The 72,089-nt window shown below is 38.1% G+C and overlaps 2 protein-coding genes across 2 annotated transcripts; one reads left to right on the forward strand and one right to left on the reverse strand.

Moving 5' to 3' along the window:
• Window positions 1-8,080: 8,080 nt before the first annotated feature.
• On the reverse strand, window positions 8,081-11,980 carry LOC145820654 (uncharacterized). The gene is made up of 3 exons (XM_082917063.1): window positions 11,646-11,980; window positions 8,341-8,505; window positions 8,081-8,226 (listed from the first exon to the last, which is right to left on the reverse strand). The coding sequence occupies exons 1-3, from the start codon at window positions 11,874-11,876 to the stop codon at window positions 8,212-8,214; spliced, it is 411 nt and encodes a 136-aa protein (XP_082773189.1). The 5' UTR covers window positions 11,877-11,980; the 3' UTR covers window positions 8,081-8,211.
• Window positions 11,981-12,051: 71 nt separating this feature from the next.
• LOC114268049 (ferric reduction oxidase 2) lies at window positions 12,052-30,403 on the forward strand. Its single transcript, XM_082917062.1, has 8 exons — window positions 12,052-12,958; window positions 13,391-13,493; window positions 16,411-16,602; window positions 17,270-17,504; window positions 20,716-21,043; window positions 22,410-22,653; window positions 28,153-28,850; window positions 30,015-30,403. Exons 1-8 carry the CDS (start codon window positions 12,751-12,753, stop codon window positions 30,152-30,154), a joined length of 2,148 nt encoding a protein of 715 aa, XP_082773188.1. The 5' UTR covers window positions 12,052-12,750; the 3' UTR covers window positions 30,155-30,403.
• The last annotated feature ends 41,686 nt before the right edge of the window (window positions 30,404-72,089 follow it).

Consider the following 72,089-nt stretch of genomic DNA (forward strand, 5'->3'; position numbering starts at 1 on the left):
TTAAAAAGTAAGAAAAATTAAATTTACTTTAAAAAAATTATTATTTGAAAAATTAAGTAATAGTTATGTGAATTAATATTTAAACATCAAAAAGTTACTATTTGAGGTTTTGCTTGGCCCAAGATAATTAGGCTACTCCCGTAACAACACTCTCCGGCCCATTATTTAGATTGCAGGGCAAGTTCAAAAGAATAAAGTTTCCGTTTCTTTGCCTCTATCACAATCCACTCCGGATTGTGAATGATGAATAGTGAAGATGCTTTATATATATATATATATTTTTTTTTTTTAGAGCTCTAGATTCGTAGTCCCCTTCAGACTAAATTAGACCTTGGCAAGGGTATTTTTAGTCTGGGCGAGAAAATGATATTAAAAAATATTCCATGCGGCTTTGGGTGTTACCAGTCGTCTGTCTAGATTTCCAGTCGGTCAACTACAGTATGCATTTTTTTTTTTTTTTTTTTTTTTACATATTGGGCATTTTTTTTTAACATTAATGTTTAATATTTTTATTTTTTTTGTTAAGTAAAAATCATAATTTAATTTGTTTATTATTTTATATTTATTTAATTTAATAATTCCTACACTAACAATTATCATCAAAATAAATATAATTTTACTAATCCCCTTACTATCAATTCCTCATTAACAATTTCTCACTATTAATCCCTTCAATATAATTTGAATGGTTAATTTTATAATTTATTAAGAATATATATAGGGAGAATATTAAAAAGGTATATAGGGAGAATATTAAAAAGTTGAATAGTGAATAAATAATTACAAAATAACGAAAGCACAAGTAATTTATGCATACAATTATGTAAATTAATTTTATAACTTCATTGATTGAAATTTATTTTTATAACATTTCACTTATTTGAAATTCTTCCATATATATGCATATATAGACCATAAGAACTTTATTTTAAATATAATATATAACATATAAAATTAAGTAATTAACTAGATGACAAAAAAATAAAATTGATGAAGAGTCTCCATAATTGCAGCGACTACGTCAACCGTGAATAAATCAACCGATCACTTCAGCATCCAATAAAATATTGAGCGCAGTACTATCATTAATATGTAAATATTACAATAGGTATGGTTTCTTTCCCCGCTCAATATTTTAGAGAATTTGACACATTACGACAATTTAATAATTTAAATTATTTATTTTATAATATTCTTGACATATATTACTTATCAACAATTATATCGATAATTATAATAGTTTTATTTTTATTTTTTTAAATAATATTTATTTTTAAAAATATATGTCGTCTACTTTTTTAAGATAAATGTGATAAAATAAAAATGTAATTATCAAATCGAACTAATTTTTGTCACGAATGATATACTGTTGAGAATTCTACAAAATAAAGAGTTCGGATCATCAAAACGGGACATATTGTAAGTCTTACGAACCCGTCAAATTTGCTCATGTTAAATTGTAAATATAAGAGAAATCAAATTCTATTAAAAGGAATAATATCATCATCATTTTGACCCATCTGGATAATTTAAATGTTCACTTTGTAATGGATTATGTTAGAGATCACAAATGATTTATCAAATTTTTTACCAAACCTCTCACATGGGTATAAGATTCACACACATGTGGATTTGTGTGGATCTCACACCCATATAAGAGGTTAATAAAAAAATTTATAAATCATTTGGAATCCATAGCATTTTTGTAATACCTTTGAAAAGATCATCCTTGTCACAAATAGCCACTCCCTTGAATTATATTTATTTAAAAAATAATTAACGAATAATATAATTATAAAAATAATTTGTTAATTTTGAAGTAAATGTGATGGGATCAAGTAATTTTAGTCAAAAAAATTCTGGAAAAATTATCATTAGGGGGGGGGGGGGTTTCAAAAATTATTAAATATTAGTAAAAATATTTATGATTTTAATTATTAACATTTATAATATTTACTAAATTTTTTTTTATAAATATTTTTTCTGATGTTTAATTCCACTATTTTTTTTTTCTATTTTTAGACTACTGTAGTAGTAGTAGTGCTAGGGGTGTTTAATAATATAATTCAACACTTAAATTTGAATTGATTAAGTAATAATCAATTAAGTTTGATAACTATAATTGATATCACTTAAAGATTTAAGTGCCTCTTAAAATGTAGATTAAAATTTAAGAAAATTATAATAATGTTGTCATAATGGTGACATGCTATTTTGACATAATATCAATTTATTTTATTTTATTTTATTTTAGTTGATGTTTGGGTTTAGTTTTTTAAGTGATTTTTTTTTTCATTTTTTGTGATCTTTTTAAAACAATTTTTTTAAAAAGTTACATATTCACATTTACACGATTAGACAAATAAATAAATAAATTAATTAAAAAATTATTTTTCTTAATATTATTTTTGAAGAGGTATTATAATTTTTGATAGGGTAAATTATAAATACATCTCCTAAGGTTTGCTTAAAGTACACATTACTTTATGTGATTTAGAAAATTACAAATATTCCCTTGTTATAATTTTTTATTTAACAAAATTAACTAAAAAAATAAAATTTATAATTGTTCTCCTATACAATAATAAAATTATCTAAATTATCAATTGAAGGGAAAATTATACTTTGCACCAAATCTCACTTTGGTTCCTACACATGAAATCATGACAGTCAACCACCTGCACTTTTGGTTAAATCTCACTTTGGTCCATACACATGAAATCGTGATAGTCAACCCCTAACAGTTTTATTCAAATCTCACTTTGATCCTTACATAAGTGTCAACGTTCCATTTCTGTTACTTTATTTTTAAAATTTTAACAAAATTCACTCATGTGACAAAAATTTGACTACGAAATGAGGGTAAAAAAAGAAAATTATCAATGTTTTCCGCCAATACACTTTGTCGAACGTGATAAGCACCTGAGAATTATATAATACAATATGTGTGTGTGTGTGTGTGTGTGTGTGTGTGTGTGTGTTCGTATGGTAAAAATAATGATGGAAATGTAAGAAAGATGTGCTTTTAAAATATTAAAAAAAAAATGCGACAAATAAATCAAAGAGAAAGAAAGTTGAATAGACAGAAAACTGTGTTACCGTAAAAAATAGAGTTTCATAATTCTAATTTTTGTAAAACCCTAGTTCATTTTCTTAATTGTTTACAATCTGAGTTTTGTTATAGCCTAATACAGCCATGTTTTGATGTAAATTTTGTGATAAAGTATGTATTGGTGGAAAATATAGATGATTTTTCTTTCTTATCCTCACGTTATAGTCATATTCTTATCACATGATTAGATTCTGTTAAAGATTTAAACAATTGAGTAACAGAAACGGGACATTAACACTTGTGTAGGGATCAAAGTGAGATTTGACTAAAAGTACAAAGGATTAACTGTCACAATTTCATGTGCAGGGACCAAAGTGGGATTTGATCAGAAATGTAGGGCTTAACTAACATGATTTTATGTGTAAGGGCCAAAGTGAGATTTGATACAAATTGCAGGGGTGCAAAATTTACCTTTTAATTGAAACATATTTCTAATTAATATTGTTAAAAATTATTAATTGACTTGATAATTTATTAATAAAATGAGTGATTTGTTATGAAATTAGAAATCTCAGAGGAATAAAATGTAATTTCTAAAATCATAAGAAATGATTTATATTTTAATCAAATATCAAGAAATATATTTATAATTTACCCTTTTCGATATTTCACAATTTTATTCTCGAGCTGTGATGGGTTTTTTTTTTTGCTCAAAAAATGATAGACGGGTTGATTGTAGCTCGAAGTAGTTGGCTTTTGGTGAGGGAGAGGTGGAAGATTTATTTATTTATTTATTTTTTCAATATATTAGGTAGTTAGATTTATTAATTTGTTAATAAAATTAGTGTACAAAAATAGACAATAAAGAATTCGTATTAATATGGAGAATAAAAGTTGGGGTAAAAAAACTCAGCAATCATGAAAAAGAATGGTATCATTGTATATTCAAGAAATTATGAAATCCCAATAATTCCATAAATTTTACCACCAATTTCAAATTTGTTTTTCTTCAAATTAACACTAAATTGTTATTTCCCCCAAGGAAAACAAGCAATAACTTCTCAGATAAGTCATAACTTGAGTGACAAACCGAACCATTTCAATCATAGAAGACATTCAAAAATCAAACCATCTCTTTTTTTTTTTGGGGGTAGGTATGTCATATATAAACAAACAAGAATTAAATTATTGATTGGTGACACTTCAATTATTCCCCACCCACCAACCTAGATGCAGTCCGTGCATCTCAAGGTTTTGTTTATCTCTGAAGTTATATGTAAGTTGCCCTACTGAAGGAATTATGTGAAGGTGCAAAGTAAAACTTTAGCCAGTTTTCTTACGCTGTGTTTGGTTAGAAGATTTGTGAAGGGAATTGAAAAGGAAAAAAGAAAATATTTCATTTAATTTTACACACTTTTTACTCACATTTCACTTAGTTCAATTAACATCCTGGCTGATTTTCCAAAATCAAATCATTTCATAACTGATTTCGAAATTATGTCATAATCAGATTAGAGAAGAACCAGATTTCAAAAAAATAGAGAGAGAATTGGAAGTTTTGTTACCTATGATGATGGTGGCCCAAAACAAGAGCTGTTTGACATCCTCGATTGCCGTTGGAAGAGAGGAGCTGTGAGAGTTTGAGATAGCAACAGAGAATTTAGATGTGTTTGATTGGAAATTTAGGAAGTAATTTAGAAGGGAAAGGAGAAAAAAAATGTGTGAAATAAAATATAAGTATATTTTATTTATTTTCTTTTTTTAAAACCCTTCTTAAATCTCCAATTAAACCCAGTATGAGGAGTTCAGATCCTCTCATTGAGGATCCTCCTTGAGCTCCTACTTGCAACGGTTCAGATGAGCCGTTGGTCATCCAACGACTCAGATTAAAAAAAAAAAATCAAAAATGAAATGTTTTCGAGTTCCCGCCCAAACAAAACAAAAACACAGCTCAGAGATTCACTCTCACTCTCCCACAGCACTCTCACTCTCGCACAACACTCTCCTCCGTCGAACCCATCCTCATCCTCACCGGCGAACCCATCCTCACCGACGGCGAACCCATCCTCACGCTTCGTGAACTCCACCGCGACGACCACCATCGATTGAGCAAAGATCTCTTCAACACGAACCAGGTTGGTCTTCGAACAAAGATCTTTTGTCTTCCAATGTCTGAGATTGAGATTGAGATTTGGGTTTGGAATTGATATGGACAAGTTAGGGCTTTTAGAATTAGGGATTTTAGAGTTTCAAAATTAGGGCTTTTAAAAAAATTAGGGATTTGGGTTTTGAAAAATTAGGAATTTTGGGTTTTGAAAAATTAGGAATTAGGGCTTTTAGAAAAATTAGGAATTTCAGAAGTAAGGATTAGGGCTTTTACAAAAATTTGGAATTTCAGAATTAGGGATTTGGGTTTTGAAAAATTAGGGCTTTTAGAATTTGAAAATTAGGGCTTTCAATTTCTATTCCAACGGCTAAAAATTTACGACTTTTAACGTCTGAAAATTTTTTCAATTTGAGAATGATTTGGTAATGATTTTTTTTAAGCATTTTCAGACTCTCTGCATTGTTCATCTATGACTGATGATTGTTTAAGAGAATGCTGATAAATGGTCATCTTGTAATTTCATAGCTTTGAGACTATGCTTTGTTCATCTATGACTGATGATTTCAAAATGGTTTGTTCATCTATGACTGTAATTTCAAGTTATATCTATGACTGATGATGAATTTTTTCATGTATGACTGATGAATTATTACACTGTGTGCTTTGTTCATGTATGACTGATGAATTTTTTCTAAGCTATGAATTCTATAAATCAGCCTTGAATATTTAAGGCTGATTTATAGACCATGTCTAATAAGGCTGATTTAGGGCTGATTTATGGCTGATTTATAGACCAATCTGAATATTTAAGGCTGATTGAAAGCAGAACTGGAGAGAGACATTACCCAACCTATACAACTTTAATTCACTGCAGCAACCTTGGCTAAATTGTAAACAACTTACAATCACAAATCAGAACATGAAAATCAAAATTAGTTTCGTGTAGCTAATACTAGATATTATAAACGACATGATAAAATGCAAGATGCACATATGAGGAAGGTTGTTGGTGGATCAAATTGGAAGGGAGATTCCTCCAGCTATGACACACATGCATAGTTTTTTTAAAAAAACATAAGGCAGGCACAAAAACAACTTTTTTAGTAGTTTGTTAAATGCATCAGTTTTTTTTGTGAATGCCACACACTCTATCCATTAGCACCAACTTCCATTAGCCTTCACACTCTGTCCATTAGCACCAACTTCCATTAGAACAACTTCCATTAGCCTTCACACTCTGTTCCTCTCCTCATGTATGCAGATTTAAAAAATGGCTTCTTTTTCTAACATTAGCAACATAAGATTACTACCGAGGGTGTGCAATTGTAGAAGAACCGCTGCCATACATATTGTAAGAACGAATGAAAATGGAAATGAAGGGCGTTTGTTCTTTGTTTGCCCATCGAAATATGTAAGTTGGTAATTCTAGCTATTTTTTTCCTTTATTAGTCAAATTAATATTTGTCTTATTGAACTAATGTATTCGCATGCATTGCAGAGTAACACTCCCACTCACCATTGCAATTACTTCAAGTTCGTGGATGAAGATGATGAAGACGTTACGTCCAGAATCCGTTCCAACAGTACAGCTTCTGCTGGTATAACAATAGAAGACTTGAACGATGTAAGGATGAGGCTTCATTACATGGAAAATGACTATGGTCGAAGGCTACAAAGGATGGAAAATAATATCAAAAATATGGTGTACTTCATTGTATTTTGTATCCTTTGTATTTTATGATGTAACTTTTCAACTTTATTATACTTTTGGGAAACTGAATGGAAGTTTGTATCATTTTGGGTTTTATGTACTTTAACTTGTTATCTATTATCTGTTATGGAATGGATTTTGGGAAACATCTTATCTGTTATGTAATGAATGATGGAATTTTTGAATGAATGATGGAACTTTGTTGCTGGTGTACATAATGGATTTAATGTTTAACTATGAATGGATTTAACTTTGTTGATGGTGTACAGAATGGATTTAACTATGAATGGATTTAATGTTTTTATGAATGCATACCAGCAGAATGATCAAAATAACTTTGTTGCTAGTGTACAGAATGATCATTCCTAAGGATCAAAACTGGGATGCTCGTATGGTGGTGTATAGACAGATGAAATTGGTATGCTGGTGTACAGAATGCTGGTGTGGAAAACTGGTATGCTAGTATGCTGGTGTACAAAATGATCAAATTGGTATGCTGGTGTACATAATGCTGGTGTGCAAAACTGGTATGCTAGTATGCTGGTGTACAAAATGATCAAACTGGTATGCTGGTGTGCAAAACTGGTGTACACCATCCCAGCAGAATGAATTCACATCCTTTTCCTTTTGTTCCTTTTTTTTCCTTCACACTTCACGCCTCACACACTTCTACAAAACCATGTGTCCAGCATACCAGAAGCAATGAATACCTCTGCAACCATTGCAGAACCATACCTGGCCAAGATCATTGCTGGTTTTGCATGACATGATTTCAGAGCTTCAATACATACAATCCATTCAAACACATACAGATCAAGTGTTCAATACAGATCAAGTGTACATCTAGTTTCAAATGTACATCTAGTTTCAATACAGATCAGAACCAGCATACATACAATCCAGTTTGCTTCACATACAGAACCAACATACATGTGTTCAGTACAGAACCGGTATACCTGTTTGCATACTTGTTTGCATAACATTTGTTGACCATTTCTTCATATCCATAGTAACACAAGAAAATATCAACTCATAACCATTGCAGAACCATAACCATTGTAGAAATAATGAAGATCATTGTAGAACCATAGCAGCAAACATAAATGAACATCAACCAACATCAACCAATACAAGTTAAATGAACATCAACCAACATATAATTAAAACATTGGTCCATCAAAATTGACACATTGGTCCATGTAATGTGACACACTGGTCCATAAAATTTAACATTTCAACACACATTCCTCTACATCATTTTCTAGCAGCAGTTTGTTTCACAATTTTAGAGGCCATGACTTCACTTTCCAGCCCAATTTCAGCATCAGTTTGCTTCTGTTTCTACCTGTTCATAACCTAACAAAAAAGACAGAATTTTTAGCAAGTAAATACATGATATCACAGAATTTTCATCAACTAAAAACCTAGAATTTTCAACAACTATAAATTAAAAATACATGAAGGATGAACCTGACTACACATTGGAGTAGTTGATTCTTGAGAATATCGAAACCCAATGTCATATCCACATGAACCTTGTAGTAGAGACTGGAATGTTGGTTGAGCAGAATGCCGTTGAAGCATTGAAGTTGGCAAATAATTTGGCACCACATACATCTCCCGCAAATTGTTCGCCTACAACAATGTCATATATTACGCTTCGTTATTATGGTTTCTGTCATGGTTTGAGTCACATATTATATCCATACAAAAAATATAATTTATCAAGTAAGAATTACATGATATGTGGGATATATCAATGGCGGAGGAATATAATTACCACTCATGGGCAAAGATGGAGGAAGAGGATGAAGGGGAGGAAGAGGTTGAAGAGGAGGAACATGTTGACCAACATATATATCTCCTCCAACAGATAATGGAGAAGGTGCAATTGTTGAATTTGCAATAGATTGTGACAAAGCCAAGCTGTTAGCACGGGATTTTTTTTTTGAGTTCGCTACCAACGCCGCTTCGAATTCACCTTTGACCCTCCTTTTACCCTTACTAGTTGCCACCTTTTTCTTCAATCCTTTTGGTTGCACAACATGATTCACATCTTCGCAATCCACTTCAAAGCTTTGGGTGTCATCATCATTACCTACTTCATTTCCAACATCAAAATGAGCACTTAACTTGCGTTCAACATTTGCACCTAATGTAGCAAGTTGTGCAATACAAAAATCAAAGGTTTCTTCAATTTCAGCAGCTCTACTTGCTAGTGCTCTAACTGCTGTCATCAATGTCTTATATCGCGATGCTTGTTGGAATTTCACATCTACTTCAATGTCATTCTCCTTAATGTCCTTCACAATTTCGGCTCTTGCTTGTTTGGTCCACCTCTTCAGAATATATTGTGGAGGAACCTCTTTCATCTTCAATATGTCTCTAATAACCTTTAATGAGTGACAACACAAGATTCCTTTCCTTTCAAACTTTGTACAATTACAACCCAAAGAGTCATCCCTCTCCATTGTCACTTTCCTTGCATATTTGTTACCAACATCAACAACTGTGTAAATGGTACTAGCCTCCCCATATTCAATTGCTTCTATGTCCGATTCAATGGATTGAAAGTACTCATTTTGGAATTCCTCAAAGATATTTTTTGTGTAGACATTACCCATTTGAATTAACATTCTTATTGTTGCTTTCACCTTTGGCAACCTTTGGCACAAAGCATATCCTGCTTCTAACTACTTGTATCGCTTTTCGTAAAGTACCATTTCGAAATGCATGAAGAATTCATTTAAGTTAAAATCAGAACGAATGTAATCCTTCAAAAAAGCATTAAAAGATTCACTAAGTTGAGTGATACTCATTCCCGCAGCCCATGTTGATCTAACGTAAGGCCAGCCCCATTTTTCTTTCACCGCAAAAGTCAATTTCAACCAATGGTTTTCATGTGCATCATATTTATCAAGCATTTCCGCCCACTCTAACTTCTATTGATTTGCATCTTCAATGTGAAAGAAGAATTTATTTAGTACACCCTTCACCCCCTTATCTTGGAACAAACAGTTAACATGTTTTAATGCATTTTGCATCAAATGCCAAGTACACAATCGGTGACTTGTGTCAGGCATAACGATGGGTATGGCTTTAGCCATTGCAGCATCTTGATCGGTGAACAAAGTTTTTGGTGCCTTTCTTGACATAGCCTCTAGAAAATTTTCAAACAATCATACAAACGATTCGGCGGTCTCATCATACAACAATGCTGCACCAAATATCACTGTTTCCCTATGATGGTTGAATCCCACAAAAGATGCGAAGGGTCTATGTTCTTTGTTTAACTTGTAAGTCGTATCAAATGTGACAACATCACCAAATTGGGCATAATCCATGATCATTTGTGCATCGGCCCAAAACATATTGGTTATTTGCTCCTCATTATCTAATTGAAAAGCATAAAAGAATGAAGGATTCTGCAAAGATTTTTCTTTAAAGTATTGCAACACATTGCCTACTTCCCCATATGCTAAACTTTGTTGTCTTTTGGTTCTCAAATAATTTTTAGAATCTAATTTAGTAAACCCAAGACATTGCCTTCCACTAGCTTCCCTACCCATGAGTTCAAAAGACTGGCCTAAACGAAGACCAGATTGTGCCGCCAAATCTAACTGAATTGCTTGGGTAGTCGATATCTTTCTTTGTGACGGCAACACGTGGGCACACTCGGGTGATACAAGATCATGGTTGTGTTTTTCTCTGAAATCAGTAACAACAAATTTCCCAGTACCCTCATCTAATTTAATATAAAGTCGAGCCTCACAACCAGTTCTAGTTTCAGCTCTAGGGTTTTTGACAATGGGTCTCGCTTGTCAATCTTTCGAAATCCCTCCTTGTTGCAAACCAAAAGTCTACAAATAAGTTGATTAGTGAACTTTTCCTTCCTACAATAATCCCTTCTTATGCTAAACCCCATTCTTCCTCCATATGTATTATAAAAATCATACGCACATTGCTCAGAATCAAATGTCATTCCCTGTTTTGGCTTCCAATCACAATCATTCTCAGGTTCCATATCGATATCAAAATGCAACTGAAAACCCATATAAAAAAAAACATAATTTCAGTTTGAAAAAAAAAAAAAACCATACATAAAAACATAAAGAGACTAAGTTCAGTTTTAAAAAATTCCACTTCTACATGTATATGTTGGAACTCTGTCATATATATTAAAATATATTTTTCCACCACTGTTTACAATCAGTGACAATATAGTCTAAATATGCTGTAATGTTGGAAATCAGACCTAGCTTTCATTGTACCTCAAATAATCTTTATATTCAATCCTAAAGAATCTTTATATTCAATCACTGTAATGTTGGAAATCAGACCTAACTTTCATCCTAAAGAATCTTTATATTCACTCACTGTACCTCAAATATTCTAATGCATACCATACAAGGGAAAATTATCAAATATTACGGGACCAGTCTTCATATATAAAATTCTCTCTCTAGGAATCAGGCTATCAATTTTGGAAATTTTTTTTTTTTTTGGGTAGATTAATAAGAATGTCTCCATGAGGGTTCAGATATGATCTAATTTGTAATTAACAAAACATGAGGGTTCAGATATGATCTTGGAGAACATTGAATTCTACACAGGGTTCAGTATATCCACAACCTGGTTCGTGAAGACAGAGGACAAAAGATGGAATCCTACACAGGGTTCACTATGTTTGAAACTGTTAGCTCTTCTTGAGCAATGGAATTTTGCTCAAACAAAATTGAAAACAGAGGACAAAAGATCTTTGTTCGAAGACCAACCTGGTTCGTGTTGAAGAGATCTTTGCTTAACCGATGGTGGTCGTCGCGGTGGAGTTCACGAAGCGTGAGGATGGGTTCGCCGTCGGTGAGGATGGAGTTTGCCATCGGTGAGGATGGGTTCATCGGTGAGGATGAGGATGGGTTCGACGGAGGAGAGTGCTGTGTGAGAGTGAGAGTGAATCTTTGAGCTGTGTTGTTGTTTTGTTTGGCGGGAACTCGAAAACATTTCATTTTTGATTTTTTTTTTTTTTTAATCTGAGCCGTTGGATGACCAACGGCTCATCTAAACCGTTGCAAGTAGGAGCTAAAGGAGGATCCTCAAGGAGAGGATCTGAACTCCAGTAGAGTATGAGAGAATAGATTGAGAAAATATAAAGACATGGCTCTCTCACACCCACCAAAAATTGTAGCAAAAGGCGACATGGCTGCTGTACAAGAGCTATGAGCTGGCTAGGAAACCACAACAAAGCAGAGGGGCAAAACAGGCAAATGAAAAGGAGACCCACATACACTGTAGCATAATCGACTCCCTCTTATATAATACTGTATAGATATAGATATAGATATAGATGTCTAACTTTTAACTAGCAACACATTTGTCCACCTATAGCAAGCTTTGTACACACATATATATATATATATACACACACATTGCGGAATCAGTATTTTATTATTAGAGTGGTAAAAAGAAAAATAATTTTTTTTACTATATACATAAAATATATATATACAAATTTAAATATATATATAAATTTAAATATTATAGAAGTAATTTTTAATAAAATGGAGAAGTTTTTTTTTGGTGCAAAATAAAAAAAAAAAATACAAGATGGAAGAAGAATGATATATATATATATATATATATATATATTTTATGCTGAGATTATTTTATGTATAAAATAATATATATATTTTTAAAATTATATGATAAATAATAATTTCTACAGAAATAGAGGATCATTACCCATGATCTTCTCTTAATTCCGTCTTTATAGACCACAATTGCTGTTTACATACCCTTGTAAGTTGTAAGACTTTCTCCCTCCAGTCTTTTTCCTCAGTAGCTAAACTTCTAGAGAGAGAGAGAGAGAGAGAGAGAGAGAGGATGGAGTCCATGGTGATGAAGAGATCAGCCCCTTCACTTGAACATGGAAGAAGAGTAAAAATCATCATGAGGGAAGCTATAATGATGTTAATAATGGCAGTCTCTGTTGGATATCTTATTATGTGGGTAATGACATCGACTCACATGTACAAGACATGGTTTGGGAAGATTCTTGTTAACACCAATTCAACTTACTTTGGTTTCCAAGGTTTGATTTCATCTTATATCTGTGCTCTGTTCGTCACTTCAAACATTATTTCATCATTCATTTCCATTCACAAGCTTTTGCTTCCATGGCAATGTATGTATTTTTTTTTTAATTACCAAATAATTATTAAAACTTACAAAAAAAATAAAATAATAATAATAATATTGTGAGTACTCGATAGTTTAAGTTATAATTTTATTAAAAAATCTTTTGAAGAACTCTATTTCAAAACTTATTTTTTTAGATGCAACAATTGATTTTTGAAATTGTACTTCAAAATGGTGTGTTTTGAAAACACAAATTCAAAATAAGTTCATTGAAATTGTGTTTTGAAATACTTATTTGGGTTGAATATCTAAATTGGCTGTCATCATTAAAAATTTCTTGTTCTAGAAATTTTATACCATTTACACACAAAGTTTTGATCTATAGGTCCAACAATTCTGGTTTACACATTCCCTGTTCTATTCATTGCTGTTATGAGTTGTGTATATCTCCATTTGGGAAAGCAAGTGAGTAACAATAGCACAGAAAGGTATGAAGATTACTTGCGATTTTCTTTTTATCAATTACAAATATATATACTTTTTATTGTTCCTCTAACATTCAATAATATTTCTCATATTCCACTACCTTCCACTAATAGAAAGTACCACATGGATATATCTTATCGTATATGAAAATTACTCTTTATTAACATACGCCCAAATAAGTAAATAATTGGCATTAATTACCTTCACTTGTATGGAAATATTGAACAAAAGTAGAAGAAAAATTAGGACATATAGTACTCCTCAAAGTATAAATAATTTTAGTATTTTTTAAGAAGCTAATAAATGTGATATATTTATTTTATATGGACAAAATTATCCCATTTTGAGGTAGGTAGGAATTTGATAATAAAATTATTTAACTATTACAATGTAGTGTTAAAAAAATAAAAATAAATAAATAATCACGTGAGGGCTCTGCCAACTTTGACCATAAAGGTTTGGACAAATTATATTAAACTCTTTCAAACTATCAATCATTTATATTTTACTTACTTAATATTTTAAACCTAACAATTACTACTCTTAAATTATTTAAATTTGAACATTAAATTTTTCTACTAGATATTTAGATGAAAAATTGTCAAGTGTTATATACATAACGATTATATTAAATTTTATGACCAAATTATCCTATTTTATCTTTTGTAAAAATTTAATATAATCATTATGTACACAATACTTGACAATTTTTCATTCAAATATTTGATAGATAACTAGCAGAAAGACTTAGATGGTGTTTGTTTTGAGGGATTGAGGGGTTTGGATTGGATTATTAGTTCATCCGCACTAATAGTCCGTTGTTTCGTTCAAAATTTTTGCACCGGACTATTAGTTCCAAATCCATTGAACTATTGTGTCCTAAAGGGGTGAGACACAAATGGAGGGGTAAAGGGGATATGAGATTAGGTGATGAAATGGTCATTTTGACTCTCTACTATTTGATGATGTATTATATTTAGTAAAATTTATTAAAATTTAAATGCCTCAATTTGAAAATAAAATAATTTTATTTTTTTAATTTTTTAAAATAATTTTTTATTTTATTGATGTTTTATTTTAAAATTTTGTTTATATTTTATTTGATTTTATTATTTAAATTTTAATAGATGTTTTATTTAATTTCATTATTTAATTATTATTATTTTTAAAATAAATTTATTTAAAATTTTAATTAAAAAATAACATATTTTTTTATTGATAATTTAATTTTTTTTTTAAAAATAAATTTATTTAATTGTGTAAAAAATAAAATAAAATAAACTTTTATTTAATCTAGTTAAAAATAATCAAAATATTAAAGATATGTTTAACATTGCTATTACTTAGTCAATAATTGAAAAGGGTAAAACAGTCATTTAAACATTTATCATTCTCTATAATATCCTAAACAAACATAGGATTCATATCCTATCCAATCAAATAGTCATTTCCTAACATTTAATCCCATGACTAAACAAACATGGGACATAAATTCAGTCCAACCAAATAATTCGGAGATAATGTATCCCAGAACTAACAGTCCGATGGATTCCAATCCCCCGTTATTCAATCCGTCCAAACAAACACACCCTTAATGTTCAAATTCAAATAGTTTGAGGGGAGTAATTGTTAGATTTAAAACATTAGGAGGGTAAAATGTAAATGGTCGATAGTTTAAGGAGGTTTAATATAACTTGCTCTTGTTTTTAATTTAATTTATTTTTAATTTTATTTGTTGTACTCTATCTCATTCTTTTTATAACAAGTTAATTCTAATTAGAAAAAAAAATTAATTGGAAATTATTTTTGTTTGGTTGAATTTTAAAAATTTATTTTGAAAAAATAAAAATTAATTTGACAATATATATATATATATATGTTTTCAAATTATCAAAAAAATTGTTACCAATAAAAAAATCATATAAAAATAAGGAGGGTGAAAATGTACAAAACAAAGAAAAAGAAGAAGAAAAAAAAAAAAGATGAAAGGCTAAAATGGAGGGAAAGAAACAAGGTAATTTGGTCTTATAAAAATATTATTCAATTTAGACAGTTTTTAAGTTTGTATTAGTTTCTATATAAGTAAAGATAATTGTACCTATTTAGGCCAAGTTTGGCAACTTATAAAAAAGTTAAAAAGTCAAAAAGTTACCAAAAAAGTTAAAAAGCTATCACTATTCACCAAAAGTCAAAAATTACGGCTGCACAATTCTCAATCTTAATTTTTCTCTACACACTAATTTATACAATTTTTTAATACACATTTTTTCATAAAAAGTCAAAAAGTTAACCCAAACATCCATATTTTTTTTCTTAATCTTTTAGTCTAAAATGACAAAAAGTACACTTATTTAGAATACCCCAAACAATCCCTTAATGCTTATTTAACATATGCCCTCAAAGGATATGTTAACAAAAACCTAGGTTAAATTACACTCGTAATCTCTATAATTGGTCGTTAGTATCAATTTGATGCATGTAGTTTTAAATACATCAATTTTATCCTTAAAATTTTCATATTGTGTATCAGTTTAATATAATTGATAAGGTCATCTTAAAATTTGGATATAATCATGGGGGCAAACTAGTCCATTTACTCATCAAAATGGTTGGTGGTTGACATCCGATTTGAAAATTGTCCACTTCCTTTTAAATGAATCATTTGCTTTTAAATTCTGTCTAATTTTTTAATAGATATAATCGATTGAATTAATGTAATCGAATGGACTATTAAATTAACATAATCTGAAAAATTAAATGACAAAATTAATACAATTAAAATTATGAAAATAAAAATTGACACAAGAAACAACTTACATGAATCATATATATAATCTACCCTATTTATTGTTTTGAATTTATCACTAATTTGAGAAAAGTAACTTGATGAATGTTTCAATGGTTGGTTTGTCTATGTAGGTGCAATGGGAAAACACATAAACTTGGTTCGTGGAAAAGACCAATGATCATCAAAGGGCTAGGGATTGTTTGTGGGATAGAGCTAGCCATGCTTGTGATGTTCATTGCACTCTTGGTTTGGTCTTTCTCTGCTTACTTGCACATCTTCTTCTCCGATGTCAGACGGCAAGTAATGCAAAAGGGCGATAAAATGTAAGGATCACCTTTCCAAAAATCAATAATAATCTTATGTTAAAAAAAATAAAAAAATTAATGTGTGATTCAGATTTATTATAATTTTTTTTAATTGCATATTAAATTTTTTAATACACTTTTCTACACACTTGTTATGAGTAACTTATATAATTTGTCTCTTTAGTTTCAACGATATTTCACTTGGATGCCTATTTGTTTCAATTTCGTGAATGTATTTCAATTGCATTTCCGTCAATTATCATTACTATTTTGAACCAAAAAAGATCATGCGAAAATTTTAAGAATTCTTAACAAAGAAAGAAAAACAAATAAATTTCACGAACATATAATTTTCATATTTCTTTTGAATTCTACTCTAATCTCTCTAGTTTCAAACTTGTCATGTTGAAATGGGAATGTAAGTGGAAGTTTGGGGTTTTAGATTTATGAAATTGAACATATTTAACCTAATATTATTGATTCAAGAAAAAAGAGGGGAAGGCAATACCCCTTTCTTATAGGAAAATATAAAAACATCAAAATTTTTAGACATAATTTGGTTTTAGAATGACGTAATAATTCTGTACAATTTTCCTGTTTATATATCAATTTTGTTTTGTATTTCGTGTTTTGTATTTTTTTTTTTTTCTAATATATCATGTTAGAGAAATGGTGGTTTTGGCAGATGGGAGGTTAAATTGGAAAGAGTTGGTCTAACACTAGGCCTGGTTGGGAACATATGCCTAGCATTTCTATTCTTCCCAGTGACACGTGGCTCATCATTATTGCCTATTTTTGGACTCTCCCCAGAGGCTAGCATCAAGTATCATATTTGGCTTGGACACATTACCATGGTCCTCTTCACCTCTCATGGTGTCGTCTACATCATCTATTGGGTTGTTGCCAACAAGTTTTCAGAGGTAATACTTAACCATTTTTCTTTTATTCATAATTATATCATCATTATTAGCAAGTCACAAGTACAATAAAACAAATTATGTGGTGTTTTCGTCCTTTTTTTTATTTGTTTGGAGAACATAGAAAATTTTGTTTGACGAATGGTTTTCAAAAATTGTTTTAAAAACAACTTACTTTTTAACAAACTAAAAAGTTGTTTTGGATTTTTTAAAACTGTTTTCACAGAATAAATATATATTTTAAAAAGTGGATATTTTCAAAATTTAGTTAATTTTGCGTCCTAAAACATATTAAATTTTTTTTATATAATAAATATGAAATTACGTATCAAATTTAGGCCTCGTTTAGCATTTCTTAAAAATGTTAAAAAGTCAAAAAGTCACTATCCTATTTAAGTCATATCATTTTATTTAAGTCACATCATTTCTCTACCACATCATTTCAAGCCCAACTCATATTTCATAAAAAGTACACTTAGGTCCCGTTTGGAAAGATGGTTTTGGCTATTTTAGTCACAAAAGACAAAATAAGCTTTTTAACCACAACAAACAAAATATCACATCTAACCCATAATCATTATACTATTTTCTCACAAAAAAAGTCAAAAAGTCATTCCCAAACCAAGCTTTTCAATCCAGGCTAAAATAGCCAAAAAAATCAAAAATTTAAAAAATCAACCCACTTCCCAAACGACACCTTATTTAAAACATCTCAAACAACCCTTTAATCTCGTGATCCTAATTCGGATGATTTGACGGGTGGATGGTGGCATTTATGTAATTAAATATTATTTTAATAAATATTTTGTTTTAAAATAATAAATTTTAGTGTAAGCATAATATTATATATATATATATATATATATATATATATATATTTTATATTTGTATATTACTAATGTTCTGTCATTGAACAATGCTATTCTTACAAATTTTATATAAATAATTTTTGGCGAAAATAATGACAGTGATGATTTTATAATTAAATGTTTTTTTAATAATTATACTTTTTAAAATAGTAAGTCATAATATAATTATATCATTTTTATACAAAATTTATATTACGTATTCTTATTTGTATATTATTACTCTCATTCCATCAACTGAAGTGACCTCGAAATATTGGCTTCAGACCCTAGGTTAGGTCACAAACAAACAAACAGAGCCCACACTTTTGTTTCACAGAAATCTCCATCATGAACGGTCCTAAATTCTTACGCTTCACTTATTGAACCTTTGTTTGGCACCTTCCTAGAATTTGAGGTTGTTCGGTCTTACTTGGGCTGTGTTTGGATTTGACGAGAAATTTCTTGAGATAGGAAAAGGGCGAGAAAATGTCACAAACATTTAACTTTCTTTTCATTCACTCTTTTCTTTTATATTTTGTTCTTTTTATAAATTTTTATCCAAATTATTGATTTGAATTAGGGATGGTCATGGATGGGTTTGGGACGAATTTGTCATTCTCCGCCTCTATCTCTGCCTTTGCCACCGCTTTCAAACACCACCCCTGCCCCCACTCCTGCTCCAATCTCACTATAAGTGAAATTTTTTAACCTCATCCTCACCTTTGTGGATATCCCCACCACATTTCAAATAGTTAAAAAAAAAATTAAAAATCATTTAAATTTTTAACATTCTTAACATACTAAATAATTTTTCTTATTTTCATATATATAAGCAGTGAAACTTTTAGAATTATTATTTATTTATATTTAAACAGAATCACATACTTTTAATATTTCTTTTTTATATTTAATTATATTATATATATACACATATTATTTATTTATATATATTATTAATTATACCGGGTCAGATTTAGATAAGGAAAGACGATACCTACCGTACCTCGCCTTACCCCCTTTGCGGCTGATCAAAATAAAATTTACTCCCGCACCATATAAATGTCGAATTAGATAAAATTTATCCTATTCAAACAAGTATAGGCAAACTCCCGCCTATCGAACTAAAATAGCCATCCCTAATCCGAACTCAACCTTATAGAACCACAAAAAGAATTGAGCAAAAAGCACATAAAATGAACGATTGTGGATCATCCTCAATAAAGTGGCCATATCTCCTTTGCCATCTACTTTGGTTGTAGCACTACTGTGGAGGTTAGTTTGTCGTTTTGATTTTGGCAATGTGTTAGTTTTGTTTTTTGGGCAAAAAGAAGCAAAAGTTTGAAAGTTGTGTTTGTTTGTCGTATTTTGACTTTTCCACACCTTTTGATCATGCATAATTTTCGGAATCATTTTGGTCCGTCCCCCTGTGAAAGGAGGACTTTCATCATAAATTAAAAGAATGACTAATATATTATTTATTTATACATTTTTCTGGTTACTTATTTATTTATTTATGAACGCAACAACATTACTGTAAATTAAATGGTGAGGATCTGGTTACGATCTAGGATAATATTACACAAACATAACTTCTATAAAAAAAAAATCATAGCTCATATGAGATGTCACACTATTATATATGAAATTTTTAGAAAAATATTTATTTTGTATAACATTATTTATGTTTGGAACCAAAAATGAGTATCACATTCTGAGAAATCTCATTCTCAATAATACGATTTGCACATAATTTCATTCTTATATTTGAATAATTCAAGAATTTTATTCAACAAAAAATATATTTTTTAGATTTTTATTAATCTAAAAAATTGAGTTAAGCTGACTTCAAAAATCAAAAATCACATTCTCAATTCAACTATATCGAAATAGTGAATTTATAAAGATTAAAATTATATTTTAATTTCTCTCAAAATCCATGTCATCCAAACATATTGGCATAAACTTTGAATTTTGAAATAGAATATTAGGACCCAGTTGGTTGGGTGAGTGACACATAACATTAAAAAACCTTGAATTGCATACCATGAATTGGGCCCAACTTTCTTTTTAGTTCTTTTTAGGTATAAGGTTTTTTTTTTTTTTTTTTTGAAGGTAAGTGAGCCCGCCTTTTAATGAGTCTCATACACTACTTTATAGTTCAAAATTTAAAAAATTAATCATTGTATTATATTATTTGCAACAGAAAATCATAACAAGATTATTGCAGGAAAAAAAAAATGAAGAGAATTCAAGTCCTCTCAAAGTTGTCCTATTCATCTTTGTAATTTTCAAATTTCATCTTAGAACAAACTTAATCTTGTATTGAAAATTAAATTCTTTTCTTTTCTTTTCTTGATGCAATGCAGGTGCTCAAGTGGAGTACCATCAGGGTATCAAATGTAGCTGGAGAACTATCTTTGCTATTTGGTTTGTTCTTGTGGGTAACAACCTACCCTCGGATAAGGCAAAAAATGTTTGAACTCTTCTTTTACACTCATCACTTGTACATTCTCTTCATGATTTTCTACATTTTCCATCTCGGCTTCTCTTATTCCTACACCATTCTTCCCGGTTTCTATCTCTTCATGGTCGATCGGTTCTTGAGGTTCTTACAATCACGACAAGGCATTCATTTAGTTTCTGCTCGTGTCATGTCGTGTGAAACTGTGGAGCTCAACTATTCCAAGAGTCGAGGTAAAGCTATAAACTATACTTAATTTGATGCCCGAGTTCTTTCTATGATCATTGATATGCATATTAGTAGATACGTTATTACCGTACATAAAGTGCAATTCTAAAAATATTGAATTCATCCTAGATGAAGTTTATAACAAGGGCGGGGCTACATGTATGTGAGTGATGTTAGATGACTACACCATTAAAATTTGAAGGAAGGAAAATTATAATATAATGGTACTAGTAGCTTTACAAAATGAATCTAATGGTCAATGATTGTGCCTCCTGGTTTTGTTTTCACTTCTCTTTTCTTATGATTGTTTTGGACAATTTGAACTAAAAAAGAGCTTTAAAATGTCAATTATTTTTGTATATAGACATAACATGGATAATTTTGGTTGACTTGACTTAAGTTCTTAATTTTGGCCTTGGGAGTGGACGTTTTTTTGGAAAATGGTTAAAAGTTAATTTTTTGACTTTTTTTTTATCTTTTTTGTGTAAAAAATATGAGAGTTAATATGACTTAAAATGGGTTAAAAACTGATTTTTGACTTTTTATTTGCTTCCCAAATGGCCCCCAAGTGATAGCACTAGTAGACAACATTGTCTACTGCCATATGGTGACATTGTTTTCACTTACTATTTTTCATAATTATTTTGGACAATTTAACCTTTAAAAAAAAAATCCTTTAAAATGTCAATTCTTTTTATACATAGACATGACATATGGACAATTTTTATAAACTTGTCTTAAGCTCTTAACCTTGGCCTAGGGCGTTGAGGCTGCTGGCCAACATTTTGTGCACTGCCATGGGTGGACCCATCTTGACCCTCATTGGGTCAGTTTTAATGTTTGCTTAGCGCACAATTGAACTATCTTTCTCTATAGTATTATGTTTCTGTGTTTTATTTTTACATACAATTTGATAAATTTGAATTACTTATGTCCATGTCAAAGGAAATATATAATATTATAGTGCATTATGTCAAAATTTTAATCCATTTTGTAAAACTAAAATCTACTCCACTAAATGATTGAAAATTCTAATTACACTACTAGTTTATAATCCACCAGGATGAATGCAAGTATTGACTTTACTGCAATCAATGCAATTTCTAGAGAAAAAAATTAAAATTTAAAAATCCTTACTTTGGTTTTGTTTTCAAAATCTATTTTTGATTTTTTTTTTATTTATGAAAAAATAGAAACTAATATTATTTTTCCTCAAAAAAGAGGAAAAAAAGGTATTCAAACGATGAGTTTTGTTTATTTTCATTTTATTTTATTTTTTTGCCAGTTTATTCTTAGAAAAAATTCAAAAATAGATTCCGATAATTTGAAGCACTTCTTTAGTAGGATTTTATTTACTTTGATCTTGTGCAGCTTTGAGTTACACTCCAACAAGCATCATCTTCATAAATGTGCCCTCCATTTCAAGACTACAATGGCACCCTTTCACCATTAGCTCAAGTAGTAATCTCGAACCGGACGAGCTAAGCATCATCATAAAAAATGAAGGAAGTTGGAGTGAGAAGCTCTATCAGATGCTTTCTTCACCATCTCCGGTGGATCATCTTCGCATGTCCATTGAAGGACCTTATGGACCTATTTCAACTGATTTTCTTAGGTATGTGCAAAATGTGAATACATATGGGTATGTTTCTCCTATGATTAATTGCATTTTTGGTGTCTAACGGTTGCATTGTGTGTCATTTCAGTACCCAAATTTTACCATGTCAATTTTCTCCTCAAAAATATTCTCTATTTAGCAAAAGCTAAGAAAATGTCTCGTTTTAATTTTTGGAAATTTTGTCTTTAGTAATTTTTTAAAAAACATTCTTCTCAGGTCTTTTTCTAGTTTGATTTGAATGATCTAAAAATTTTCAAAAATCCCCCCCCAAAAAAAAAAAAAAAAAATCACAGAAGACTAAAAAATATATTTATATTTTTTTACAATTTTGTCTTTAGTGGAATTTTTTCAAATCTTTATTTAATTTTTATGGTCTTCTAGTTTGGGAAGACCTAAAAGTTAAACTTTTTAAAAAAAAAAAAGAAAATTTATTATAAAAAAAAAAATCAATAAAAAAAGTTGACAAAAGGCATTGAGTAGTGCCATTCACGCCCAAAAATTATAAAAAAATGTTATGAATCCCAAACAATCTACTAAATTTTCTACCGGAGGTTTGGTAGAAAATTTGGTAAATTATTTAAGATCCCTAACATAATTTAAAATTATATCTACTTTTCAAACTCAATAATGTGACAATTTATTTGAATATCCAAGGCAACTCTAATTTTCATATTTTTTCTACTCATCAATCAATCATATATATATATATATATATATATATATTTTTTTCTTTTTGATCAGAAAAATAAAACCTTTATTGATGAACAAGAAATCATTACATCAAGAAAGAAAAGAGATGAGCGCAAAAAGTATCATAGCAAAACATATCAATCCTAACTAGGTTGGCACCAATATACCCACCCAATCCCTTGCTAGCACATCATCAAGAGTTGGTAAGCTACCAATCAAAGCCAAGAAAAAAACCCGCAATAAACATAACAAACAACACCAAAATCAGCACCAAAATACTAACATCAACACCCAAAACAGCACTTTACAATACCAAAAAGCAGCAGCAACAGCAGCACTACCAACAATCAGCAGCAAGTGGCAACAGCAGTAGACAAGCAGAGAGAGCTCCGAGCCCAACCAGCAACAGGGCATCAAACAAAGGACCACAACAGAACAAAACCTACAACACACCCTTCTTTAACAGCAAAGATCACTCCAAAGCTCAAGACCATCTCAACCTCCACCTATGCATACTCTGACCTCCCTTATGTTTGAGACCAAATCATGGATTGAAAAATGGACACCCTTCAAACTTGATTTGGCCCACATTGCCACTCTAACCTTTATAAGCTTTTCCACATCAGCAAAATTTGGATTAAGGCTATTGAATACACATTCATTCCTTATCTTCCAAATGGACCACAACATTGCAAAAGGTAACAGTTTCCAAACCTGTAATTCCAACTTTTTAAACTTAACCCCCACCCACCAATTCATCAGACCCTCCACATTTGCAGGTGTTACCCAACTGATTCCCCACCAATCCAGCAAATTTGACCACACCTTCCATACTCTTGGGTAATGAATAAGCGCATGAGAACCTGTTTCAACCTTAGCTTTGCAAAAGGGGCAAATAGATTCTTTACTACTTCTAATGACCCTAATGTTGTGCAAGAACCCTGCTGTTTTAACCCTGTCTTTCCAAGCTAACCACCCAAAAAATTGTACCTTTGGTGGAGCTACATTTCGCCACAACCACTCAGGTACTTTCAACCTATACCCACACCTAGCTTCACACCAAGTTTTGACTGACGCCACAAAAAAAAAAAAGACCTAAAGAGGCAGCCACCCAGATCAATGTATCATGGCTATTTGAACTATGATATGATGCATTTGACAGCATCCCTTGTAATCTAATAACTTTCTCCTCTTCCCAAGCTAAAAAGGGTCTTCTAAAGTTGAACACCCACTCCCCAGAACTCTGTCTTCTTTGAGCAAACTGCTTCAGAGATCCTTCCTTATCCATGGATAGGCTAAACAACCTAGGAAATTTCTCTTTAATTAGAATATTCATGTGCCACTTGTCATTCCAAAACTGAATTCTACAACCATCACCAATCTCTATCCTTATATTGCTTTCACAAAAGTCATACAGTGGATAGTTAGATCTTACTACATGCAAAATGTCACTCCAAATCCTGGAAACCTTCCCTTCATCTGCAGTGATCAAGTCAGGCAGCCATCTATCCCCTTGAGAACCATACTTGCTAACCAACACTTGTTTCCACAGAGCATTTTCATCCACCCCATACCTCCACCACCATTTCAATAGCAGAGCCTCATTCATCTCCCTAATCCTCCTACCACCTAACCCTCCTTGCTTTTTTGGTTTTGTCACTTCCCCCCATTTAACGATATGCATCTTTCTCTTTAGATCGGAGCCCGCCCAAAGAAAAGATGCCTGAATCCTATCAATCACCTTGGCCACACCTTTAGGAATTACAAACAAAGACAGGCAATAGCAAGGTAAATTAGACACTACTGACTTTATCAATGTCAACCTACCAGCAAATGACAGAAATTTTCTCTTCCAAGATGCCAACTTACACCTAATCTTATCAACCACATGTTGCCAAATCTTTCTACTTCGAGGACTAGCACCAAGAGGAAATCTTAGATATTTAATGGGAAGCTTCTAATTTGTGCAATTCAGAATAGAGGCAAACTCCTGAATGTTCTCATCATCCACACCCACACTACACACAACACATTTGTGAAAATTAACCTTGAGCCCTGATATAACTTCAAAACACCTAAGTGTCCTCTTGATGACTAAAATTTCCTCCTCCTCAGCTTCACAAAATATTATAGTGTCGTCTGCAAACTAAAGATGTGACAACTTTAACTCAGCTAGCCCTACTGATGCACCTTTCAATAGTCCTAACTCCTTTGCCCTTTCTAACAGAATATTGAGACCTTCAACTGCTATGATAAATAAGAAAGGTGAGATTAGATCACCTTGCCTAATCCTTTTCTGAGGAGAAAACTCTTCTGTAGGAGACCCATTTACTAACACAGAAATTCTGGCTTTGGTTACACAAGATATCATCCGATTTTTCCATTTATCTCCTAACCCCATATTAGACATCATAGAAAACAGATAATTCCAGTTCACTGAGTCATAAGCCTTTTCAAAATCAACTTTCAAAATGACTCCTTTCTTCTTTGTCTTCTTCCACCAATCAACTACCTCATTTGCAATTAACATCCCATCAAAAATGTTTCTACCACCCAGAAATGTTGATTGTACCTCACCAATAACATCTGGTAGAACCTTTCTAATTCTTCTTGAAAGTACTTTAGCCAAAATTTTATAAGCTGAACTAACCAAGCTAATAGGTCTATAATCACTCAATCCTTTGGGACTATCTTTTTTAGGGATCAAGGTTATGAATGAGCAATTCAAACCTTTTATTAACTTTCCATTAGAATGAAACTCCTTCATAAATTGAATCACCTCACCCTTCATATATTTCCAACACTTCTGGATACAAGACAAGTTAAAACCATCAGGTCCAAGAGTTTTGTTTCCATTACAATCCTTTACTGCTTCCCAAACTTCCATGTCAGAAAATTCAACTTCAAGTGTCTCCACAACCTTTGATCTACTCACTGTTAACATAGAACCAGCAAGCTTTAGCCTTGATACCCACTCTTCTTTGAATAGCATAGAAAAATGCCTTAGCACTTCCTCTTTCACTTGATCAGGCTCCTCACCTCAACTCTAACCCCATTAACCTCCACTGAATCTACTAGATTTTTGGTGAATCTCCTGTTAGCACTTAAGAGGAAAAACCTTGTGTTTTTATCCTCATTTAATGTCCCATCTAATATTGACTTCTGCAGCCATATCCACTCCTTTCTCCTCCTTAATTTCCATACTAGACTTTTGACCTCCCTTCTCCTTGACACCTCTTGTGGTAGCAGTGCTCTTGATTCAGCCATCAAGTCCAAATCGTGTAATTCATCCTTTGCTTTCATGAGCTGGCAATCCACATTTCCAAACACTTCCTGATTCCATTTTTTTAGATCATTCTTTAGACATGTTAATTTCCATACAAATCTATAACCAGCCCATCCATCAACTTGTGAATCTGACCATGATTTCTGCACTACTTTCAGGAAACTAGGATGTAAGGTCCAAGCATTCAAAAATCTAAATGGTCTTGGCCCCCAATTCCTATCATCCTCCCTTGTATTATGGGGCAATGATCTAATACATCCCTAGGCAAACCCCACACTTTTAACTTAAACTTCTCCAACCACCTCGGATCAACTAAAAACCTGTCAAACCTACTCCACCTCTCCCCTTCAAGTGAATTACACCAGGTAAAACTTCTCCCTATCATTGGCAAATCATCTAATTCCATTATCCCTCCCAAATACTCCTCTTCTCTCAGATAAATACCTAATTTCATTAAAATCACCACAAACACACCAAGGTTTTGGGAACCCATTTTTAACATTAACTAGATTCAATTCAATGAGGCTAGTAGACTTGGATCTATTGTCAAACCAGCCATAAATGTGCAAAGTAGCCTTCATGCCTGATGCAGTCAATATTTATTATTAGAATCAGTTGTATTTTTTGAACGAGAAATTACACCTCAACAAAAGAATGTTAATTTCACATTTGGTTCCCCACATTTCATGGTTTCAATTTATAAATAGCTTTTCTTTTTCTTTTTTTTTCTTTTTTTTTCTGAGATGTAATTTTTTTATTTCAAAAGTATATTTAAAAATCATTACAAGCCCTTAAATAATGAAATAAATATTTTCTATTACAACTTTAGAATGGAAAGATCTCAATCTATTACGCTATGTTTGGTAACTTAGGAGAGAAAAGAAAAGAAATGATTACTTAAGTAATAAGAGAAAAGAAAAGAAAAGAAATGATTGTAATTTCTCTCCTTTTTGTTTGGATAAGTAAGAAATAAAAGAAAAGAAATGATTGTGATTTCTCTCCTTCTTGTTTGGTTAGATTTCATTAAGAGAAAAGAAAAGAAATTATTTTATGTTATATTACCAAAATAACCTTTTTATATTTTCAATCATTTTATTTCTTTTATTTTTATAGGGGTAAAATTGGTATTATGAAAATATAAGCATTTGTGGATTTCTTTTCTCTCCCAATCTCTCCACTTTTGGGAAGATTGAAAATAAGGGTTATGAGAGAAATGAGTTTCTCTCCATTTCTCTCTATTTCTCCCCATTTCTCTCCACTTAAGATAACCAAACAAGGAAGAGAAATAAATTTCTCTCTATTTCTTTTCTTTTCTCTCCAAATCACTCAATCCAAACACAGTGTTAATTTTGACAATGAATATTACCAAAGTCACCCATCTGAACCATTTTAACACACATCTAATACTTTAAAGTCCAAACTAAACATAATTAAAGTGTTGGAGCTCAAATGAACCAAAACAATTAGCCCGTACTTCTATGGCGTGCATTGGTGACTTGGTATACAAATTGTGGTTGCAGGCATGACATGCTTGTGATGGTTAGTGGAGGCAGTGGCATTGCTCCATTCATCTCCATCACGCGTGACCTCATCTTCACAACCTCAACCCTAAAATCCACCACCACTCCACAAATTCTTCTCATCAGTGCATTCAAATTTTCATCCGACCTCGCCATGCTAGACCTTCTCTTTCCACATTCCAAAAACCCATCTGAACTTCTCAACTTCGAACTCCACATTGAGGCCTACATAACAAGAGAAAAACAACCCATATCGGAGAACGAACAAAAGCCTCTCCGAACCATCCGGTTCAAGCCTAATCCCTCAGATGCACCCTTGTCTCCCACTTTAGGCCCCAATGGTTGGCTCTGGCTCGGTGCAATCGTGTCATCATCTTTCATCGTCTTCCTTCTCTTCATGGGGATTCTTACCCGGTTCTATATTTACCCCATCGATCACAACACGAATAGGGTTTACTCGCACACTTCACAAGCTATGTTGAATATGTTGCTCGTATGCATAGCCATTGCCATGACAGGTTGTGTAGGTTTTGTTTGGAGCAAGAAACAGATAGCCATGGAAGCAACAAAACAGGTTCAAGATATGGAAGGTGGAAAGCTAACTAGGTTTAGTGATGATAGGGAGTTGGAAAGCCTACCTCACCAGTCTATTGGCAAACCTAACAATGTGCATTATGGTGGAAGGCCTGACCTAAAGAGTAAGTAAAGCTTTCTCTAGAGCACATGTAAATAAAATTCAATTTATTTATGGTCTACGACAGTTCAATTTTAAATTTATACGGTACATTATACTTTCATGATAGAATTATAAGATATTTTTAGAGAAAACTACACCATAGTGTCAATCAAAATTAATTACAAATAAATAATAAATATTAATAATATTAATAATTAAAAATAAAAACTTTGACATAAATTTGTAATAATTTTTTTCTCTCCTTACTAACCAGTGATTTCCCCATATTTTTATGGTTCCTGGAATTATTCTTCTCCAGAGTGCCAGTCCATAACTAATTCAAACTAGTAGTTTAAGGGCATGGGCTTGTCCCCCTCTCCACGATATAGACTGGATAGTATTGTCCACTCCGTGAGGCCCATGAAGAGTTTTGTTTTGATGTGATTTATTTGTTTTGTTGATTTATATGTGTTGATCATTCATAAAGGAAAAAAATCAGATGGATTTGTTAATCATACCCATATTATTTCATCATGTTTTAAAAAAATGACGGTATAATTTTAAAATTATATACTCCTCAATTTTTTTAAAGACAAATATTATAAAATCATTTGAATATGATTATTGAATCAATTTATTTTTTTATGGATAATATATACCTAAATACATTTAAAATAAATAGATTAGATCATCAAAGTGGGAATCATAGTGGGTCCCAAATACACAAACAACACTGTTGAGTCTAAATTTCGATAGAAGATAATCTAGTTTAATTATGCCTCCGTTTGGGAAGTGGGTTGGCTTTTTGGCTTTTTGGTTTTTTTGGCTATTTTAGCCTGGGCTAAAAAGCTTGGTTTGGGAAGGGCTTTTTGGCTTTTTGGCTTTTTGGCTTTTTTTTGTGAGAGAAGAGTGTAATGATTATGGGTTGGATGTGATGTTTTGTTTGTTGTGGCTAAAATAGCCTGTTTTGTCTTTTGTGGCTATTTTAGCCCCAACCCACTTGCCAAACACCACCTATGTATCCAAACCGAGTTCGAACCTAAATTCGAATATTTTTTGCTTGAGCTCATTTAGTATGCAATTCTATATTTGAGCCAATCTCAAGCCTCAATTTGAATTCACTCCATTATTTAGCTCAGTTCAATTCATTTGCAATCTTACAAATTAACTGAGGTGGGTATTGCAGGAATTTTGTTAGAGCGCAAGGAGTCAAGTGTTGGAGTTCTTGTTTGTGGGCCTAAGAATATGAGACATGAGGTTGCGGCCATTTGTTCATCTGGGTTGGCACACAACTTGCATTTTGAGTCCATTAGTTTTAGCTGGTGATGTGATTCACACATCCATTACAAAGATGAATGGGGCTTAGAAAGTGAATCTTCAAAAATGACATAAAGCGTAATGTATTGTTGAGATCTATGTTTATTAAAGTTCATAAAAAATGATTTGTACATTCAATATTTGTTTCTCCTTTATATACTATGTTTTTGCATATAGTTGTTCAGGCAACTTGTAATAGTATTATTATATTGGAGTTTTGGGTTCAACCTCGCATATAAAATATAGATTTTATTTAAAGTTTTTTTATGGTATTTTGTATAATTTTTTTTTTTTGGAGGAATAGATTTTACTTTATAAAACTAATTATAGGGGATTAGAGTTCCCAACATTATAGATATATTACTGAGAAATTAATTCGTTAATTGGCTTTAATTCCTTAATTATTTCCTTCTAATTGAAAAAAAATAAAAATCCTTAAATAACTGAAAATAAGTATTTGACAGTAAAATACAAAACTTAGAAATGCCCTCGAGTAATTAGTCCCTGCCCATTGGGTGGTTGTCTCCGGATTGATTAAAATAGTGGGGTCCACTATTTATATGGGAGAAAATCGAGTGATGATGATTTTATCATATGTTTATATTTTGTAATATGATTTTATTTATTTTACATAAACTCGACAAGCTCATCAATTTATTGACCTTGCAGCTTTTTCTATCACTAGCAATTTCGCTGAACTTTCTCAAACGAGTCCTCATTTCTTCTCCCACCTTCAACACCATAGCGCTTTTTAAAGACTTATGTAAAGTTTGACGATATAAAAATAATTTATCTTTTTATCTTTTTAGTATAAGAATTAACATTTTTGTCGATTAAAAAATTGGTCGTTAAAAGTTTATTTTTGGTCGGCAAAAGTTATCCGTGATCAATTTTTTTGGTCGCTACTTTGGTCGTCAATTGAGGGTCGGCAAAAGTAATTCGTGACCAAAATTTTAGTTGGTCGGGAAAAATTAGATTTGCCAACTAATTTTTTGGTCGCTAAATATATCATTACCGCGACTAATTCATTTAGTCGTGAAAAGTAATATTTTTCCGACCAAATATGTTTGTCGCCAAAAACAAAAAATCGGCGACCAACTGTTTTCGTCCTCAAAAGTTGAGAAATCACCAACTAATAATTTAGTCGTCAAAAGGTAAGGAATTGCCGACCAATGATTTTAGTCGTAAAAGTGTAGAATTTGGCGACCAATTATTTAGTCGCCAAAAGACATTAAACAATCAACGACTAATTAGTTAGTCTCCAAATCTCATTCTTTTTTTTTTTTTTTAACAATCAATTTTTGTTTATAAACATTCAATCCAATATTGAACAAAATTCATTCAACCCAACCCAAATATAACATTAAAATTCATTATATTTTCCTGCTCAATCCCAAACTTTACAATCATTCCATTCAAAACATTAATTGAGACAAGTTTTAAAGATCCATCCATTGAAAACCAATAAGTAATTGAACAAAAATTAAAAGGAAAATCAATGAAGGAATACAAAAAAAATCCTAAAACTGGAAGTAATATATACGGTTTTGAAGCATTAGCCTTGTGCTTGATCGTTCTTTTCACCAAGCATGTTCTTTTCACCAAGCATCAGCCTTGTTCTTGATCAAGCAAAGAGACCTTTTCCCATACTCCCCATGTCCATTGCAATTACCAGTTGCGAACACTGTCCAATATCTTCCAATGCTCTGACCATTAATCCATACTTGACCTTTTCCCATACTCCCCATGTCCAAAGCCAGAGGCTCGTCTCCGTCAGGTGCATTGAAATAAGCCTGCAGCGTTGGAAGACAGATTAAACTCGTAATGCCAATGAATCATTTCCCTGTACATACTTAAATTGAGTCTTTCTGAAATTTATTTTAAATTTTATATTCTTTATATACCTTATGCCATGTTAATAGAAACAAATAAAATAGTTTTAAATAAACTAATTAGTATCAAAGGAACAATAAAATATAAACAAATGCAATCCCAAGTTTATAGTTTTTATTCTTCCCACTTCCAACATCTTATTAATCTTGCATGCAAGCATGGATGCACACATGGCATAGATAACTAATACAATTTTAATTTAGTTTATTATGCAATCATTTGATGAATAAAATATAATGAAAATGCATAATCGATCAATTAATTAAGATATGCATACGTACCCATGAAGCAAAGGTGTTGGCATCATGTTCCTCGTAGCCAAGTGATCCAAGCATCCTTTTGTCACAAGTCAATGTCCTGAAAACAATAATACATAAATGGAACAATTTACAAGCTAGGGAATCCTTTTATTTGCATCAATAATACTCTTTCTTTTTGCTGATCAAAAAAAGAGAGAAGATATTGATAACATATGTTGGATTAAATAATTAGTTATGATGAGTGAGGTTTTAGGACTATAAATAATCAGCTCTCATAAATTTTACAAATTACTGACATATGTTATCTTTGATGATCTATAATTTGTCAAATTCGAACTGTCAGTTAACTCTGTTACCCCGCATCAGCATAAATCCCAATCTTGAGCCCTTTGCTGTGGACATAATCTACTAGAGTCTTCGTACCAGATGGAAAAATTGTAGCATTTGGTACTAAGTTTCCCTGCATATATATATATATATATATATATAAGACAAATGCGGCCCAACATTGATATACATATTATAGATGTATGTATTTCAATCTTCTTCTAGTATATATTAGTACATCTATATATATGTATGTATGTATGTGTGTGTGTGAGACAGAGAAATTAATTTAATCAAACCATCAAAAACTTTTGATACGTATATATATTTGAGATGCTTGATCAGAGTGAATTGTTGAGCATACACTTATGCTTGCTAGAGGCCATAGTTTTAGTTCCAACACGATCTAAACCACCAAGTCCTTTTGTTTTTAAAATTTTCTTATTTCTACTTACAATGAGACCCACCACCAACAGTGAGTATGGGGATGAAAAGTTAATCATTTCTCATATAAGTATTTTTAATTAGTTATTAAATACTCAGGATGTTATATAAGTATTTGTTCTTGCTATTTAATCATACATATATAGATATATATATAATATAAATGTACAAATCATAATGGATGAAAAAGACTTTATATAGATTATTGATTTGTACCTTAGAGTCTCTGTTCAATTCAGCCCAACAGTCATCTGTTTAATTAAAATTCAAACGCACAAATTAACAAAGGACGTTAATACTTGTTGGATTATATAAATTAATTTTACTTTCTTTCAAAATTCAGAAGAAAAAAAAAAACCCAAAAAATCTTGTCCAAATTAATGTACTCATATCCCAAGGCTGCTAACCTAGTAGAAACCATTGCATCCGCTGCGAAAGAAGAAAAATCATAGAGTTTGATAACAATTCCTCAATATATAGAGGTATATATTGGAAGTCCAAAAAAATGAAAAATAAAACTAAAAACAGTGAGACCGAATTCATATATATATATATATATATATATATATATATCATTGAATATATTTTACCAGTCTGGCGAATTAGTTGGTCGCTGAGCTTGCATGGGAAGTGGTTATAACTGTTCCATCTGCAGTGCGTACCATAATATTCATTATTGCCACACAAGTATGAATGAATGATTCTGAATATATAATCTCATGTTTAAATTTATATGCATATATAGAGTTGAGTATATTGGACTTCATCTTTATACTACAATATACTTTGTTTGCTCTCTTAAATTCCCAGCCTAAGGTGTTTAAAAATTTATTTGAGGGGTCACAAATAACAATCCAAACAGGCTAATTAATGTGTACAAATTTTGTTTAGGAAGTGACAAATGGCACAACATATGTTATTTTTTTTAGAAAGAACCATTCAAGGTAGGTAGGATCATGATTCTCTGTAGTAGATGGCTCTCCAATAGTTTTGCTGTGTAATCCAGCAATTTATGTTTAAAGTTTAAATAAAATTAAATCATTTTAGAGTGTAGTATTAAGGTCATTTTATTGAGCAATTCTTCCATGCAAGAAGACTAAGGACACATAACCACACCCATAGAACTAACTAACTAAAATATTTTGATTATACATATCAGATGGTGGGACCTATTATAAAAACATTATAGTTTCACTCAGATTATAAAAACATTATAGTTTCACTCAGATTATTTCATGTATTTATGTTTTATGCAGTTGATTCCATGGTCCATTATAAGTTCATAGACTTTTAGTTCTTCCATGCAAGGAGGAGATGGTCAAGGCAGTGCCTTCCTCCATTTTGATTGATTTTGAATGTGGAGTCTATCAATTTGTGTAGGGGGTGTATGGGAGACAAGAGAGGTGCTGATGATTAGTAATTGGTGTAACCTCACGTGATATCTTCTAGACATTTAAGATTTTTTTTTTCATTTTCTTCTAATTTTAACTTATCATTGCATTAGATACTTGGTTGACGTGTTTTATTATGATAAAAAAGCACAATAATATTGTTGTAGAAAAATCATAGCTGAGAAATAGACTCAACTACGGATAGAAAACATCAACAATCATTTGCAAAATTACTAATATTAAATACGACTATGTCAATTCCAAAGGGGCGTCAAACTTGCAATATATAGCCTTACGATTCATCACATGACAAAACCTTTACTACTAGAAGTAATGGTATACAAATTAAAACCAGCTGAATTGTTTCTCTAATTATATTATTCGATGAAGTCCTGTTTTAAATTCTGAAATTTTATCTTTGTGTGTCACATCTATTAGTATTTTTTTAAAAAAAATTATTAATTTATATGGCATTAGCTTGTTATAAGTGGACAACCATGAAAGGTAATTCCATCGGGGAGGTGGGGGGTTGGGGTTGGAAAATAGCTGGGTATTGATCGGTCCAAAAAAGTCTAGGTGAGTGTGTGTAACGTAATTAAGGACTTAGCATCCTCTCTAAGCTGAAAATTTATTTTTTTTTGTTCCATATGGTAGAGTAACCTAAGAAACAATATTAAGATCGGTCGAGGCCATATTTAGGGTCATTTTTCCTTTCTCTAATCCCTTTAAATTGTATTTGCCAAATAAACCACTATATTTCTATAAAAAAAAATTTGCTAAAATAACTAAGAGGGCAGATGAAAGTGTTTTCATTTTTGAATTGGTACAGATATCCATCATTTCAGCACATATCAGTTTGAAAGGGCGGCATGTGACTAGATATACTTCTAAAATGAAATTATTTGGCAATGTACCTGAAAGTTGTCCATTTATGAACACATGCAGAGCATGCCCTGTTGACTGCATTATGAGAGTAGGCAGTTCACCAGCACGCAAGAATGATTCAGATGAACCGATATCAACATCATTGCATAGAGTCTGCAACCAATAGAATAGCACTTAAATTCAAGCAAAGAGACGGGTATAAAAAAAGCAGAACACAGGGTAGAAATTCTTTATGGAATGAAAGATCATTTGTTCTGTTAGAGGTAATAAAAAGTGATAAGGCATTATGCTGACAATAGAAAGCAAATTAAACACGTCCATATCATCAAATCTTGAACTCCTATAACAACCAAATAGGTAATGAGTTAATGACTTCTATTAAAGGAAAGTGAGAAATCCTGAAAAAGCAACATACAGCTCTTGGACATGCAAGTAACCATCAGCCATGACTGAATCAAAGCATAAAACTCCTCTCCATTTGGATGTACTTGGATCCCCTTTATTCCAATTATTCAGATGGTTTATAGGATCAATTAAATTGCTCTTGATCGCTATTAATACAGAGACTGCAAAGATAACAAATCATCAGCTAATTCTCATCATAAACTAATTTACAAATAGAAGGTCCAAATATCTCCACAGCAAGCATAAAAATGGGAAGTAGATGGTATCAGTCCCATTCCTTGTTAAATGCACAAATAATGTGAGACACACACACTCATCAAAATATAATTAATTTTAAAACCTATTATCCCTAATATAACACACAAACATGTATACACAACATGTAATTGCTTCAGTTATCAATATGTTTTAAAGGAAAAAATATAGAATGATTCTCAGTTCTATTTTGGCACTAGAAGTGAAAAAATAATAAATTAGATGCAATGACCTTATCGCATGTATTGAAATCAAAAGAAGTGGATAAAGAAGTCAAGGCTTGTAATCTGTATCAGTGCATGCTTGCAAATTAACTTATGTAGCTGGTTCAAATCATGGGAAACAATAGTTATTTAGAAAATTCTTGTGTGACCGCAAAGCCCATAACCCGCTATCAGAGAGGGATACACACCATATCCCATTTAACCAAGTGAAAAGTTCCTCTAAAGTTTCTCTAACCTATTCACCACCGAGACAGGAATGGTCAAGAGATGGACAAAATAAGAAGGAAAACTACATAAAGTACTCTTAATCAGAGTTAGCCTTCATCCTTTTGAAGAAATGAACCCAAATGGAATCAATCCACCATGTGTCTGGCACAACCCACTAAACCCTTCACTCTCAGCAATAGTCAATCAAGAAATGGACTAAATCCCTCTCTCCGTACTAAAATTCACCGCATTATATATATATAGAGAGAGAGCGAGAAAGAGAGACAGAGAGAGACCGAGGGCAAAGGCTAGAGAGGGAAAGAGCGAGAAACAGAGAGAAACAGACAGACAGACCGAGAGTGAGAGAGAACCTGTGAGGATGCGGCGGCGGCGGTGACGGTGGCGCTAGCAGTGGCGTGCGACGCTGGTCAGCGATGAGGTGAGATTGGGTGAGGATCCCCCAGAAATGAGGAGTCCATTAGACAGAGGGCGAGGGCGATGGTGATAGCGAAGTGCAACGGACGTTCGCAATGGTGGTAAGGGACTTCGGTGAGCTTGAGAGAGTGGGCACCGATTGGGAGAGAGAACATAGAGAGAGAGAGAGGGCGGATCAACATACTACATAGAGAGCAAGTTAGAGACAGAGAGGAGATCAGGGCCTTTTTTTAATTTTTTTTTTTGTTTTCCAGGTACAAAACGATGTTGTTTTTTGATTGCCGACCAAATTTTTTTTGTCGCCAAAAAATTTCATTTCCCCCCTCCATGTTTGAAATTTCCCTCCCAAACTTTTGGTGACCAAAACACCATATTAGTCGCAAAAAAGGTACCTTCGCCAACAAAATTTTTTAGTCGCCAAATCTCAATCAACGGCGACTAAAATATTAGTCGCTAAAAGTACAAATTTGGCGACTAATTTTTTTTGGTCGCCAAAATGTAACCTTCCGCGACCAAATTTGTAGTTGGTCGCCAAAAGCATACCAATTTCTACGACTAACTCGTTTTTGGTCGCCAAAATGTGACCTTCTGCGACCAACTCATATTTGGTCACCAAAAATATTGATCATTCGCAACTAATTAATATTTGGTCGCCAAATGTCATTTTTTTGCGACCAAAATTTTTTTGGTCGGCAAAAGTGGTCGGCAAATGTGTAAATTCTTGTAGTGTTTTTCTATCACATCACTTCTCTACTTTTCTGTACATCTTTTTGTAAAAAGACAAAAAGTACACTTATTTAGGTCATCCCAAACAATCCCTTAATGTCATCCTAAACGACCTGTCTTTGCCTTTCTCCAGTTTAATTGCCAATTCTTTCTCCACAAGCCATCACACATTGAAGCATTGATCGAAAATAAATGGCAAAAGAATAAGACAATACCCGAATCCTTAAGGCTTGTATTGCACATAAAATCAAACAACGAACTATCAATAGATGGAAACGCCAAAAATCTCCAATTGTAATGCCCATTCAATCCTCAAAATTAGAAAACAAAAACAAAAAAAGTAACGGTGTCGTTTGGTAACACTTACATTTTCAGTTTTCTGTTTATATTTACAAAAATTTTAAAAACTCAAATAAAAACTTGTTTGGTAAAATTTTTGATTTATAAATCAGTGGTCTCAGTTTATAAATTTGGCCAAAAAATGAAAACACAAAAAATGTGTTTCCATTTTGAGTTTTCAATTTTTTTTTTTTACCACCCAACACTAGCCACCACCCGCCACCATTTTCCACCACCGTCTTCCGCCACCACCGTCTAACCACCCACCCCTCACTACCACCTACCACCACCACTCACCACCCACCTGCCACCACCACCTACCTGCCACTCACTCGTTACCACTCACCACCCACCCACCCGCCACCACCACCCACCTGCCACTAACTCGCCACCACCACCCACCCCTCGCCACCACCACCACCACCCACCCGCTATCACCCACCACCCGCCACCTGCCACTACCATCCACCGGCCACCACCACCACCCGCCACCTACTTGCCGCCACCACTCACCACCCACACCTGCCACTACCATCCACCCGCCACCACCACCACCCGCCACCACCCACCACCACCCGCCATCCGCCACCCACCTGCCACCACCACCCACCACCATCACCCACTTGCTACCACCCACCACCCGCCACCATTACCTACCCACCCACCCGCCTACCTACCTACCATCACCACCCACCACCCACCACCCACCCTCCACCACTCACCACCACCCGCCATCTGCCACCCACCTGCCATCACCACCACCCACCCGCCACCACCACCACAGTCACCCACCCACCCAGCAGCACCACCACCACCACCCACTCGCTACCATCCGCCACAATCACCCACCCACCACCACCACCACCACCACCACCACTACTACCACCCGCCACCCACTCGCCACCACCACCCTGCCGCCACCACCACCCACCACCCGCCACCGTCACCCACCCACCACTACCACCACCACCACCACCCACCGTCACTACTTTCCACTACCGTCTTCCGCCGCCACTTGCCACCACTTGTCATTTCTCACTGTTTTTTATATTTTTAAACATTTTGTCAATTACCAAACGCGTTTGTAGTTTATATTTTTCTAAAAATAAACAAAAAATAAATAAAAACCAGTTTATAAAATTTTTGTAAATATAAACTGAAAACATAAACGTTACCAAACAAGCAGTCTCTTTTATTAATTAAATCAACTTGATTAAAATTAAGGAAAAATTACAAAATAATAACATTTTCCAACTTGTGCTTGAAACCTAACGGCTTCCATAAAAACAACATTTTTTCTTTCTTAATTAGTACGTAGAATAAAACTTCAATGTAAAATTAGTAATTTTGCATCTTAAAAAGTAAGAAAAATTAAATTTACTTTAAAAAGTTTAGGATAAATTACAAATACACCCCCTGAGATTTATTAAAATACAAATTACCCCATGTGGTTTAGAAATTACATTACGTCCCCTATGGGTTTTAACTTCATAACAAATAAGTCATTTTATTAATAAATCATCAAGTTAATTAACAATTTTTAATAATGTTAAAATTTTATTTCAATTAATAATTCAAATAATTTTATTATATTGTATAGGTGAACAGTTAAAAATTTCACTTTTTTAATTAATTTTATTAAATAAAAAATTCGGACAAGGAAGTATTTATAATTTTCCAAACCATAGGAAACAATTCGTATTTTAAGCAAACTTTAAGAAGTGCATTTGTAATTTACCCAAAAATTTATTATTTGAAAAATAAAAGTAATAGCTATATGAATTAATATTTAAACATCAAAAGGTTATTGTTTGAGATTTTGCTTCAGGGCCAAGACAATTAGGCCACTCCCGCAACAACACTTTCCAGCCCATTATTTAGATCGAGTAGTGCTATTAGCACTCCATAAATTATTTTGGACCCTTCATTTCTTTGGACACTCACTTATAAATTTTGAAACCCTTGAAATTTCTATTTCTCTCCCAAATAATACCCAAATTATCCTTGTGAAAACATTACACACATTGAATGCACACCTCGAAAAAACCTCACTTCCAAAAGAATCCTAACAAAGCCCATGAAGAAGAAGAAAAAAAAGAAGAAAAGGTAATGTGATTACTGTCTCTGCTGCCTCATCCACCATTGTCAAAGTTGTTACTCTCTCTCTCTCTCTCTCTATATATATATATATATACATAATTTCTTAGTTTTCTCATAATAATTTCTTCTCTTGCAGTAAAAATTATAATAATTGGTTTAGTTTTCTCAGTAAAACAAGTCTAAACCTATGAATAATATTCGATTACCTATTTCTGAACAAATAATAAATGTTCGGTTACCGGTTCCCGAACAAATAAACAATATTCAGGCCTGTGTTCCCGAATTTCGATCATATGTTCAGGAGTTCAATCCTGATAAAATGACTAACATATTTTATTATTTTTGCCATTTTTTTTCAAAAAACTTACCCTTAATCTCCTCTGACCTAAAAACAACATCAAAGCTAGGAATCTCCTCTGAGCTTTTATCGTTATACTTCCCTCATCTTATGGAGTTGTGGTTGTTAGAAAAATGTCCACTCCTTGTCATTGCCGGAGAAGTGTAGATAATCAAATGGTTGCCACTGTTACCGTCGGAATATTACCGTCAAAGGTTTTTCAAGGTTTTAAGGGTTGGTAGATTTTGAAGGTGGGATTTGGGGACGATGGAGGGGTCGTAATGGAGGTAGGTGCTCTCATAAACTCTAATTCATGATATAGTGGGTGTATAGATTTAATTATGAGATGGAGTGTTCCAAAATTAATGATATTCTTTGTAGTAATTTTATTTAAGGTTATTATTGTAATTATAAAAAATACTAAAAATTGGGGAGTCCAAAATAATTTATGGGGTGTTAATAGCAGCACTCTTTAGACTGAAGGTCAAGTTCAAAAGAATAAAAGCCCCGTTTGTTTTCCTCTATCACATTCCACTTCGAACTGTGAATGATGAACAGTGAAGATGTCTTATATTTGTTTAGGTTTTGGAGTTTTGGATTTGTAATCCCCTTCGAATTACGATAGGCCTTGGCGAGGGTATTCACTACAACATATAAGAGTTGTAGAGACCAAAGTTTTTGGTCTTTAAAAATGAAATTTTTGTTACAAAAGACATTTAGTGACAAATTTCGATCGTCGTGAAGATAGTCGCTGAAAGGTCATCTCGAAAAGTAAAAAACAAGACTGTTACCCAAAAGACAACCTAAGAGGGTGGGTGAATTAGGTTTTTACAAATACCAATAATAATACCCTAATAAAAATTATGTCTAGCACAATAGATAAATATAGTTAATGAAATAAAAATAATTAAAACATGTGTTCTAACAACTATGCCAGTTAATGATTTTAGCTCAGTAAAAATGTGAAATATAGTTATGGCAATTTAAATAAAATAAAAAGATAAGGGAGAGAGAGGCAAACAAATTTATAGTGGTTCGGCTTCAACTCGGCCTACATCCACTCTTGAAGCTTCACTTGAGATTTTTCACTATACTCTACCTTCACAGAGTGCTAGCAACCTTTTCACAGATGGAGCAATCCTCCACAGATTTTACACAGACTTTCTAAATCAAGAACACTAAGGGCGTGTTTGATTGGGGGGATTGGGGGGGGGGGGACTATCCACTATTTGGATTACAATCCAAATAGTGTTCCTTATCCGTCGTTTGATTTTTTTTTAGTCCGGCGGACTCCATGTCCGGCCGGACTCCATGTCCCCCATATGGGGGGGACTATCCTGTCCTGGGGGGGGATTGTTTTGGGGGGACTAATCACTGTTTGGATTAGATGCGAAAATGACAATTTTGACCCTCTACTATTTAATTATGTATTATATTTAATAAAATTTAATAAAATTTAAATGTCTCAATTTAAAAATAAAATAATTTTATTTAACTTTTTATTAATGTTTTATTTATTTAATTTTTTTAAATAATTTTTATAGATATTTTATTGATGTTTTATTTTAAAATTTTGTTTATGTTTTATTTAATTTCATTATTTAAATTTAATAGATGTTTTAATAGATGTTTTATTTAAACAATTAAATGTTTAATTTCAACAATAAATAATTTCATTTATTTAAATTATGTTTTATTTAAACATTTAAACATTTGTACATCAACATGTTTATTAAATTATTTCAACATCTGTACATCAACATGTATATTTATTTAACATCTATTAAATTATGTTTTAATACGTCAACATTTGATTACATTTACATTTGTTAATTGTTAATTACATCAACATTTGTTAATTGTTTAGACATAATTTGTACATCAACATTTATTTAATTGTTAATTGTTAATTGTTTAAACATAATCTGTACATAAAAATAATTTCAATGTTAATTGTTTAAATAAAAATTTAAACATGTAACCATTAGTATGTTTAATTTCAACAATAAATTTTTATTTGTTTAAATAAAAATAATCTGTACCAGTCAAAAAATTTTATCAATATTAGTATGTTTAAATATCTTTAAACAAAATTTAACCATTAGTATGTTTAATGTTTACTAAAAATAATTAAAATATTAAAGATATGTTTAATATTGCTGTTACTTAGTAAACAATTGAAAAATGGTAAAATAGTCATTTGTTCATTTATCCTATCCAGTCCGTCCAACCAAACGTTGGATTCACTGAAAATAGCCCTATCCAGACATCTAATCCCATGAAAAAACAAACACAGAATACATATCCAATCCGACCAAATAGTCCGGGGGATTCACAGTCCCAGGACTCAAGTCCGATGGATTCTAATCCCCCATTTTCCAGTCCGTCCAATCAAACACACTCTTACAAGGTTGAAAAGAAAGTGTTTTTGCTTTCACAGAAAGCTACAAGAATTATCTCTCAAAGATAGATATAAAAATGAAGCTCTGGATTTTCTATGAACCTCACACAGGAAAGATGAGCTTAATGCTATAAGGCTCAGTGTATAATTTCTGAGAGAGAATGTAATCAAAAATTGAAAAACACTTCTCAGATAATTTTTCAGAGAATAGATGTGAATGATTATAGATCAAAGAATATTTTCTGATTTTTTTTGTTACTTATTTACATTAGAGGCTTTGGTATCTATAATGAAACTTATAGCCGTTTATAGTCGTTGTATTCATTTGAATTTATAGTTGTTTATAGCCATTGTATTCATTTGAATTTATAGCCGTTGTATTCATTTGAATATCTTCCACTCCATCATTACCAATTTGAATATCTTCCACTCCATCATTACAAATTTGAATATCTTCTACTTGAACCTTTTGAACTACTGCTGAGCTGGACTGTTTGAACCTCAGTTTTTGGGCTGTTTGAACTCCTGATTTAATCAAATATTAAATACATTCTAACAACATTTAGGATAAAGGTTTAGGTGAGAAATAATGAGACAAAATAAATTTTGATTCTATTTTTCTTTTTCAAATAAATTAAAATATAATTAAATAAATCATCAAAGTAAATTTTGGATTCTATTTTTCTCTTTCAAATAAATTAAAACATAATTAAATAAATCATCAAAATAAATAAGTCTAACAAAGACTTTTAGCGACAAAAATTTAAAAATGTCACTAATAAATAGACTTTTGGGGACAAAATAATTTGGTCTCAAAATAGTTTATTTTTTGAGACAAAAAATTTGATCCCAAAATGATAATAATTCATCATTACTGTCCAAATTTCGTTGCTAAAAATATAATAATGACACTTTTCGTAATAAAAATATTTGGTCCCAAAAAAATAATTTTGCCCCTAAATTTTAGTTTCTAAAACCTTAATTCTTTGTAATGATTATTAGTCTGGGCGAGGAGATAGTATTAAAAAATAGTCCATGCGGCTTAGGGTGGTACTGGTCGTCTCCGGCCAGCCAGTCAACTGCAAATATATATATATATATATTTTACATGTTTGAACATTAATGTTGTTTTTTTTTTTTTGGTTAAGTAAAAATCATAATTTAATTTGTTTTATTATTTTATATTTGACATCGATGGACCCACAAAAGGTTTTGGCCCACAACTTAAAGCCCAATTCACAGCTCAAGCACTAAAGCCCAACACCCTTGAGAACCCAGAGTTGAATTAAGAACCCATGGCATCTAAACATATGTCAAATAGGGAACTAGCCACGTAAGCAAACAAAGATCCTGCAGAGTTATTGCACCACACATCAGCTATTAATGAGGCTCATGCAGCATTAAATGCAGTAACCCCTTCACGACGGAACAGGTAGCCTCACCATGAACAATGCACGCTAGAGTATAGACTTTCGGCCAACACGACAGGTTGGAATGGACAAGGAAATGATGGACAAAGGGTATAAGGAGGCTTCCAAGACAGAAAAAGAAGGTTAAGTTCTCTATTCTTACTCTCTCTCTCTACACACTATCAATCTCTCTCTCTCTCTTCTAACTCAATCGTCGGAGGGTCTACTGGGGGACTCCCGTTCCCCATTGGGCATTTCTGCAGGTACTCTAGTGAGTCTAAAGACTGGTGAATAGTGTTGGAAGCGTAAGTCAGCCCAACTCGCCCTTTAGGGATCAGCAGTATCATCAGTTGGCGCCGTCTGTGGGAACGCCACTCCGGATAACAGTTGTGCTCATTGTTGCCGGAGACCTGTTCCCGATAATTCCTCCTCACCAGCTATCAAGGTGGATGGTCACAACGAGATCCATGGCTTCTCAACACAACGTCGTCGACCCCCAAGCCGACCCTCCTAACCCAAACAACCCACCTCAATACTTCACAGAACTCACCAACAACATCAACCGCTTGGCCGAGCAAAACTAGGCCTTGATCAATGCTTTGCTCCAGTAAGACCTCCCTATACCTCCTCCACCACCACAAGATGTCGCTCCCAATCGAGAACAAACCCGAGCCATTCTTTCCAACAAGCCCACCTCTCTAATTTAGAGGGTCTGCAAGCCCCACCTCAAGACATAAACCCGCCACCTCGGGGTTTACATCTATCAGTTCAAGCACTTGCTCCTGAAGGAAAGGCTAGTAGTGTCCAGCCCCCACTGCATTTTGGAGGTGACAATGTTCCTATTTGGGATGCGGAACTTTGAGCCATGAAACTCTAGTTTCAAGGAGTCATGCAGAACATACAGAATAAACTTTCCACAACATCCAACTCCCCGTTTGTCGCCTCTTTCAGGGACAAACCCCTACCTTCCAAGTTCAAAATGCCCTCGATCGACTTATTCGATGGCACAACGAATCCAATTGACCATTTGGAGACCTACAGAACCCTCTTAATCCTCTATGCTTTTCTTAACGAGATCATGTGTCGGGATTTTCCCGTAACGCTTAAGCGGTCGGCTCGACTCTGGTTTAGTCAGCTGCCACCAGACTCTATCTCTACTTTCCAATACCTAAGTGATTCCTGCCTGAGCCATTTCATTGGTGCTCAGCATCAGTGGCGCCCGACAACTCAATTACTTAATATCTATCAGACGGAAGGGGAGTCACTGCGTAGCTTTGTCACCCGTTTCAACACCGAGGCCCTACAGGTGGTGGAAAACGACGACAAGGTCATCCTGACAGCCTTCATGGCCGGTTTACAACCATCCGATTTCATTTTCTCCCTTTCTAGAAACTCTCCGACCACCATGCCCACCCTCCTCTCCAAAGCCCAAAAATATATGAATGCCAAAGACTTTTTGGCAGCTTGCCAAGATACTACAGCTAAAAATCAAACCCCTAGGGAGAAAAGAAAGGAATCCGAAATCAAGTCCTCCCAATATGCACAGCAAACCCCTCAGTGTACCGACCGACTCGCTCGAACCGACCGACCGGCGCCTACCCGACCGCCCTGTCAGTTCGAGCGATACGCCCCCTTCAATTCCCCCATGGAAAAAGTCTTAAACCAGATCCAACGAGATTACAACCTGAAATGGCCCCAACTATCACGGTCTCCCTCCAACCGACGAGATCAATCAAAGTACTGTCGTTTCTATCAAGATCACGGCCACAACAAGGAGGAATGTGTTAACCTTAAAGACCAAGTCGAGGATTTGATACAACAGGGGCGCCTTAGTAGGTTCATGGCAGCCCGTCTCCAGCAGCGCCCAAGGACCGACCCGCCGAAGGGCCACCGCTGACATATCCCCCCGACAACCCGCACAACCTAAGCGTGACAATGATCGGCCCCCACCACAACCCTGACCACAAGGCAATCCTGTCCCCCCCGGTGGGAGAGATTAGAGTCATCGCTGGCAGTCTCGCATACGGAGGTCCATCCTGTTCTGCCCAGCGAGCCAAACTCAGAAAAATCAGACAAGGCTCCGATAAAAAAGCCACGACATTGGATCGCCCCTTCAAACACCTCAAGTAGTGGACTGAACTCATCACCTTTACAGAGGCCGACTACACAGGCATCTGTTACCCCCACAACGACCCTCTCGTCATCTCTGTTCTTCTATCCAATTACAAAGTCAGACGATTACTTGTCGACAACGGCAGCTCTTCAGACATAAATCTTCCTGAACACCTATCGCCAGCTCAAGGTCGGAGAAGAAAATTTGTCTCCTCTCCAAACCCCACTAGTCGACTTCACTTGCGATCGGGTGACCTCCATAGGCTCCATCGATCTCCCCATCACCATCGAAGAATATCCATGACAGACCACAAAGCTACTCACATTCCTCGTCGTCGACTGTCCTTCTGCTTATAACATAATCCTCGGACGCACGGCTCTCAACGTTTTCCAAGTTGTTACCTCCACATACCATCTAGCCATGAAATTCCCGACCGATCTTGGGGTCGGCACCGTGAGGGGCGAGCAGACGATAGCCAGGGAATGCTACGTCGCCTCACTAAAGGAAGTCAAGATGAAGAAGACTATGATCATTGAAGGTCTCGACGTCAGAGACGAGGAAGAATTAGTTAGAGGGAAACTAGTGGAGGAACTTGTCAAAGTGCCCATAGATCATACCAACTCAGCTAGAACAGTCAGGATTGGCAATCAACTATCCTCTCAAGCCAAGGCTGATCTCACAGCTCTCTTAGCCGAGCACAACGATGTCTTTGCCTGGACCCACTCAGACATGCTAGGTATTGATCCCTTTTTCATCACTCATCGCCTCAATATTGAGCCCCATTTTCGACCTTTCCAACAGAAGCAGCGTATTTTTCACTCGGAACGCAATACCCTCATCGCCTCTGAGGTGGACAAACTATTGAAAGTGCAGTTCATCAAGAATGTGGACTATCCCAGGTGGCTGTCCAATATAGTCTTGGTCCGCAAACACAATGGTTAATGGCGACTCTGCGTCGATTACTCCAACCTAAACTGGGCCTACCTAAAAGATAGTTACCCTTTCTCCTGGATAAATCTACTGGTCGATAGAACTGCCAGACATCAGACGGTTAGCTTCATGGATGCCTTCTCCGGTTATAATCAAATCCTGATGCACCCGGCAGACCAGGAACACACCTCCTTCATCACAGATAGAGGGACTTATCACTATCGTGTTATGCCATTCGGCTTGAAAAATACCGGAGTAACTTACCAACGCCTGGTTAATGCCGTCTTTCAACACCAGATAGATCGGAACATGGAAGTCTACGTCGATGACATGCTAGTCAAAAGTAAACTCTCCTTCGATCACTTGGCAGACCTGCGAGAGACTTTTAATACCTTACGCAAATATTAGATGAAACTGAATCCGGAGAAATGCGCCTTCGGCGTAGGATCTGGAAAGTTCTTGGGCTTCATGGTTAGCCAACGGGGCATTGAGGCTAACCCCAAAAAGATTAAGGCCCTGATTGAAATGCAGTCTCCCAGAACGGTCAAGGAGGTTCAACGGCTCACAAGCAAAGTTGCTGCCCTCAACCGCCTTATCTTCCAGGCAACGGACAAGTGTCTTCCAATTTTCAAAGTCCTCTGACAAGCTTTCGAGTGGAGCACCGAATCTGAGGAGGCTTTTCAACAACTGAAGCAGTGCCTGGCTAACCCTTCCCTCCTCTCTCAAGCGCTGCCAGGCGAAACCCTCTTCCTCTACTTAGCTGTGTCAAACATTGTGGTCAGTGCTGCCCTCATCAGGGAAGACGGCTCAGAACAACGTCCAATTTACTACATTAGCCGCGCTCTCAGGGGGTTAGAACAGAACTACCTTCTGTTGGAAAAAATGGCCCTCGCCTTGGTCATCGCCTCCAGACGCTTGCGACCTTATTTCCAAGCCTACTCCATAGTGGTTTTCACTGATCAACCTCTGAGAAAGGTCATACAACAACCAGAATCGTTAGGTAGACTAATGCAATGGTCTGGCAGACTTATGCAATAATTCGTCGAGCTCAGTCAATTTGAAATCTCTTACTGACCTCGAACAGCGATCAAAGGTTAGGCTGTCGCCAATTTTATTTTGGAATTCACCAATCTCCCTCTAAACGTGCCCCATCCACCAGTGCACTTTACCACTGATGCAAAAGACCCTCACTCCTGGACCCTCAGTGTTGATGGTTCATCTCGCAAAGAGGGTAGTAAGGCCGGTCTAATCCTCACCACCCCAGAGGGTGAATACTTCAAGTGTGCCCTCTGTTTTCTATTCGACGCGAGCAATAATTATGCCGAATATGAGGCGTTGATAGCAGGCCTTCGACTAGCCAGAGACATTGGTGTAAACCATATCCAAGTATTCAGTGATTCTCAATTGATTGTCGGACAGATTACTGGGGAGTTCGATGCAAAGGAAGAGACGATTCAAGCATATAGGGACATTGCCCTTCCTCTTGTCTGCCTCTTCAATACCTTCTAAATCAGACACATCCCCGGGTCAGAAAACTCCAAGGTGACGAAATGGCTCAATTAGCCTCGGCCGACTAATAAGACTTCAGCCATGGCGTCCGCATTGAATATCTGACCCATCCGGCTACTTCGCCAAACCCACAGGAGGTTCACTTCCTCCAGAACGAACCTATCCCATGGGCTCAAGACGTCCTTTTATTTTTGTCACAAGGGGAATTACCAGATGATAAACAGCAGGCCACCAAGGTCAGAGCCCGATCATCCAATTACATCCTCATCGATGGCCTACTGTACAAACGAGGATTCTTACGCCCATACCTTAGGTGTCTCAGTCCTACTCAAGCAATCTATATGATGAAGGAAGTCCACGAGGGCATTTGTGGTAATCATTCGGGTGCAAGGCCTCTAGCCCATAAAATCCTCCGCACCGGCTACTTATAGCCTACTCTCAATCAAAATGCCATTGAATTTGTGCTTAAGTATGACAAATGCCAACGCTTTGCCAACATCCCCTATGCTCCACCAGCAAAACTGATTACACTCAGCAGTCCCTACCCCATCGCCAAGTAAGGCATTGACTTAGTCGGTCCTTTGCCCACTGGTAGGGGCTAAACCAAGTTCGCTATGATTGCCATTGACTACTTCACCAAATGGGTGGAAGCTGAACCGCTCACTACAATCACTGAGGGAAATACCATCAGATTCATCTGGTAGTCGATCGTGTGCCGATTTGGAATCCCCCAAGCCATCGTTTTAGACAATGGCAAACAATTCAACAACGCCAAGTTCAGGAAATTCTATGTAGAGCTCCATATTAGACCATATTTCTCTTCCCTAGGTCATCCCTAAGCTAATTGGCAAGTCGAAGTCACCAATCGCTCCCTTCTGAAAATCATCAATACTAAGTTGGAAGCCGCTAAAGGACTTTGGGTTGAAGAATTACAGAACGTACTTTGGGCTTATCGGACGACTGCTCGAACCCCCACTGGGGAGACCCCTTTTTGCCTAACATACGGTGCCGAGGCAATCATCTCAGTGGAAATCAGCCTACTGACCCCTCGGGTTTTACACCCGAATCTTAAACTAAACGAAGAGCTACGTCAGGCTAACCTGGACCTAATTGAAGAGCTCTGAGAGGCAACTGCTGTCCGACGGGCATCATATCAGCAAAAAATGAGAACACATTACAACCGCAGAGTCCGACCACGAGAGTTCACAGTGGGAGACCTAGTGTTATGCGAAGCCACCCTTGCCACTAAAAATCCGATCAAGGGCAAGCTAGCAGCCAAATGGAAAGGACCTTATGTTGTCAAGGTTAGACCCTGCCCGGGCACTTACCGTCTCCAAGATATGAAAGGCAGAGACCTCCCTCATCCATGGAAAGTTGAGCACCTGAAGCGTTATTTCCAGTAAAATGGCATCTCATGTTCTTGTATCTTTCAATTGTTGAATATTCTCTCTTGCTGATCTACGCACTTGTTCATTTTTGTTTTTTCCATACATGGTGTAAACTTATGATCAACAGGTTGTTCCTTAAATGACAACAATTTGATATCTCCATTATCTGTGTTGCGTTTCACCAACAAGTTTTAGATTGAGACTCAGCCCGACCGAGCCCTCTAAGTCTCAACCAGACTGAGCATGAAGAGCTCAGCTAGACTGAGTTAACCAAAGCCTTAGCCCGACTGAGCCCTCCAAGTCTCAGCCAAACTGAGAATGAAGAGCTCACCCAGATTGAGTTAACCAAAACCTCAGCCCGACTGAGCCCTCCAAGTCTCAGCCAGACTGAGCATGAAGAGCTTAGCTAGACTGAGTTAACCAAAGCCTTAACCCGACTGAGCCCTCCAAGTGTCAGCCAGATTGAGCATGAAGAGCTCAGCCATATTGAGTTAACCAAAACCTCAGCTCAACTAAGCCCTCCAAGGCTCAGCTAAACTGAGCATGAAGAGCTCAGCCAGACTGAGTTAACCACGTAGTTAAAACTAGTCTCAGCCAGACTTAGTTAAATCTCGATACATTCATACAAGTTACATTACTTATCCATTTTTACCATACATTCATACAAGTTACCTTACTTACACATTTTTACCATTTATACAAGTTATGTTTCATACACTTCATTAACACAAAAAGAAAGTGAGGCAATGACAACAATAACAAAACGGGTACTTTTATTTACAGATTTGCACCTTTATACACTTCATTACAGAAATTACATTTACTTCAAAAAAAAAAAAAAAAAAAAACTCCATTACAGAAATTACATTTAAGCAGGAAGAACACCCCGCCCTTAATCTTCCTCGTTGGATGTGAGATCTTCCTCTTCAACCCCCTCATCCAAAGGAGTTTGGGCAACGTCATCTTCTCCTACTTTCACGAGACTAAAGTCCACGTCTGAGGATAGCTCTTGCGCCTTATACTTGCAGCTCATCCAGCCACTGTCCAAGTACTGGCTCATCTCGTGCTTGTAGAAGTATGATCACTGGAAGCTTTGGATCACTTCTTCTTCGCTCCTACCTTCAGCGGCCACTCCTGACGGCCCAACACCTCTTTCCCCCTCCTTTGCCAAGCTCTTGGTGACCGCAGCGTCAATGGCCATCTGGAATTCGGTAGACCCCTTAAATTGCTCCACAGCCGCCACGCATAAGTCTGGGTACGCCGCCCTCTCAGAGGCTATTTTGGTCCTCTCTTCTGCCAATAACTTCTCCAACTCTGCAATTCACCTATCTGCTTCTTTTTTGTCTTTAATCGCCTGGTCACGCAGATCTTTGTTGTTGGCGAGGGCCTCTTCCAACCTTTCCTTGGCAGTGGTGCAGGCTACTTGGACTTCGCCTAGCTTCCTCTGCTCACCCGCTAACTCAAACTCCAGCGATATCATCTTGTGGCACACCACTTCCAGCTCTGATTTGGTCACGGCAAGCTGAGCGGCAGCGCGCTCTGCCAAGTAGCTCTGCACCACCGCCAGTACTTTCATCTTATTTTCCCTTTGCGCATACTCCAGGCCCTTCGCACAGGCGTTCTGCGAGCTTTTCTTCAGCCTGCTGTCTCGACCCTTAGGTTTTGCAACTGTGCTTTCACCCTTTCCAGCTCGGCCTTTAGCGGCTCTGTCTCTGTCTTCGCGCGGTACCTTATTCAGCAAGGCAACCTCCAAGGTCGTCACCTCCATTTGCACTAAATAGAGCCCTCTCAGGAGGTCGGCCTCTGTCAATCGCGCCATTGACCGCACGACCGCATCTTCCACTACCCCAATGAGACGGTCGGTGGCGCACGTGATACATGGCGATCTTTAACGTGGCACCCATCTCTGATTTGCTCACCCCAACTTTCCCTTCCTCAAGACATGGGGACACTCCTGGCACAGGCCCCATCTTGAGTGATTGCGGTCCCAATCTCTCGCCTACTGCCACCTGCACTGGCTCCACCGCGCTCATCACCAGTTGAGCATTTGGGCCCATGGCTTCTTTTCTCCCATCCTTGTCTCTCCAATCTCTACTTCTGGGGCTTCCTCCGCCCTCCCCTTCTTCGTCTTCTTTAAAACCGAGCCACCTTCACTCTTTTCTGCAGCCGTTCTCTTTTTCTTCTTTATCTTCAACACCGCATCCACCTCTTGTTTGCTCCACACCTTTAGTGGATCCACTGGGGGTGATAGCGATGCAAAATCAGTCAAATCTTTACCTCCCAACGGCTTGGGACGTGGTTGGACTCGCTCCCTCATGACCAGTTTCGGCATAGGGCCTAACTGCGATTCTTTATACTTGTCCGCCTTGGCAAAAGTTTTCCACTCCTCTGCCTCCTACACCTTTCTCAGAGCCTCCAACTCCTCCAATGCAAGATCCTCCTCGATCGGCTGCAGTCCTAGACTAAAGGCGAATAAGGTCGGATAAGGTCATCCCACTTCACACACTCCTTCTCCCTCCACTTCTTCACCCGCTTTACCCTATTCCCAGCTTCTTCCTCCAGCCTTGGCTCCACTGACTTCATGGGAACTTTTCACGTTGTGCGCACCCCCCTCCCCCCATTCGCTAATACATAGAACCACCTCGATCTTCACCCCTTCACCGACGATGGTAAACCTGCCACTAACCCTCTACCCGCCGCCGCCTGCAAGGTCACCTATGTTTCTTTTTGACCAGAGGCCTTGTAGCATGAAAAGAACTCCTCTACTGCCATCATTACTCCCCCGGTCGCCTGTGGCTATGCGATCGCATAGGCCAATAATATTTTCCATGCGTTGGGCATCAATTGCCCTGGCGCTACCTCCAAACGGTTCAACACGTCTACGACTATTTATGGGAGCGGCAACCTCAGACCCCCCCTGCAACACTTTCTTGTACAACATAAACTCCATCGGACGTGCATCTGACGCCCTCTCCTTAGACATGGACAACTTCAACTCTATCTCTGCCAGAATCTGGTACTTCCTACGTACCTCCTCCAACTCATCTGCCATAAACGTCGACTTGTCGGCCTTGGTGTGCTAGTGGTCAGTTTCCACTTGGCTAATCGGCCTTGCGGGCACGATCATGGTAGACGGCCGGGCTCGCGCTACTTGCTCCCCCCCTTTCCTCCCTCTTCTCCATCCTATATTGCTCCGCTAACTCCACCGCATCGTCCTCACCCAATGCCTCTATCCTTATGGCTGGCACTTCGTCTTGAGCCATCTCTTCTACGTTTCTATGTATTGTTTCGGACGCCGGCGTGAGGAAGTTCGCAAAGTGTTGGAGGAGCGTGTCACACGAAACAAAGGAGCTCAACTCTGGGATGTATTGATTTTTTGCAAAGAGATATGTAAAACAAATGACACCAAATGCCCATAGTATGCTTATATTCCAAGGATCGAGATTAAATTTCGCCAGTTTGAAAATTTCGAAAGTTTCCAACCCCGCCCTTCCCACGTCCCATCCTAGTTCTAACCCTTCACTTCCTGCTAACGCATCACCTCCCTTACCACTGGATCATGCCACGTGTACAGCCATGATTCACCTCTCTTTTTCCCTTCCCCATCTATTCCACTTCATCACGTGCTTTCATCACTCCTCGAGCCCCGCGCGCCGCCACCACCTCTCATTCGGCCCCCTTTGCGACCGACTCTCCTCTCGCTCGGCCTCCTCCGAGGTCGGCTCTCCTCTCGGTCGGTTCTCTCGCTCGGCCCACTCCGTGATTGGCTCTCCTCACGGTCAGTTCTCTCATTCAGCCCCCCTTTACGGTCGGCTCTCCTCTCACTCGGCTCTCTCACTCGGCCCCGCACACTCTCCATCCTTATTCTTATTCCCTTTGTTGGACTGAAGCTACACTTGGGAATGGGGGACTACTGACATCAGTGGGCCCACAAAAGGCTTTGGCCCACCACTTAGAGCCTAATTCACAACTCAAGCACTAAAGCCCAACACCCTTGAGAACCTAGAGTTGAATTAGGAACCAATGGCATCTATACACGTGTAAAACAAGGAACCAGTCACGTAAGCAGACAAAGATCCGGCAGAGTTATTACACCACACATCAGCCATTAATGAGGATCATGCAGCATTAAATGCAGTAACCGTTCGTGACAGAACAGGCAGCCTCACCATAAACAATACAAGCTAGAGTATAGACTTTCGGTCAGCATGACAGGTCGGAATAGACAAGGAAATGATAGACAAAGGGTATAAAAAGGCTTCCAAGACAGAAAAAAAAGGTTAAGTTCTCTATTCTTACTCTTTCTCTCTACACACTATCAATCTATCTCTCTTTCTCTCTCTCTCTTCTAACTCAATCGTCGGAGGGTCTGCTGGGGGACTCCCATTCCCCGTTGGGCATTTCTGCAGGTACTCTAGTGAGTTTAGCGACTGGTGAATAGTGTTGGAAGCGTGGGTCAGCCCGACTCGCCCTCTAGGGATCAACAGTATGATCAATATTTATTTAATATCAGAATCCATACACTAATAACTATCATCAAAACAAACATAATTTTACTAATCTCCTCACTAAAAATTTATACACTATCAATCATTTCTATTTTATCTCTGAAAATAAATTTAAATCATTAATTTTATAATTTATTAAGAATATATATAGGAAGAATATTAAAAATGTGAATAGTGAATAAATAATTACAAAATAATGAAAGTGCAATTAATTTGTACATTCAATTATGTAAATTAATTTTATACCTTCATTAATTGAAATTTATTTTTATAAAATTTCATTTATTTGAAATTCTTCCATATATATATATATATATATATCTAGACCATAAGAAGTTAATTTTAAATATAATATATAACATATAAAATTAAATAATTAACTATGACATGAGTAAGCCCATAAAGGATGTGGCCCACCACTTAAGGCCCAATCCATGATTCAAATACTAAAGCCCAACATTCCCAAAACCTAGCATTACACCAAGCACCAATGACATCTAAACACTTGGCAAGTAAAGAGCCAGCCACATCAGCAGACAAAGATCATGCAGAGTTATTACACCACACATCAGCCATTAATGAGCTTCCCTACAACATTTATTACGATAACCCCTCACATTGGAACAGGACGGCCTCACCATGAACAAGGCAAGCTAAAACATAGACTTTTGGCCAATGTGACAGCTCGGAGTGGACAACGAAATGATGAGCAAAAGATATAAGCAGGCTCCTAAGACAAAGAAAAGGTTGAGTTCTCTATCACCATTACTATCCCTACATCTTCATCTCCTTCACCTCTCCAACTTGCTCATTGGAGGGTTCGCTGGGAGACTCCCCGTTCCCCGTTGAACACTTTTGCAGGTATTCTCTGTGGGTTCAACCCTTGGACAACGACTTGGGAAGCGTGGATCATTCCGACCTATTCCATTTAGAGCATCTAATAACGAGAGCATCATCAATTGGCGCCGTCTGTGGGAATCTTTTTGCTCCGTCTGGTAACTGTGTTCATTGTCGCTGGAGACCCACTCCTGATCATCCTTACCTGCCACCCACCAAGGTGGATGGTCACAACTAGATCCATGACTTCTTAACACAACGTTACCGACCCCCAAGCCGACCCTCCTAACCCAAACAACCCACCGCAGTATTTTACGGAACTCACCAATAGCATTAACCGCTTAGCCGAACAAAACCAAGCCCTGATCAATGCTTTACTTTAGAAAAACTTTCCTATGCCCCCGCCACCACCTCAAGATATCCCACCCAACCAAGAACGAACTCCGAGCCATCCTATCCAACAGCCCCACCCATCCAACTTAGAAGGCTTGCAACCCCCTCCCCCAGATATGAACCTGCCACCTCGAGTCCCACATCCACCAATCCAAGCAACAGCTCTCGAGGGGGAGGCCAGTAGTGTCCAACATCCGCTACATTCCGGTGGTGACAACGTTTCTCTCTGGGATGCAGAACTCCGAGCCATGAAGCTCTAGTTTCAGGGAGTCATACAGAACATACAGAATAAACCCCCCACCACAGCCAACTCACCGTTCGTTGCCTCTATCAAGACAAACCCTTACCTCCTAAGTTCAAAATGCCCTCGCTCGACTTTTTTGACGGCACAACAGACTCAGTCGACCATTTGGAAACTTACAGGACCCTCATGGTCCTCCATGCATTCCCTGACGAGATCATGTGTCGGACTTTCCCCGTAACGCTTAAGGGATCGGCTCGACTCTAGTTTAGTCAATTGTCGGCAGACTCTGTCTCTACTTTCCAGCACCTAAGTGACTCATTTCTCAGCCATTTCATTGGTGCCCAGCGCCAGTGGCGTCCGGCAACCCAACTCCTCAACATCCGTCAGACCGAGGGGGAGTCGCTGCGCAGCTTCGTCACCCGCTTCAATACCGAAGCCCTGTAGGTAGCGAAAAACGACGACAAGGTCATTCTCACGGCTTTCATAGCTGGTCTACGATTATCTGATTTCTATTTTTCTTTCTCCAAAAACCCCTCGACCTCCATGGCAACCCTACTTTCTAAAGCCCAAAAATACATGAACGCTGAAGATTCCCTAGCCGCCCGGCAAGGCCCTACAACCAAAAACCCGACCCCCAGAGAGAAGAAAAAGGACTCTGAAACCAGAAACACCCAGTACACTCACCAAACAACTTAGTATACCGACCGACCTGCCCGAGCCGACCGGTCAGCACCTACCCGACCGCCCGGCCGGTTCGAACAATACACCCCCCTCAATTTCCCCATGGAACAAGTCCTGAATCAGATCTAATAAGATTATCCCTTGAAATGGCCCCAACCGTCGTGGTCTCCTTCCAACCGATGAGACCAATCCAAATACTGCCGCTTTCATCAGGACCACGACCATAATACCGAGGAGTGTGTTAACCTCAAAGACCAGGTCGAGGGCTTGATACGCTAGAGGCGTCTTAGTCAGTTCACGGCAGCCCGCCCTCAGCAAAAGCAAAGGACTAAACCTACCAAACACAACCACCGGTGCACCCCTCCTCGACAACACGCACAACCTAACCAAGGCCGTGATCGACCGCCACAGCCACCCCGGGCCCAAGGCAACCCCGCCCCCCCGGTTGGAGAGATCAGAGTTATTGCTAGAGGCTTGCTTGTGGAGGACCATCCCATTCGGCTCAACGGGCAAAACTCAGGAAAATAAGACAGGGCTCAGAGAAAGAAGTTGTCACATTGGACAGCCCTTCCAAACACCCCAAGCAGTAGATGAGCCCATTACCTTTACGGAGGCTGACTGCACAGACATCCGTTACCCCCACGACGACCTCTTCATCATCTCTGTCCTCCTCTCCAATTACAAAGTCAGACGGGTTCTCGTCGACAACGATAGCTCTTCAGACATCATCTTCCTAAACGCCTATCGCTAGCTCAAGGTCGGGGAAGAAAGTTTGTTCCCTCTCCAAACCCCACTGGATGGCTTTACTGGAGGCCGGGTGACCTCTATAGGCTCCATCAATCTTCCCATCACCATTTGAGAATACCGCGACAGACCACAAAGTTGCTCACTTTCCTCGTCGTCGACTGTCCCTCTGCTTACAACATTATCCTCGGCCGCACCGCTCTAAATGCTTTTCAAGCTGTCACCTCCACTTTCTATCTAGTCGTAAAATTCTTTACCGACCTTGGGGTCGGCACTGTGAGAGGAGAACAGACCGTAGACAGAGAATGTTACGTCGCTTCACTTAAAGAGGTCAAGCTAAAGGACGCTATGATCATTAAAGGACTCGACGTCAGAGACGAAGACGAGTTGGTCAGAGGGGAACTAGTGGAAGAGCTTGTCGAGGTCCTCATCGACCCTACCAACCCGACAAAAACTGCCAAGATCGACAGCCAACTATCCTCTCAAGCCAAGGCTGACCTGACGGCCCTCCTGATTGAACACAATGACGTGTTCGCCTGGACCTACTCCGATATACCGGGTATTGATCCATCCTTCATCACTCATCGTCTCAGCATTGAGTCCCATTTTCGACCCTTCTGCCAGAAGCAGCGCATTTTTCACCCGGAACACAACACTCTTATTGTTTCTAAAGTAGATAAACTCCTTGAGGCACAGTTTATCAAAAACGTGAACTACCCCAGATGGCTGTCAAATATGTCCTGGTTCGTAAAAACAACGGTAAATGGTGACTTTATGTCGATTACTCCGACCTTAACCGAGCTTGCCCCAAAGATAGTTATCCCCTTCCTCGCATAGATTTACTTGTCGATGCCACAGCCGGACATCAAATGCTCAGCTTCATGGACGCTTTCTCTGGCTACAATCAAATTCTGATGCACTCATCGGACCAGGAACACACCTCTTTCATAACTGACCGGGGGACTTACCACTATCGTGTCATGCCATTCGGGCTGAAAAATGCCGGAGCAACTTACCAACGGTTAGTCAATGCCGTTTTTCATCACCAGATAGATCGGAACATGGAAGTGTACGTTGACGACATGCTTGTCAAGAGCAAACTCTCCTCTGATCATCTGGCAGACCTGCAGGAGACCTTCGACACTCTGCGTAAGTATCAAATGAAGCTGAATTCGGAGAAATGCGCATTCGGCGTCGGATCTGGGAAATTCCTAGGTTTCATGGTCAGTCAACGAGGTATCGAAGCTAACCCCGAAAAGATCAAGGCTTTGATAGAGATGCAGTCACCCAGAATAGTTAGAGAGGTTCAAAGGATTCCGAGCAGAGTCGCCACCCTCAATCATTTTATTTCCCGCGCAACAAACAAGTGCCTTCCTTTTTTCAAAGTCCTTCGGCAGGCTTTTGAGTGGACGGCAGAATCCAAAGAAGCCTTTCAGCAATTAAAGTAGTGCATGGCCAACCCCTCTACTTCCTCAGGCGATCGCGGGTGTGCCCATTTTTCTCTACTTAGTCGTATCGAACACCGCAGTCAGTGCAGCCCTCATCAGGGAAGACAACTCTGTCCAGCGTCCGGTCTACTACATTAGTCGGGCTCTTAGGGGAGCAGAACAAACTACCCATTGCTTGAAAAGATGGCCCTAGCCCTAGTCATAGCCTAAAGACGACTCCGACCTTACTTCTAGGCCCACCCCATTGTCGTCCTCACTGACCAACTTTTGAAGAAGATAATGCAACAACCAGAGTTGTCCGACCGACGTATGCAATGGTCAGTTGAGCTCAGCCAATTTGGCATCTCCTACCAACCTCGAACAGCGATCAAAGGGCAGGCTGTCGCTGATTTTATCTTGGAATTCACTAATCCTCCTCCAGCCACGGCCCCCTTGCCCAAGCAATTCAACACTGAGGCAAAAGACCCCCACTCTTGGACCCTCAATGTCAATGGATCATCCCGCAAAGAAGGCAGTGGGGCTGGTCTCATCCTCACCGCCCCCGAGGGTGGTTATTTCAAGTGCGCTCTCTGTTTCTTGTTCGACGTGAGCAATAATGAGGCTGAATATGAAGCATTGATAGTAGGCCTCTGCCTAACCAAAGACATTGGCGTAAGCCATATCCAGGTGTTCAGTGATTCCCAGCTCATCGTCGGACAATTTACAGGGGAATTCGAGGCCAAGGAAGACACAATGCAGGCTTACAAAGATATTGCACTCCCCATTGTTCGCCTCTTTAACATTTTCCACATCAAGCACATCCCTTGAACGAAAAACTCCAAGGCAGATAAAATGACTCAATTAGCTTTTGCTGACCAGTTAGACCTCAGCCATGGCGTCTGCCTTGAATACCTAGCCCATCCTGCCATTTCCCTAAACCAACAGCAAGTCCACTTCCTCCAAAATGAACCTATTCCATAGACGGCAGACATCTTTCTATTTTTGACAAATGGGGAATTGCCAAACGACAAACAGCAGGCCGCTAAAGTCAGGGCCCGGTCGTCCAACTATATTCTTATCAGCGGCCTCTTGTACAAATGTGGTTTTTCGCGCCCATACCTGAGATGCCTCAGTCCTGCTCAAGAGACCTACGTGATAAGGAAAGTCCACGAGGGTGTATGTGGTAATCATTCGGGTGCCAGGTCACTAGCCCATAAAATACTTTGCACCGGTTACTTCTAGCCTACTCTCAACCAAGATGCCACTAAGTTCATGTTTAAGTGCGACAAGTGTTAGTGCTTCGCCAACATCTCTCATGCTCCGCCGACAAAACTGATTACGCTCAGCAGTCCATACCCCTTTGCCAAGTGAGGCATAGACTTGGTCGGTCCATTGCCCACTGGTAGGGGCCAAACCAAGTTCGCTGTGGTCGCCATTGATTACTTCACCAAATGGGTGGAGGCGGAACCCCTCGCTACAATCACCAAACGTAACACAACTAGATTCATCTGGCAGTCGATTGTATGCCAATTTGGAATCTCCCAAGTCATCGTCTCAAACAGCGGCAAGCAATTCGACAATGCCAAGTTCAAGAAATTTTATGCAAAGCTCCATATTCAGCCGTGCTTCTCTTCCCCAGACCATCCCCAAGCCAATGGGCAAGTCGAGGTCACCAACCGGTCTCTCTTGAAAATCATCAAAACCAAGTTGGAAGCCGCCAAGGGAATCTGAGTTGAGGAACTGCCAAACGTACTCTGGGCCTATTGCACCACCGCCCGAGCCCCTACTGGGGAGAACTCCTTTCGTTAACATACAGCGCTGAGGAAGTCATCCCAGTGGAAATCGGCCTGCCAACCCCGAGGATTCGGCACCAAGACCCAGAACTAACCGAAGACCTACGTTGGGCTGACATAGACCTGATTGAAGAGCTCTAAGAGACAGTTGCCGTCAGGAGAGCCTCATATCAACAGAAAATGAGAGCACACTACAACCGTAGAGTCCGGCCGAAGGAATTCGCAGTTGGCGACCTAGTTTTGCGCGAAGTAATTCTTGCCACCAAAAGTCCTGCCGAGGGCAAGCTAGCAGCCAAGTGGGAAAGACCTTACATTGTTAAGGCCAGACCTCGCCCGGGCACCTATAGAATCCAGGACACGGAAGGCCGAGACCTCCCCCACCCATGGAACGCCGAGCACTTGAAGGGTAATGTGTCATGTCTTATTTTTGTATTGATCATTTGTTGTATGTGCTTTTTGACCATCTACACATTTGGTTATTCTTGTCCTCTTCATACATGGTGTAAACTTGTGATCAATAGGCTATGCCTTAAAAGACAATGGTTTTATGGCTCCGTTATCTGTGTTGTGTTTCAATAACGCCTTGTTAAACAGAGTTAATTAAAGCCTTAGTCAGACTGAGCATGAAAGGCTCAGTCAGACTAAGTTAATTAAAGCCTCAGCCAAATTGAGCATGAAGGGCTCAGCCAGACTGAGTGAATTAAAGCCTCAGCCAGACTAAGCACAAATGAATAATTCGAGTCCATATTCAGTTCAAATCCAGGTCCATACTATAACGTCTTTTAACATTTATTACAGTTTTAACTTCACATTTTTAATTCATTTAAAATCCAAGCTCATAGTCATCCAAGCCTATTTTGTTCCCTCTTTTTAACGCTTCTTGCATCATGGTTTTCTCACAAGTTAGGCTGGCTGCCCATTTCTAAAAACTCTTTACATCACAACCTGTTGGCAAGTTTCATAATTCATGCACAAGTCTTACTTTTACAACCTTTCTTCAGAAATCCTGCTTTGCCACTGTCATTATTTCCAAATTTACAACTCAGAAGAAATAACGACAATAGTACAAGGGAACATTTGTTGTTTTATTCACAAACTTACGGTTACATACAATTCACTACAAACATTACTGTAGACGTCCCCCGAACGCCCCGGGAGGGTTAGCTCCCGTTCTGTTCATTTGGGGTCACTACAGCTCGGACTCTTGAATGTCGCGGTTCTTAATCTGAACCAAAGAGTCCAAATCCGGCAAATCATTTTGAGAAACTGATTTTTGAAAAAGTAGTGCCAAACATGGACTGCTTTGCCAGATACAGAGTCGCCACCTAAATATTTTATTTTGGGAAATTTAGGAAACCCTGACTCGGTGCCAAAAGGCCACGTGTCCGTCATCACCAAAGTTGCCTCGGCTCGGGAACTTGGGTACGATTGGGGAAGGTCACTTCGTGAGCACCCCCGCTCGCCCGGTCATAGACCGGCCTCTACTAACCATGATATCAATTTTTGAAAACATTGTGAGTTCTTATTCCGGTTATTAGCCTAGGTTACTATGTGATGCTCACAGCATATAAGTATAGACCGGGTCGCCCAAATTGGAACAAAACATTTCATGCTTGTTTTTGAAAATGGTTTGCTACCCGCAGGTAGGCTTGAAACATTTGATGATTTATTCCAATTCAGATAACCCAACCTTCACCCACAGGCATTCAGGCAGGTATATCAGATGAGCACATAGCCTCATGGTAAGCATGCTATTCATGGCAGCGCTCACACGCATGCAAGGATGCTAAAGCATAAAGCTTACCGAGTACTCCAAGCCAAAATAGAAACCACATTAGAAATCATGCATGATCCTAAGTATACAAAAATGCTTAATGCAACACATGCAAAAATGCAACCTATAGTAGGCTCGGCTATTCTAAACATGGCATATGGAATGATACAGCTAACATGTATTCAATTTGGAATTGAAAATTCAATGCAGTTAGTATGATGCGCCGAGCCCGATGCATGCAATACAGATGAATGATGCAAACATGCTGTCATACTGTATGCTAATTGAAATATGCCCTAATCTAACCATCATAAGCGGATAAATAAAAGGGAGAAAGACGTGGGGTTGGAAGACATACAACACACTCACGCACACTTATTACAGTTGTGCCCTCACTCGGAGGGTCCGAATAAATAATACAGTCCGAATATTACAGTCCCGAGTAAAAGAATATTACAGTCCAAAATATTACAAAATCCTAATTAATTAATGAATTAACTAAGAAAGTAAATGAAACTGGCATGCAGGCCAGGGACCGCCTTGCTTCTGATGGATGATGCCTGTCCGGATTGTCTTGCGCAGAAATCCACCGGAATGTCCCAATTAGCCTCTGTTTACACCTGTTCTTGAAATGCGTGCCAAGCCCCAAAAAGTTGCTGATTCCTGATTTTGCTGCAACAGAGAGCAGGAAAGGGGCATAGCAATGTATTTGCACAGATATATGCATGTCTCGATCCTCGTGCCACCAATCACGCATACCGAGGCATGATGGCCGAGGAATCGAAATGCACAACTCAATATAGAATGAATGCACATGAAACTACAACTAAAACCTAACTCCATCATGGATAATCCGGAGCGTCGGTGACTGGGGAATTGAGACACATTCCGTCACTCGGAGTACGAAATGTACCTCGTTTCCCGTGCCCGAGCTAACTCTTATTCCGGACATGATGCAATATGCATGATATGCGTGAAATGCAACTAAGATACAATCCTAACATATACAATGCTATGGAAATGAAATGCCTCGAAATGCATGCACACAGGCACGCAAACCCAGATGCCTCGAAATGTGTGCACATGGGCACGCAAACCGAGATGATACATGAATGCAATGAAAATGAGACGCCTTGAAATACGTGCACACGGGCACGCAAACCGAGGCAATGGTAAAGTGCTATGAAAATGAGATGCCTCAAAATGCGTGCACACAGGCACGCAAACCGAGGCAATGGTAAAGTGCTATGAAAATGAGATGCCTCGAAATGCGTGCACATGGGCACGCAAACCGAGGTAATGGTAAAATGCTATGAAAATGACTAAAATGGCATGGAAAACAAAACATGGACTTATACTAACATGAGGGAACCTCAGCCGCACTCACATAAGAAGCCGGTTGATGAAAAAGAAGTGCCTCGAAATGCGTGCACACGGGCACGCAAACCGAGGCAATGGCATACGCAATGCAAATGACATGGAAACATGATATGGGCTTATACCAACATGAGTGAGCCTCAGCCACACTCACATAGGATGCCGTCGGATAAAAATGAAGTGCCTCGAAATGCGCGCACACGGGCACGCGAACCAAGACAGTGGCAAAATGTGATGAAATGATATGAAAACATGATATGGGCTTATACCAACATGAGTGAGCCTCAGCCACACCCACATAGGATGCCGGTAGGTAAAAACGAGGTGCCTCGAAATGCGTGCACACGGGCACGCAAACCGAGGCGATGGCGGAATGTGATGAAATGACATGGAATGGATGGCAATCATTCTAACAGAATTTCAGCAACAAAATATGGGGGGAAACAGTCCCGAAATGAAGCGAAATGATACCAAATGCAAGGAATCGTCCCGAAATGCAACATTAGGCACCCGAAATGGCCTATAGCTATGCCAAACATGCACAATATGGACACGCAATGCAAAGACAGAAGCTAGAAAGTCCCAAAAAAGGCACTTTCACATTTATAAACATGGCCAAACAGCAAGCATAGGTATGGTAAAAATAGCATGCAAGAATAGGGGCCAAAAGAGGGGTAATGAAGCAAGTGATACAAGAAAAACCCAAACTGAAAAATTTCATTCTACAACACTGAAGAGGGACCAAAAATATGAATATTTACAGTATATGGCAGACCTCAAATCAGTATACAAACATGCTAAAAGTGTGATGCAAAATTAGGCTCAAAAGTGGCTACAACATGAAGTATACAAAATAATCACCAAACAGCCAAAGACCCTTAATAAAACATGTAGAATGGACCAAAATAAGCACTTTTCCAGAACTGTAAAATGGCCAAAAACAAAAGCATGGTAGGCTAACTAAACATGCAAGAATGGGGAATAAAAGAGGGATATAACATGAAGTGACCTATGGAGGTCTCAAACCATGAAAGGACCTAAATGAAAAATGAAGAATGGACCAAAATAAGGACTTTTTCAGAACTGTAAAAAGATCAAAAACAAAAGCATGGTAGGCTGCCATTGCATGCAAGAATGGGGAAGAAAAGAGGAGTATAAAGGTAGGTACAACATGGAAGTCCCAAATGGTGTTGAGCCCTTCTTCAATGTGGAAGAGGGGCTCAAAATAAGCCTAATATCAGTTTACAACATGCTCGAAAATAAATTGTTCATGGACCAAAAATAGCATGCAAAATTATGGCATGTAAGAGGATCAATGAAGCAAGTGTATTATGGAGGGCTCAAACAGGGTTGAGCCCTTAATGAAAAGTGAAGATGAGCTCAAAAGAGGGCCCTTTTCAGTTAGGGACGGAGCTTGAAACAAAAATCAAGTGGGGCTTAGAAATAGATCAAGAAAAAGGGTCAAAAGGGTAAAAGTATTACTTACCCTTGAAGACTCAAACTTTTGTTGCTTCTTGGATGAATTTGCAGTTTCTTTGGCCTTTGAGAAACCTTCCTTGTTGCTGGAAATGAGGTAGTGGTGGTAGAGCTTGGTGGTGTAGAAGGAATGATGGTTAGGGACTTAGGGTTTTTCAAAGAATTGAGAAGGATGAAGATGGAGTTGTGTATGGAAGCTTGAAGGAGAGTTTTTCTAACCCCAACAAAGGAGGCCACCAGCTGGTTATAAGGGTTCAAAAGGGGGTGTAAAGGTGGGGGAAAAGGAGAGCAAAATTCCCCTACAAAATATCCCCCGGGTAAAGATCTTTTCTGGGGGATATTGCCCCACAGCTGTAAAGTGCACAGTGCAAGGAACACGGCCGGCCTAGTACTTTTGTTGCAGGTGGCCGGCCGGCCACACCCCATAGCCGGCCGGCTAGGGGTCAAAAGGTTCAATCATATTTTCTGGCCGGCCAGCAACTGGTGAGGTACTCCTATGTGTGTACAACACAACCATGTGGTTAAAATTCCAAGAAAGTGGGTCCAGGGGGTTCAACATTGGCTCGGAAAGAGGGGGTCAAAAGGGTCAAGTTGAATTACTGGCCGGCCATGAACTTTTAGGGGCCTCTCATGTGTGTAGATCACAGATATGTGGTTGAAAGTTCAAGAATGTGGGCCCAAGGGGTTCAACATTAGCCCGGAAGAAATGGGTCAAAAGGGTCAGGTAACCTTAATGGCCGGCCACCAACTTTTAGGGGCCTCCCATGTGTGTAGATCACAGATATGTGGTTGAAAGTTGGCAACATTAACTCCAAGGTGTTCAACATTAGCCCGGAAGTTGGAAAAACGGGTGCCGGGAGGCTCCGGAGGAGAGATAACTGGTTGCTGCAACAATTGCTGGCCTCCCACCCTTCAGTGACCTCTCCAGTGATAAAACAGAGGTACCTGCCAAAAATGAACGAAAACCGTTGCAAAACGAAAGCTCGAGGACCAAAACACGCAGTTCGGGGTCCCGAAAATGGGCTGTTAAGCACCGAAAGTGGTATTCGACCACGAAGTGGGTTTCTCAGACCCCAGTGTCCCTCAAAAGGGAGAAAATAAGAAGTATGCCAAAAATCAGAGCAATAGGAGATGGTTAAGTGGTCCCGAACCGAGGCACACGGCCTACGGTCCCGAAAACCGGGAACCGGACTCCGAAATGGGCAAAATGGCCTACGGCCACCAAATGTAGCCTACGGACATTGAGAGATGGTCTACGGGACCTCTCCCTCCCCTCAGGAAAAGAAACAGAGAAAACCGAGTCTGGTTCGCAAACCGAGACAAGGCACAGAAGAAGGTTCGGAAGTCCGGAGGCAGGGCTCACGGCCGCGACTCTGAAACTTCTGAACGAGCACATTATGCAACATCACCAAGCACTCAATCGGTGATGTCTGAGTCTTAAGGTCGGTCAAAAATGGGGTGTCTACAATTACACATAATAACAAATAAACAACACAAAAAAAAAAAAAAAAAAACAACAACAACAACAACCAAAAAAGGATCACTCTTCCTCGGTAAAGGCCAGATCTTTTTCCTCAATCCCCTCGTCCAGAGAGGTCTAGGCCACGTCGTTTTCGCCTATTTCCACGCGGCTAAAGTCTACGTCTGGGAACAACTCTTCCGCTTTCTATTTGAAGGTCTTCCACCCGCTGTCCCAGAACTCAACCATTTCGTGTTTATAGAAATCCGACCGCTGGAAGCTCTGGATGACTTCTTCTTCGCTTCTCCCTCCAGCGGCCGCTACAGACGGCTGAGCTCCGTCACTACCCTTTCTCGCCAAGCTGCTGGCGACAACTACATCAATGGCCATCTGGAAATCGGCGAACCCCTTGAACTGCTCTACAGCAGCCATATATAGATCGGGATACGCCGCTCTCTCAGACACCAACTTGGCCGTCTCCTTTGCTAGGGCCTTCTCTAACTGTACCTTCTGAGAGGTCAACTTGGCCCTCTCCTCTGCTAGGGCGTTCTCCAACTGTGCCTTCTCCAAGGTAGACTTGGCCCTCTCCTCCGCCAGGGCCTTCTCCAATACTATGATCCGACCATCAGCCTCTTTCTTGTCTTTGATCGCCTGGTCCCGCAAATCCTCATTGCTTACCATGGCCTCATCCCACCTTTTGTTGGCGGTGGTGCAGGCTTTCTGGTCTTCCTCTTGCTTCTTTTGCTCGCCCGTCACCTGGAACTCAAGCGATATCACCTTGTGGCACTCCTCTTCAAGCTCAGACTTGGTTGCGGCGAGAGCACTCCTCGCCAAATTGCTCTGCACCACCGCCAGCACCTCCATGACCTTCGCCCTTCGCGTATACTCCAAGCCCTTGGCGCACGCACTCATAGCGGTCTTCCTCAATCCCATTGTCTCCGACCTCAGATTCTAGAGCTCCGATCTCGTCCCTTCCAATTGGGCCCTTAGCAGCTCTACTTCTTCCCTAGTGCGCGCCGCCCTATTCATCAAGGCGGTCACCAGCGTCACCGCCTCCATCTAGGCTGAGTAAAATCCTCAAAGAATATCGGCCTCTGGCAAATGCGCCATCGAGCGCACCGCCGTATCTTTCATTACTCCAACAAAGCGGTCGGCTGCGACCTTGGTTTCCTTCCTTTCTGCAGAGCGACCTGCCAGCGCGCGCGCGTGGTACAAGACGGTCGCTAGCGCAGCACTAGTCGCTGGCTTACTCCTCCCCACCTTTCCCCCGCTAGGGCTTGTGCTTATTTCTGGTGCAGGTGCCACCATCGGTACCATGGGGGCACTTAGGCCCAACTTTTCCTTAGCCATTTGGGCGGTCTCTTCTTCTGCGCTCTCCTTGATTCCCCCCTCCTTCAGCTTCTCCTTCTCCAGGGCCTCCTCCGCCCTCCTCTCTTTCAACTCCTTCCCAACAGGGGCAGCCTCCCCCTCAGCCTTCATCTTTTTCATAACAGGGGCCTCTTTTCCCCCCTCTACACCTCCATCATCTTCCTTGGTTTTTTCACAACCGCGTCCACCTCCTGCTTGCCCCTCACTTTCAGTGGGTCTATGGGCGGAGGCAGAGGGGCGAAGCCAGTTAGGTCTTTGTCGCCCACCGGCTTAGGACATGGTCGGATTCGTTCCCTCACCACCAGCTTCGGAGCAGGCCCCAATTGCACATCTTTCTATTTTTCTGCCCTGGAGAACAACCTCCTCTTCTCCTCCTCCTCTGCCTTCCTTCGTGCCTCCATTTTCTCTCTCGTCGGATCCTTTTCCAACGGTTACGGTACCAGGTTCAGGGCACCCAATGTTGAAGAAAGGACCTGCTCGTCCCACCCCACTCCCTTCTCTTCCCTCCACTCCCTCATCTTCTTTACTCGGTCTTCGGCCTCCACGCCTAACTCTGGCTCCACTGATTTCGTGGGGACTTTCCATGTTGTACGAACTCCAGCCCCACCATTCGCCAACACAAAGAACCATCTTGGCCTCCACCCCTTCACCGAATATGGCAAGCCCGCCACTAGACCTCGGCTCGCCACTGCTTGCAGAGTCACCCACGTCTCCTGCTGCCCGGAGGCCTTGTAGCAAGAGAAGAACTCATCCACTGTCATTGCCGTCCCTCCGGCCGCCCACTGCTAGGCACTCGCGCAGGCCACTCTTATCTTCCAGGCGTTCGGCATCAGCTGCCCTGGCGCCACTTCTAACTTATTTAGCACGTCCACCACTATTTGGGGAAGCGGTAGTCTCAAACCTCTCGCAACGCTTCCTCATAAAGGCTGAATTTGTCCGGTCTTACATCCGACACCCTCTCCTTGGATATGGGCAGCCTCATTCTTATTTTTGAGAAAATTTGGTACTTCCTCCTTATTCCCTCCAACTCCTCTGCTGTAAGAGTGGATCTGTCTGGCTTGGTGTGCCAATGGTCCGGCTCCGCTTGACTAATGGGCCTCGCGGCCGCCATCATTGTCATAGGGCAAGCCCGCATCGCTTGACTAACTATCCGCCTCTCCCTTCGCTCCGCACGGTATTGTTCTGCCAACTCCACCGCATCGTTGTCACCTAACGAATCAAGCCTTACTGCTGGTACTTCCTCTTGGGTCATTTCTCTGGCGTGTCTGCGAATTGCTTCGGATGCGGGCACAAGAAAGTTCACAAAATGTTGCAGAGGTGTATCACTGGAAACAAATGAGTTTACTTTTAGAACGCGTTGGTTTTGTGCAAAAAGATAGGTAAAGCGGACAATCCCAAACGTCCACGGTTTGCCTATATTCCAAGGGTCAAGGTCAAATTTCATCAGTTTGAAAATTTTCGAAAAACTCCTGCCCTTGCCTTTTCACTACCTTATATCACCCTGTCCCTTCACTTCTTACTAACGCGTCACATCTCCCTTCGAGGATTCTGCCACGTGTACGAGCACAATCCGCTACCCCCTTCCCCTTCCCTGTCTATTCCACTTCACTTCACTATGTGCCCCGCAGCTAATCGAGCCCCGTACACCGCCACTTTCTCTTTTCACTCGGCCACCCTCCGCGGTCGGCTCTCCTTACGATTGGTCCCTCTACTCGGCCCTCCTCCGCGATCGACCCTCCTCCCGGTCGGTCCGTCCGCTCGGCCCTCTTCCCGGTCAACCCTCCTCACGGTCGGTCATCCTCACAGTCGATCCCCCCACTCGGCCCTCCTCTGCGGTCGACTCTCCTCCAAGTCGATCAGTCAACTCGGCCCTCCTCTGCGGTCGGCCCTTCTCACGATCGGTCTTTCCACTCGGCCCTCCTCCGCAACCGGCCCTCCTCCCGGTCGGTCTCTCCACTCAGCCATCCTTTGCGGTCGGCCCTCCTCACGATCAGTCCCTCCACTCGGCCCTCCTCTCGGTTAGTCCCTCAACTCGGCCCTCCTCCGGGTCAGTCCCTCCACTCGACCACCCTTCGCGGTCGGCCCTCCTCACGATCGGTCCCTCCGCTCGGCACCCCTCGCGGTCGGTCCACTTCCCGGTCAGTCCTCTCTGCGTCAATACCTCACCACCCCTGTTTTCTTCCTTATTCCCTTCGTTGGACTAAAGCGGCACTTGAGAATGAGAGACTACTGACATGGGTAAGCCCATAAAAGATATGACCCACCACTTAAGGCCCAATCCATGATTCAAATACTAAAGCCCAACATTCCCAAAACCTAACATTACACCAAGCATCAATGACATCTAAACACTTAGCAAGTAAAGAGCCAGCCACATCAGTAGACAAAGATCTTGCAGAGTTATTGCACCACACATCAGCCATTAATGAGCTTCCCTGCAGCATTTATTACAACAACCCCTCACGTTGGAACATGACGACCTCACCATGAACAAGGCAAGCTAGAACATAGACTTTTGGCCAACGTGACAGCCCGGAGTGGACAAGGAAATGATGAGCAAAAAATATAAGCAGGCTCCTAAGACAAAGAAAAGGTTAAGTTCTCTATCACCATTTCTATCATCTTCATCTCCCTCACCTCTCTAACTTGCTCGTCGGAGGGTTCGCTGGGGGACTCTCCATTCCCCGTTGAACTCTTTTGCAGGTATTCTCTGTGGGTTCAACCCTCGGACAACGGCTTGGGAAGCGTGGATCATTCCGACCCGTTCCATTTGGAGCATCCGATAACGAAAGCATCATCAAACTAGATGACAAAAAAAAATAAAATTGATGAAGAGTCTTCATAATTGCACCGACTACGTCCTCCGTGAATACATCAACCGATCACTTCTGCATACGATAAATATTGAGCGCAGTACTATCATTAATATGTAAATATTGCAATAGGTATGGTTTCTTTCCTCTCTCAATAGAATTTGAGGTGTGTTTGAGGGAAAATTCTATTTTTATACATTTACTTATTTCAGTGTATATTATATTTTAATACATATATATATATTAATTTGATTATTAATTATTCTTCTCAATCTACACACTAAATGTTTCAATTATACCTTCACTCATACTATTGTACATACATTACCTCAACTATCCTTCCGCACATTTGTTGAAAATTGCAGACCCAAACCACCATTCATAAAACTCCCTTATCTTCTCCATTGATTTACATAATCTACCACTTTATTCTCTTCACACTCTCATCCATGACCTCTCTACAAACTCATCCAAGTTATCTTCAATTTTGTCATTGTTCTACCTCTGCCCCCAAAATTCCCTATCTCCTGAACCCTAATTCGATTCTACTTTCCCAGAATCTTTTATTTTCTGGGAAAACTAGGGTATTGAGTTCAAGTTTTGAAGGTAAAGATGAATTGTGCTATGTCTGTTGCTTTTGCAAGACTAACTCGGAGGTTGAGAATGTTTCACTTCAAATTCAGGAGGAGACTGTGATCGAGACCGAGACCGAGATAGGGAGGCCTCCTCTCAACATCAATCTCACTATCATTCTTGCGGGTTTCGCTTTTGAAGCCTATACAACCCCCACTAGTAAATTAATTTCTCAAAATTTTATTTTTTTAGATTTTATCTATTTGTTTGGTTGCCTAGAAAATGGAGGGAAAGGAAAAGAAAAGACATGTAAGAAATAATGGAACAAGTGAGGAACAATAGATCAATTAGGGTTTTTTTTTTACTAAAAAAATATGCACTGAGATTTTTTTTGTTTTACAAAGATATGTATAGAGAAAATTGAAATATAATTTTAAAGGTGTATTTTGATGTCTATTATAGTCATTTTACTTTAAGAGTATAATTGTCATTAAAATAA

The sequence above is a fragment of the Camellia sinensis genome, chromosome 2, assembly GCF_055761805.1.
Source record: "Camellia sinensis isolate YWXY chromosome 2, ASM5576180v1, whole genome shotgun sequence".
Taxonomy (NCBI): domain Eukaryota; kingdom Viridiplantae; phylum Streptophyta; class Magnoliopsida; order Ericales; family Theaceae; genus Camellia; species Camellia sinensis.

Excerpts from the sequence above, each read along its gene's own strand:
- LOC145820654 (XM_082917063.1), bottom strand. The coding sequence starts at position 11,876 with ATGAAATGTTTTCGAGTTCCCGCCAAACAAAACAACAACACAGCTCAA. Across the intron at positions 8,506-11,645 it reads ATCTCTTCAACACGAACCAG|GCGAACAATTTGCGGGAGAT; the intron begins GTTGGTCTTCGA and ends ACATTGTTGTAG.
- LOC114268049 (XM_082917062.1), top strand. The coding sequence starts at position 12,751 with ATGGAGTCCATGGTGATGAAGAGATCAGCCCCTTCACTTGAACATGGA. Across the intron at positions 12,959-13,390 it reads AACTTACTTTGGTTTCCAAG|GTCCAACAATTCTGGTTTAC; the intron begins GTTTGATTTCAT and ends TTTGATCTATAG. Across the intron at positions 22,654-28,152 it reads ATTTCAACTGATTTTCTTAG|GCATGACATGCTTGTGATGG; the intron begins GTATGTGCAAAA and ends TTGTGGTTGCAG.